The sequence below is a fragment of the Podarcis tiliguerta genome (assembly GCF_965153285.1).
Source record: "Podarcis tiliguerta genome assembly, chromosome: 11".
NCBI lineage: Eukaryota > Metazoa > Chordata > Lepidosauria > Squamata > Lacertidae > Podarcis > Podarcis tiliguerta.
The window spans coordinates 11,141,954-11,214,042 of NC_139544.1; the positions used below are offsets into that span (position 1 = coordinate 11,141,954).

At 44.6% G+C, this 72,089-nt stretch overlaps 2 protein-coding genes and 1 long non-coding RNA gene across 3 annotated transcripts; 2 read left to right on the forward strand and 1 right to left on the reverse strand.

Annotated features, from left to right (window-relative positions):
- Positions 1 to 19,065: 19,065 nt before the first annotated feature.
- On the reverse strand, positions 19,066 to 26,548 carry LOC310660140. The gene is made up of 2 exons (XR_014503234.1): positions 26,263 to 26,548; positions 19,066 to 19,449 (listed from the first exon to the last, which is right to left on the reverse strand). It is a non-coding gene; the product is annotated as an uncharacterized lncRNA (long non-coding RNA).
- Positions 26,549 to 45,959: 19,411 nt separating this feature from the next.
- Positions 45,960 to 47,592, forward strand: LOC310660280 (uncharacterized protein; the record flags this gene model as incomplete). The annotated part of the gene is made up of 2 exons (XM_083404605.1): positions 45,960 to 46,607; positions 47,509 to 47,592. The coding sequence occupies 2 exons, from the start codon at positions 45,960 to 45,962 to the stop codon at positions 47,545 to 47,547; spliced, it is 687 nt and encodes a 228-aa protein (XP_083260731.1). The 3' UTR covers positions 47,548 to 47,592.
- Positions 47,593 to 58,745: 11,153 nt separating this feature from the next.
- LOC310660268 (large ribosomal subunit protein eL39-like) lies at positions 58,746 to 59,042 on the forward strand. The gene has a single exon (XM_083404598.1). It carries the CDS (start codon positions 58,783 to 58,785, stop codon positions 58,936 to 58,938), a length of 156 nt encoding a protein of 51 aa, XP_083260724.1. The 5' UTR covers positions 58,746 to 58,782; the 3' UTR covers positions 58,939 to 59,042.
- The last annotated feature ends 13,047 nt before the right edge of the window (positions 59,043 to 72,089 follow it).

Consider the following 72,089-nt stretch of genomic DNA (forward strand, 5'->3'; position numbering starts at 1 on the left):
TCTGAAGATTTTCCGTTCTTTATCACTTGCTCTGCATTTCTTAAATTCTCTATTACTTTTAATTGTCCTTAACTAATAATTCTTTTCAAAGTCTTCCTTGCAATATTTCACCAAGTCCTCCTTACAGAACTTCTTGCAGTCCTACTAGCGTAATCTGTTTATCACAATTGCTTTTCAAATAGTTCAAATATTTACTCCAGTCCTCTAAGAATTTCTGATCCCGCAGTTTTTGAATCCTTCCTGTTAATTTATCTAATTCTGCATAGTCCATTGTGCAGGGGGAGCGCACCACCCCCGGCACCACGAGGCCGATCGGGTGCCATTGCGGCTGCCCCCCCCCCGTACTGGGCACCATGCCGCTGCAGGCAGTGTGCCACACCCCCAGGATGTGTGCCGAACCCCTGCAGGAGGCGCGTCACACCCCCGGGATGCGCACCTGCCACGCCGCTACCTGCTCTCCGGCCCCGGTGCTGGAGCATGAAGCTCTGCCATTGGTTTAGCTTATACGTAAGTCCGGAACTAGGCAGAAGCAATTGCATGGTTCTTCCCCTACCAACCTGAAATCACAGCAAGTTTACTCCCCCTCCAATATGCCCTGGATTTTGAGCTCCTGCTCTTGTGTCCAGAATTGCACAACTGTCCCATAAAAGCTAAAATATGTAAGACAGGCATTTGCATTTATGTCCTGAAACAAGGAGTTCGTCAGTCTTAGTGGAAGAGCTCCTGTTTCTCCTTTCCCTGGTTTGCAATACAGTACATTCAGAAGTGGGGAACAGAAGGACGTTGGGAGAGAGAGGCGGAGAAGCATCTTCAGCAACTTCAATTTGTGGATAATATAAATTTAAGATGTGCTGTAAAGTTAGAGCAAGCAGGAAGTAAAAATCAAAAGGACTTGAGTCATAGTGTATAACTAAGTTTACTGACTTGCCCAATAAAACTTATAGACAAATGTAAAGAAATACACGCTGGTCGCAAAAATTTAAAATGCATAGGCAGAAAGCACATTTAGCTAAAACAGTGAGCGTATGGCAGAGAAATTAAAAGAATGACATATACTTACCTGTAAAACACTTCACACAAAATGTTGAAGCAGTGTCTCAATATATAATTAGTGCGTGGTGTACTAAATGTACAGTATAATGTACATTTTTAGAAGGTGTTAGGGAAAAGCACATAAAAAATGAAATGGGTTGAAAGCATGTTAGAAGATATGCCCTGGTTGTATCAATCTGGATTACTTTCTCATGGGCACAAGCTGCGTGAGAGAATTGTGTAGAGCACTACGCCATGTTTGGGTCAAACTTGGAAATATGTCGCAGAGAACAATACTAAAAGCAACGGCCTCTCAGTAAAGAATATATGCAACAGGAAATGCAAGTAAGCCAAGTAATTCAGCAAGAAATGCAAACTGGACCTTTTCTTTACTAACGACCAGATAGAAGTAAATCTGGGTTTGCCATTAAGTGTACCCTCATTAGAGAGCATCGGTCAATTGTGTCTTTCTGGATAATCTACCCATATGATACATATGCTTTCAAGCACGTATATTTGTCACATATACACTTTGCAATATTAGACTTGCACTTAAAATATACACATCTTAGGTCCAAACCCAAAGCCTGAAGGGTGAAGGTACCCCATGAGTCATAAACCTGGAGAGAATGCCACTGACCAGAGCAAATACCTAACACAAGAAAACCTACATTTTATAAAAGAGAAAAAAAACACCCCAGAGCCACATGGAATCTTCCTAGCTTTCCCTTGATAATCTCTGAAGGAGAAAGCTGAGCATAAGCTCTCCAAAACCAACAGAATCAACACCATACCCAAAAGAAACAAGGAAATTCTCGAAAGGATGGAATCCTTCTAGCTTCCTGAATAAGTCAATGGTTATTTCCCCTTTCACAACAATCCTTACAAAATGTCCCAAAGTGCTAAAAAATTCAAAATGTTCATGAGATTCTGCCTTCCCTCTCAGCTCAGGAAGATGTTTCAGATAGAGCAGGAGTAGGCAACCTAAGGCCCATGGGCCAGATGCGGCCCAATCACCTTCTCAATCTAGCCTGTGGACAGTCTGGGAATCAGCGTGTTTTTACATGAGTAGAATGTGTCTTTTTATTTAAAATGGATCTCTGGGTTATTTGTGGGGCATAGGAATTCATTCACACACACACCCCCAAATATAGTCCGGCCCCCTACATGGTTTGAGGGACGGTGGACTGGCCCACGGCTGAAAAGGGTTGCTGACCCCTGAGATAGAGTGAGCTGTGAGCTTGTAATATGGCGAAGCCCTGATTCAGGAGTTAACTGCTCAGTTCACCCTCAGCTGGAGGCATGTATAAAGATGCTAGACAACCATCTGTCAGGGATATTGTAGTTAAAGGTAAAGGTACCCCTGACCATTAGGTCCAGTCACAGATGACTCTGGGGTTGCAGCACTCATCTCGCTCTATAGGCCAAGGGAGCCGGTGTTCGGGTCATGTGGCCAGCTTGACTAAGGCGCTTCTGGCGAACCAGCAGTGCACAGAAACACTGTTTACCTTCCTGCTGGAGTGGTATCTATTTATCTACTTGCACTATGATGTTCTTTCGAACTGCTAGGTGGGCAGGAGCTGGGACCGAACAACGGGAGCTCACCCCATCGTGGGGATTCGAACTACCAACCTTCTGATCAGCAAGCCCTAAGTTTAGACCACAGTGCCACCCGCATCCCTTACATATTGTAGTTACATATGCATTATAGATCCTGCATTGAGGAAAGGGAACCTCAAAGGGTCCCTTACAACACTATAAATCTATGATAAGCCAACACAAAATCCCCCTTTCTTTCTTTTTGTGCCAGTCATACCACAAAGTACAAGCCTAAGTGGCTGTAATATTTCAAGTAGTTCTCCAAATGATCAATTTAGATTCACCTGTGCTCTTCCAAAGATATTATTTTAAAAAACTTATCTAACTTAAATGTCAGTTTTTGAGCTACTCTGCAGCAGACAGATGCTGGGAGCAGCCTTTTTAAATTCAAATGCAAGTCCTTATGCATCTGGCTACTCTGCTCAAATGATCAGATGGGCAACATGTCATACTGCTTCTAGGAATGAACTCTTCCTTCACCTCAAGATTAGGAAGTTGAATTTCCTGCGTTTGGGGAAATCACAAGGGTCAGCACACCCCGGGTGCAATAGACGAGGGTCTCCTGATGGAAAACGAACACCCAACTCTCCCACAAGACATTAAGAGAGGGATTTGGGCTGCAAATATGGTCCTCTGTGAATAAGGAAATAATAAGGAAAAACACAAGTACAACTGGAATTTGATCCAGGGAAGCATGAAGGGTGTTTCTACATCAAACAAAAACTGGAAACGATGGTGTCATTAGAAAAGGAAACCTTGCTTGCTGCACCCACTGAACAAGTATGTACGTAATCAGAGTCTCTGAAATTCAATCCACTGTAAAATTTCCTTAAAATATCTGATCATTTTATTCATTTGTGTACATTTCCCCAGTGCAGTGCATCTCCATCGTGTGTACAGAACTGCTGAGTTCAGCACAAGCATCTCCTCCCTGCCTCTGTATTTAAGTCTTCACAGCTGTGGGTTGGGCTGGCTGTATAGTAAGAGCAAACAATATGTTAAGATCTTGGGCATCTGTCTAAAGCTGATTGTAAAATTGGGAGAATGATTTGTAAAGCTAGCGTGAGGGTGTGCTGCAGAGGTTTCTGAAATATAGGCAATAGTAGCGACTCTTTTGAATACATTATTTTTCATAGCAATAGGATTCTTTAAAAAACAACACACACACATACACAAACACCCAACATCACTATATACTGTAATACACAATTTAGATGAGTTAACTGTATCAGGCTTCTATAAAGATTGTTTTGGGAATACTCAAAAATTAATGACCTACACATTAATCCCTGCAGTATTTATATTTATACGATGACATTTGTCATGATGAGTGCAACTTGGCACTAATGGGAATACAGTAAAAATGATTTCTTTGCATGTTTTATAGAACGGGGATGCATTTAGCCTTTAAAAAAAGGCCCTCAGTGTTTCTCATTCCTTAGGACTTGGAATGAAAAGGGCTTTCGTTAAGAGTGCTCTGGACACAGGGTTTTAGCATAGTGCTAAAACTGAAAGCAAACACTGCATTCTGTGAAAACCCAGGCTTTTTGTTCAAAGCCCTCCCCATAGCTCTTCTGTTTCTGAGTGAGGTCAGAGCAAAGGGCAGGGAGGCTGCTGGGAGGATTTGTGCTGTGAGAGGAGAAATATAAACTAGATATATATAAAAAAGAAGCCTTCTGAACTCCCAGTTGGGCCATGGAGCATCCCCAAGCAAGGTCTGCTTGGACTGCATCCACAGGTTGGACAGATCTTACAAAGTTCAATGAGGGACAGTAGAAGCCAGGCTAGCTGGGGATTAAACAGCTCTCCTCTTGGAAGTCTGGGCAGCTTCTCCTCGAATGTCCCTTCAGGACTCATTATGGATTGTATAAACCTTCATAACTTCTCTGCTGAAGCTGTGGAACATCTTCATATATGTCCTTTAAGGGCTCATGTAGGGATTACACAGCTGATGCACAGCATGTCTCTTTAGAACAACCCTCAAGATGTTGCTCAACTCCAGCCTTCATCATCCTCAGATGGCATGGCCAATAATCAGGGATGACAGCAACTGTAGCCCAGAAATATCTGGAGGGTCGCCCGTGCTTTATGACTTGCTGGTAAGACAGTGTTTTCTGCTGGTAAATTGCAGGTCTAGCAAAAAACAAGGGGGGTAGGATTTATTCTTGTACAAGAAAAAGTGCACATGCAAGGTTTTTTATAGGTGTTTTGCATATCAATACTTCCTGCACCTGATAAATGGGGGGAGTGTCAGTTTGCATTTCTTAGTGCAGATGGTATTGATTTGATGTGTAGAGATCTTTCCTATTTTAATTAATTCAAGAGGGTTCTGGAAGCTTCTGTGTGTGAAAGAAACAAGCAGAAGGCTTGTGATGTTGGAGTTATTCCTTCAGAGAAGCTTAAACTGGTTCTGTTATCTCTTCTTCAAGGTCATGCTGGCTATAAAAGTAAGGCCAGAAGATGCCTGGATTTCATTTCTCTTTCTCTTAAGGTTTAGACTTATTATAAGTTATTGAAAGTTAGTCTGCTGCAACTGGGTTTCTTATGGACAGTGCCAATCCTGAATGTATTGGATTTGTGACCATTAGGCTCATTTGCCTTCAATAGCAGTAAAGCTCTGCTGGATGAAATACAATGGCATCTGGTCTATTTTGGGGGGGAATCCTGCAACATGTTTAAGTTTTTACTCTGCTAAGTATGCGTTGGAATCTGCTCTGGACCAATATTGAGTAGAATTTCATGTGCACCAAAGGACCCCGATAAAGAAATGATAGATGTTTTAATGGAAATGGAATTTATTTTTATTTTGGCCATCAGCTACTGAAATGTTGAGATGCTGGCAAACGACTGTCACCTCTGAATGGTGACCAAGAGGATGCTGCTCACTAGCACTGGAGACAGAAAACCACTGGACGCGGGTGGCACTGTGGTCTAAACCACTGAGCCTCTTGGGCTTGCCAATCGGGTCGGCAGTTCGAATCCCCGCGATGGGGTGAGCTCCCATTGCTCTGTCCCAGCTCCTGCCAACCTAGCAGTTTGAAAGCACACTAGTGCAAGTAGATAAATAGGTACCACTGCAGCGGGAAGGTAAACAGTGTTTCCATGTGCTCTTGTTTCAGTCATGGTGTTTCCATTGTGCCAGCAGCGGTTTAGTCTTGCTGACCACATGACCCAGAAAGCTGTCTGCGGACAAACGTCGGCTCCCTCAGCCTGAAAGCGAGATGGGTGCCACAACCCCAGAGTCGCCTTTAACTGTAATTCACTGACCAGGGGTCCATTCCCTTTTTACCTTACTTGAGACATCTGATGGAATCATAGAGTTGGAAGGGACCCTGAGGATCATCTAGTTCAAATCCCTGCAGCTGCCCCATACAAGGACTGAACCTGCAACCTTGGCATTATCCGCACCACACTCTAACCAACCGATGATGGTGAGGTCAACAGCATTTATGTGGCTAGCAGCCCATGTGAGCCAATGATAAACATTGATGCAAAACACTGTTGGCCAATCAGCAGCCAAATGCCTCCATGATACTGACCTATCTCCCTGCCCCCAATACTGTCACACAGCACCCAACTTCTCCCTCTGGGTAATCACTCAGTAGTACTTTACTGCCGCTGCTCCAGACAATGGAGAAACCTTCAGGGGTTTTTTTTAATGCTATCATATTTGGCAAAGGTACTTGCATCTACTTCTAGCTATACAGAGTGTCAGGTACTCTGAGAAAGCACATCTCCGGATTACAGACAATGCAACGAGAACAATGCTGAATTTATACTTAATTCAATAGCTCTTCTGGTACATGGAAAGAAAATATCTCATTTGTTTTACTAAATCCCATTTCACACTCTGCAGTGTTCACTCAGACAGTGTTAATTGCATTTGAAGGGTGAAGATTATCTCCCATGTGTCAAATTGTATCTTAAGGTAACGTAAATCCTTTCTATTCTGAGCAATTGTCAGGGGAACAAAAATTCAGACCCCTTTCGTTAAGATCACTTTGGAAACTTTTGCGTTTAAAGGAGATTATTGTATTTGTCTTAGATGTTGTTCAACTTGCTCAAGGAAAAACTCTTTTCAGACACAGCCCCCTCTCTGTTTCCTGTCCATAAAGTCTACTATTCTTTAAGAAGACTCCTTAAGTGGGTGGTGCAAATAGACTTCGTTTACAGCGGAGACAAAATTCAATTATTACATTGAATAAAGAGACTGCTGCCAGATTGGGTCAATTGCATTTCGACACTCTTTCCTGAATAAGCTCCTTTTACCTTCTGCTTAGTTGATTAATTCAAAATTCAGAACATTGTCATATTCGTCTGAAAACAATCCACTTTGTTCTCATTAAATTATTACCCGTCAACGGACTAAGAGTGGCTTTAGACTCTGAAGATGGAGGTGGAGGAAGTGGTGGTGCTGGGGAAATGATGAAGAAGACAACAAAGGAGGAGGAGGAAGAGCCCTACTACTCACTAGACACTACTGCTTGAAAACACCCCCATGAGGAAAGGTTACTGCATTTGGGGCTTTTTCGTTTAGAGAAAAAGGCATTAAGAAGTGATACTATGAAAGTGTATGTAGAGAACAACTTCATGATAAGTTGTTGTTGTTGTTGTTGTTGTTGTTGTCGTCTAGTCATGTCCGACTGTTCATGACCCCATGGACCAGAGCATGCCAGGCACTCCTGTCTTCCACTGCCTCCCGCAGTTTGCTCAAACTCATGGTGGTAGCTCCGAGAACACTGTCCAACCATCTCGTCCTCTGTCATCCCCTTCTCCTTGTGCCCTCCATCTTTCCCAACATCAGGGTCTTTTCCAGGGAGTCTTCTCTTCTCATGAGGTGGCCAAAGTATTGGAGCCTCAGCTTCCCGATCTGTCCTTCCAGTGAGCACTCAGGGCTGACTTCCTTAAGAATGGAGAGGTTTGATCTTCTTGCAGTCCATGGGACTCTCAAGAGTTTCCTCCAGCACCATAATTCAAAAGCATCAATTATTCGGCGATCAGCCTTCTTTATGGTTCAGCTCTCCCTTCCATACATCACTCCTGGGAAAACCATAGCTTTAACTATACAGACCTTTGTTGGCAAGGTGATGTCTCTGTTTTTTTCATAGCATACCTAATTTATTTCTACCAAACAAACACAGTCATACCTCGGGTTACAGCCGATTCAGGTTGCGTTTTTTTCCAGGTTGCGGAGTGCCGAAACCCAGAAGTACCAGAACGGGTTACTTCCGGGTTTCAGCAGTCACGCATGTGCAGAAGCACTAAATCACACTTTGTGCATGCGCAGAAGTGCCGAATCGCAACCCGCATGTGCGCAGATGCCCTGACGCGGGTTGCGAACGTGCATCCTGCACAGATCACGTTCGCAACCCGAGCATCCACTGTAAATAAAAGAACATAACAAATACGGTATGTACGAGAGGAACAGCTCTAATACAGTCATCCTGCCGCAAGACAGAACAAAGAAAGAGTGCCTAGAGACGGAAGTCTCAAAGAGTAGCTTCTGTCCCCCTCCTTTCTCACAGAAAGTAAAACAACATGATCAGGTATCCTTGCAGTGGGAGGGATGAAGATACTGACAGCGCCCTTGGCAAGGAGCTGCATAGCAACCTCCTTACATTTGTTACAGGTGTTTACAGAGAGAGAGAGAGAGAGAGAGAGAGAGAGAGAGAGAGAGAGAGAGAGAGACCCTCTTGATTCCACAACCCTATTGCTTAATAATAATAATAATAATAATAATAATAATAATAATAATAATAATTTATTTGTACCCCGCCCATCTGGCTGGGTTTCCCCAGCCACTCTGGGCGGCTTCCAACAAAGATGGAAAATACACTAAAATGTCACATATTAAAAACTTCCCTGAACAGGGCTGCCTTCAGATGTCTTCTGAATGTCAGGTAGTTGTTTATCGCCTTGACATCTGATGGGAGGGCGTTCCACAGGGCGGGCACCACTACCAAGAAGGCCCTCTGCCTGGTTCCCTGTAACTTGGCCTCTCGCAGGGAGGGAACCGCCAGAAGGCCCTCGGAGCTGGACCTCAGTGTCCGGGCAGAATGATGGGGGTGGAGACGCTCCTTCAGATATACTGGACCGAGGCCGTTTAGGGCTTTAAAGGTCAGGACCAACACTTTGAATTGTGCTCGGAAACATACTGGGAGCCAATGTAGGTCTTTCAAGACCGGTGTTATATGGTCTTGGCGGCCACTCCACACCTGCCCGCCTCCTGTCCCCGAAAAACAGTACTTCTGTCTTGTCACGATTCAACCTCAATCTGTTAGCCGCCATCCATCCTCCAACCGCCTCCAGACACTCAATGTAAACCTTTAGCAGGGGTGCCAAGTAGTAGCACGGTATTTCCACCCTGCTGGGCCTGCACTCTTAGCAGCGGCCAACCTAACCAACGGTTAAGTATGCTTGTGCACATGTCACATAACACTAGAATTCAGGGGCATTCAGCAAAGCTGAATATCAGAAGATGAAATTATCATCCTCTTTGCACTTAATGCAATTTGAATTGAATCAAAACATTTTATTTCTGATGGGGGAAATTGCCCAGAATATATGTTTTACATCAAAGGACATATTTCGGAACTTTTTAGCATTCTCTTACTTAAATCATTTTTAAAGCCGTTAATCAGGTTTCCAATACACAGGGAGATATAAGACTTTTCATTTCAAAGAGGAAAAAGAGAAGAGTAGTCTTAATTACCATTTGCTTAACTATTCAAAATGATTTCCCATAATTTTTAATTTCTTTTTAATCTAGGTAGGTGGAGATGCACATTAAACAAACAACTGAATTTTGCAAAACAGATGAATGCTGTAGATAATAAAGAGCTCTCTGGAAAAAAAATCAATCTTACCTATAAAAGCTTGTGTTGACTGATTGGAAAAGCAAAATCATTAACGTTTCTTGATGCAGCAATTAAGCCTCTTTCTTATGCACTAATTCTGCAGGCAGAAGTTGTACTGTTCAGTTTCCTGAAATGTTAGCTAATATTAACGTTCTGCTTTTCTCTGCCTGTAGTTGGATGCTACAGAGAGCGAGTTCTCACAATGCCTTAAACCTTGGGCTCCAGCATGCCCCTAAGTGCTACCAACCCCACCCCCACGGACCCCTAGCTATGCTACTGGGTATGGAACTCCTGAGGTGGGGCCATGAGTCCTCTTCTCACCATGCATTAAGTCTATAGGGTCATCTACACTCCCCCCCCCCCCTGGGTTTTTCTGCAGATTAACATTTGTTCCCATTCAGCAGTAAACAGCAGGTTTTCCTAGGAAAATATCAGGACAAATGAAAAGATGCTCCGACCTGTGCCCAAAATGCATAGGACCATATTCTCCAAGTGTCCCTATCTTCCAGGGACGGTCCCAGATTTACAGAAGCTGTCCCGGTTTCTGACTGGATCCTGCAATGCCCCCCTTTTCCTTAGGACGTCCCTATTTTCATCAGAGAAATGTTGGAAGGTGTAGAATTAGCCAACCCCCGAGTCATCTGCAGGCAGCCCTGCATAGGGAAGTTTTTTGTTTTTTTAATGTTTAATACTTTTATATATAAGGGACGTGGGTGGCGCTGTGGGTTAAACCACAGAGCCTAGGACTTGCCGATCAGAAGGTCGGCAGTTTGAATCCCCACGACGGGGTGAGCTCCCATTGCTCTGTCCCAGCTCCTGCCAACCTAGCAGTTCGAAAGCACATCAAAGTGCAAGTAGATAAATAGGCACCGCTCTGGCAGGAAGGTAAATGGCATTTCTGTGTGCTGCTCTGGTTCGCCAGAAGTGGCTTAGTCATGCTGGCCACATGATCTGGAAGCTGTACGCCAGCTCCCTCGGCCAATAAAGCGAGATGAGCGCCGCAACCCCAAAGTTGGCCACGACTGGACCTAATGGTCAGGGGTCCCTTTACCTTTACCTTACTTTTATATATGTTGGAAGCTGCCCAGAGTGGCTGAGGCCCCCCTGTCAGATGGGTGGGGTATAAATAGTAAAACTATTATTATTAATATTATTATGGAACAGGGCATCCCTATTTTCATCAGAGGGTATGCAGGGCAAGTGGAAAACATTTCAGACTGTGCTTCCTAAGCATGGGGAGAGTATGGATGAGCTTTTCGTATGGAGGGTGCAATAATCACAGCTAACACTTGACTGATGAAGACCCCTCGTGCTTCTTCTCTTGCCACATCTCTGAAATATGCAAAGCAGCCCTGAAATGTGCCTGGAGCAAGTGAATATACTTTAAACATTTGTGCACCTTAACATTTGAGCAACCGGCTATATTTGCTGCTAGCACCGGCTAAATAATAGTGTTGTCGACATTAATGGAGATAATGTAATTATAGCAGCTAAGAAAGTACTCCTTTGGAATGTGTTTTCAAAAATAATTACCTGGTACATACAGAATGTGTTTGGAGTCTAAACGGTATGTGGCAAATGTTCAGAAATAATTCAGCAGGTGGCCTTAAGGAAAGGTTGTGTTCTTTTATCCATTGAAATGGCAGGCTCTGGCTGATTGAATGCCGTTTATTTGCTCACAAGCAAGTGTTAGAACAATCTGCCAGCTCCCTAATTATGATAAATGTACATTCTGTCTGATTTTAATTGAACCATAAAGCTTTTTGAAAAAATAATAATAATTGGACACCTCAAAACACGTGCTCTGCTTTTCTGAAGCTTAGGTCTCAGATATAACATTTACTGCTGTAGTATAGCAAGGTGTTAGATGCCCCTGAAGGATAATAAACATAGCATTCATAAACAGCAGTAGCAAGTCATCAGGTTTAGTTGTCGGCAGAGCTGCCCTTCAAGTGAAAGGGACAGATCTACTTTCAAGGTGCAACTCTCATCCCATTACAGTGGTACCTCGGGTTAAGAACTTAATTCGTTCTGGAGGTCCATTCTTAGCCTGAAACTGTTCTTGAGGTACTTTAGCTAATGGGGCCTCCCACTGCCACCGCGTGATTTCTGTTCTCATCCTGAAGCAAAGTTCTTAACCTGAGGTACTATTTCTGGGTTGGCGGAGTCTGTAACCTGAAGCGTATGTAACCTGAAGCGTATGTAACCCGAGGTACCACTGTAATCGAAATAAAAAGAGCAACCCAATGCCCACCCCCCAAAGCCACATTTTAAAAGGGAATAGGATGTCAACCAGATCAACCAAAGGCCTGGTTAAAAAGGAACGTATTTGCCTGGCACCTAAAGGTGTATAATGAACACGCCAGGCAACTTCCCTGGGGAGAGCATTCCATAGATGGGGAGCCACTGCAGAGAAGGCCCTGTTCTCATCTTGCCACCCTCTGGACCTCACGAGGAGGAGGCACACAAAGGAGGGCATCAGAAGACGATCTCAAGGTCCAGGTAGGTACATAGGCTAGCTCAGGAATTCCTCTGCAACATGCATTTCTCCCGTCACGTCCAAACTAATCAAAATTCTACCATTTATTAATTTCTAGAGTTTAGGGGGGTTCCCCCCATTCTATAAAAGTATTATGTCTAAGACAACTACCTTTAGGGAAAAGGCTGTAGCTCAGTTGCAGAACATCTCAGGTACGACTGGGCCAAATCTCCATTTGAAACCCCGGTGAGTAACTGTGGACAACAGACCAATGGTCTCACTCAGAATAAGGCAACTTCCCAAAGTTCTTACATAGGGTAGAACATCAAGACAGAAGAACATTAGAAAATCAACTTCCAAGTTCTTCAAACAGGGTCAAAAAGATAAGGATTTTGAATGTTTTCATAAAAGTGAACATCCCTACTTTAGTTGTACAATGTGTTTCAAGTTACCAGAAATAAGAACATAGTTTTCAGCTGCTACTGTTTGCTAGAATTAGACAACCGAGAAGCATCTGAAGCATGTACAAAGCCAGGTCGAACATATGTTGGAAATGTAAAGAAAAGGAAGGGACCTTTTATCATATGTGGTGGTAATGCAGAGAATTTTTTTAAAAAGGGAAATGATCTATAAATGAATTGAAGAAAATGTTTAAAATGACATTTGTAAAAAAAACCAGAAGCATTTTTGTTAGGGATTGTAGGACAAGACCTGCCAAGGAAAATAAAGAATTTATTTATGTATGCTACAAGAGCAGCAAGAGTTTTGATAGCACAAGGATGGAAGAATGAGGAAACCCCGACAAAGGAACAGTGGCAAGAAAAATTGATGAACTATGCAGAATTGGCTAAGCTGACATACAAACTGCAAGATAAGGACAACTGTGACTTCAAAGAAGAATGGGAACTTTTTACAAAGTATTTTAAAAGACAACAAAATGAATTGGACTCCTTGGCAGGTTTTGAATAAACATACACAAATTTAGTGATTGCTAACATGGTAGATAGATAAGGATTGAAATAATTTTATAATATGCAGAGAATAATATATGTTGGGAAATCAGAAAGAGGAGCTGAGGGAAGTCTCAGGGGGAGGGTTTGATGGGGAATGAGGGGAAAATAATGAATACGATCTGTTTTGCTATATTGTTATGTTGAAATTGTTAATACAGTGGTACCTCGGGTTAAGTACTTACTTCGTTCCAGAGGTCCGTTCTTAACCTGAAACTGTTCTTAACCTGAAGCACCACTTTAGCTAATGGGGCCTCCTGCTGCCGCCGTGCCACCGCTGCACGATTTCTGTTCTCATCCTGAAGCAAAGTTCTTAACCTGAAGCACTATTTCTGGGTTAGCAGAGTCTGTAACCTGAAGCGTATGTAACTTGAAGGGTATGTAACCCGAGGTACCACTGTAATTTTATTTTATTTTATTAAAAACAGAGAAGCATCTGAAGCAGTCCTACCACAGTGAAAGTGTTAAAGTGACTTGGACACCTGTGGGAATGGTGACGTCTTCTATGAAAAAAGTAATTTCCAAGCCCATGAAAAAAAGAGCAGAGAAGGTTGGTACCTTCCCGACTGCCTGCAGATGGCAGGGGAAAACCAGACTGAGATTGTATATTAATTCCCTGCAAGAGTAGCAGTGAGTAAAACTAGCATCTGCCTTTTTCTTTAAACCACGAAGAATTAGGATCTGGAAGCAACATGGCCTGTGCCATACATTTTTTATCTATATCAAAGAGCCAAAGACACAACTGAAGCAAGAGAGCAGGCTTGGTTTAAGGGGATGTTCTCAGAAGTTTGCAAGCACAGTTACACACACTGCCCGGTTCAAGACTGTGGAAATTTGACATGTTCTTCATAATTCAGCAGGAGACACTGGAACATGGGAAATTGCCACTGGGCAAGAGATTTTGGTTATAGTATACAGCTTTTCTCATGGGAAAAGTTATGGAAAGAGGATTTGAAGTTTACAAGCTGCTGTTCGTTGAAAGAAAACTATATGAAAATGATGTACTGCTGATATTTTGCACCCAGTAAAATTGTGAAGGGACACGGGTGGTGCTGTGGGTTAAACCACTGAGCCTAGGACTTACCGATCAGAAGGTTGGCGGTTCGAATCCCCACGACGGGGTGAGCTCCCGTTGCTTGGTCCCTGCTCCTGCCAACCTAACAGTTCGAAAGCACTTCAAAGTGCAAGTAGATAAATAGGTACCACTCTGGCGGGAAGGTAAACGGCGTTTCCGTGCACTGCTCTGGTTCGCCAGAAGCGGCTTAGTCATGGTGGTCACATGACCTGAAAGCTGTACGCCGGCTCCCTCGGCCAATAAAGCGAGATGAGTGCCACAACCCCAGAGTCGGCCACGACTGGACCTAATGGTCAGGGATCCCTTAAAATTGTGAAAATGTATAGAAGCAGCTCGAATGTTTGCTGCAAATGTAAAAGGAAAGAGGGTACTTTTTATCGTATGTGGTGGACATGTGGGGAGGTAAACGTTTTCTGGGAAATGATATATAATGAGCTGAAAAAAAGGTTTAAGGAAACTTTTGTTAAAAAACCAGGAAGATCCAGTATTCCTAAAAGGCTGGGATATTTTTTAACATATTTGAGAGACCACTGTAAACAGTTGAAGTCATTGGCAGGAATACAAGGACACTTGTAAAGTAACATGACCTTTGGAAAGCATTATTATATAATGGATAGATTACATTAAAATACGCAGGAATAAATTATAGAAACGGAATCCATGGAGGGAGAGAAGGAGGTGCAAAGGTTCTAAAGAACCGTTTTTTCTTGTTTTTGGAAATGTTACATTTGTTGTGTATAAATTTTATGTAAAACCAATAAAACTTTACATAAAAAGTAAAATAAAAAAGGAACATGGGAAATTGCCAAACCATTTATCTCTCTCGTGGGATTTACCTGTTCAAACATTGCTGAATTTGAGTGGGGAGAATTATGTGGAAGCAGCAACTGGGCCATCCGAAGAATGTAAGATTTGCTGCATGGGCCCCACTGCACCCTAGTCTATGTGGCAAAACATCTCTGAAAAGAATTAAGATATTTAAAAGGCAACTAAGGACTCTTAAAAATCGCTTGGGTCTCTTTGAAGCTGCAGCATTGCACCCATTTGATCACTAGAGCAAAACTAGCTGCTTGGCTCCTGATGTAATTAGAAAATACTGGCCCTCGGGAGATTATGTATTTCCCCCCAAGAGTGGGTAGTTTCAATAGCTGACAACATATTTTGAACAAAGCATCCAGAGAAGAAAGGTCTAATGTGCTTTAATATCTATCTTCAGTCCCTCAGCTTGAGTAGTCAATAAATCAGAAGTGATTCAATGGTTTTTAAAGGTCACATATGATTTAGGAGAGAAAAACCTGTATATAAATTGGGGTGTAGACTTCTACCACGCAGAGGCCTCTAAAATGTTACCCATGCAAATTTATAGGTCATTTAACAATATTTATCTCTATTATGGAGGAGATTAGAATACCAAGGAAGTCTTAGTTTCATGCTACTATACTCTTATGTTTACTTGAACTTTGTTCATTTGTAGGATCTGATTATACATTATCATAAAAGTTTTCTTTCCGGCTGGCTAGTAAGTGTTTTAGTTCTGCAATTTAATACGTACCTTAAAATAAAAATACTTTATTCAGGAGTCATAAAAGCATCCTATGCTTACATAAATGAAGTTTATGTAGAACAAATATTGATGAAACATGAGGGATTTTTTCATATTTTCTCTTCATACATTTTGTTACATTCGCTCTCCGAATTTGAAAAAAAAAGTATTTATTTCTGAGACGTTCCCAACTAGCCTTGTTTTCCAGTTAGGATTTTTCATGATAACTCTAACTAGACTGCGGCAAGCTATAATTGTAGGTTAGGAGGGACCACTGAGCAATTTCAAAACTCAAAGTAAAAGGTAAAGGTACCCCTGACCATTAGGTCCAGTCGTGACATACTCTGGGGTTGTGTGCTCATCTCACTCTATAGGCCGAGGGAGCCAGCGTTTGTCCGCAGACAGATCTGGGTCATGTGGCCAGCATGACAAAGCTGCTTCTGGAGAACCAGAGCAGCACACGGAAACGCCGTTCATCTTCCCGCCGGAGCGGTACCTATTTATCTGCTTGCACTTCATGCTTTCGAACTGCTAGGTTGGCAGGAGCAGGGACCGAGCAACAGGAGCTCACCCCGTCGTGGGGATTCGAACCGCCGATCTTCTGATCGGCAGGTCCTAGGCTCTGTGGTTTAACCCACAGCGCCACCCGCGTCCCTTCAAAACTCTACAAATACTCAAATGCATAGTACGTTCGTCAACGGAGACATTCGAGAACCAAAGTATATTTGTCAAAAGAAGCAAATACTTATATTCAACCTATGTATTTCAACACCACAAGTTCCATCATAAATTGTTTCCAACATCTCTTAATTTCAAATTACAGAAGTACTGATATTTTGTATCAATCTGTTTGTAGCAATTACCACAGACTATTTGTAAGCTGCTCCGCGATCCTCAGATGAAGGATGATGTAGAAATTTAATAAATAATTATAATTATAATTGCTACAGCATAACACTTTGGGTCACAAATTATAGTATTTGCTCTAAATGTTGCTTCCTCCTGAAAATTGTATGAATAGGTTACCTAGATGACAGCATCCTCATGCAAAACTTTAAGATGGAACCTCAAGAAAACCGATATGAACAACAGGCTGCTGAAAGCATCTGATGTTCAACACTGTTTAGTATTTACGAGAAATGTATCATAGAATCACAGAACCGTACAGCTGGAAGGAACCTGACAGTCATCTATCCTTTTTACACAACTGTGTTTTCTTCCCCCAAGCTCTGACACACTGTGTGAGTGTCTGGAGGTGGTTGGAGGATGGATGGCAGCTAACAGATTGAGGTTGAATCCTGACAAGACAGAAGTATTGTTTTGGGGGGATGGGGAGGGCAGGTGTGGAGGACTCCCTGGTCCTGAATGGGGTAACTGTGCCCCTGAAGGACCAGGTGCACAGCCTGGGAGTCATTTTACACTCACAGCTGTCCATGAAGGCGCAGGACAATTCAGTGTCCAGGTCACCTGTCTACCAGCTCCATCTGGTACACAGGCTGATACCCTACCTGCCCACAGACTGTCTCCCCAGAGTTGTGTGTGCTTTGGTTATCTCCTGCTTGGACTACGGCAATGCATTCTACATGGGGCTACCTTTGAAGGTGACAACTAAACCAGAATGTGGCAGCTAGAGCGGCTGCAGGGACCGTATAACACCAGTCCTGAAAGACCTACATTGGCTCCCAGTATGTTTCCAAGCACAATTCAAAGTGTTGGTGCTGACCTTTAAAGCCCTAAATGGCCTTGGCCCAGTATACCTAGAGGAGCATCTCCATCCCATTGTTCAGCCTGGACACAGGTCCAGCTCTAAGGGCCTTCTGGCGGTTCCCTCACTGCAAGAAGTGAGGTTACAGGGAACCAGGCGAGGACCTTCTCGGTAGTGGTGCCCACCCTGTGGAACTTCAGATGTGAAGGAGATAAATAACTATCTGACTTTTAGAAGACATCTGAAGGCAACCCTGTTTAGGGAAGTGTTTAATGTTTGGTTGGGTTTTTAATATTCTGTTGGGAGCCACCCAGAGTGGCTGGGGAAACCCAGCCAGATGGGTGGAGTATAAATAATACATTTATTATTATTATTATTATTAATTATTAATAATAATAATAATCTTTCCCCCTCCTTTCCCAGGCCGAGTGTGCCTTGGATACAACAGCTGTTGCACCAGCATAACTGTGATGGTTATTTTCACAGAATGTGAATGTAGGATTGCTGTATTAAAAACATTAAAAGAAATGGATCAATAAAAAGTTACAATTTTTTTTAAAAAACCACTCTATCTTGAACGTAGAGAGAAAAATATGGTCCCTAAAGATTATAAATTCAATTTTACATTATTTATTATTTATACAGTGAAAGCAGACACAGCAAGGATCAATGTGTTCAGTTTAATATGGACATGGGAAAGTTTTCCTGCTCTCGGGCAACAGGTGTGTCACATTTGTGGGGGTTGCTCAATTCATTTCAAAGCAGAAAATATTCAACATATGCAGTCCACCCATGTAAAGAGCTTTTCTTTCCACCGATATGCATTGGGTAGCCCCTTCATGTGAACTTTCATGTGCACACCAAAGCTCTTTCTGCGTTCTGAAACATGACAACAGGAGATCGTATCAAGCCATAGCTGTCAAGCGTCCCTTATTTGGAGGGACAGTCCCTTATCCCAGCGCCATGTCCCGCTGCTGTCCCTTATTGATGATGTCCCTTAAATTTCCCGGGTTTCAAAGGAAGCAGCTCCTCTCCCTCTCTCCCTGCCACCCAGGGAGGAGGGAGGCTCCAACTGTGTTGCTTGGCTGCATTGCTCACCCAATAAGGAGTCTAAGAACGACTGGGGGGTGGAGCTTGCATGCCTTGTGCCGATCAAATTGGCCGCGTTGCCTGGGGACTCGCATTTGCTCAGCGCTTCCCAGCGGAGAGGTGACGGTGGTTTTCCTTGCTGCATCCCCTTTGCTGGGTTGCTGTGCTGTGGGAACCACCACCTGAGGCTTTGTTTGGCTGCTGACTGGGCTTTCTGCCTTTGGCTCGGAGGAGCTCAGAAGTTGAACATACCTGTGCTTGGGAAATCCCTTATTTTGGCTGCTGGTCCCTTATTTTCAAATCTGTAAGTTGACAGCTATTTATCAAGCCCGTTGGGATGTATTCTAGGGATGGGCACAGGCCCCACAATTTGCCTCGCATCTGTGCTTTTAAAAAAATCCAATTTCTTTTTGCATCTCTCAGCACACAGTGGTCCTGATAACAGTCACCCCCATGCGAACAGCTGTAGTTCGTTTTGTAAAATCCAAGAGACATAACTGTACAGTGTACATTAAGTGCCATGTACAGTTTGACCCCTGACTTGTGATATGCATAGACTTGGTCTCTAAATTCCTTAGGGCAAGGACCTATGTACTTTTTTCTACAAAGCATCATTTAAACTGATACTTTTAAAAAAATTCTACAATCATTATTTATGAATATAACTCATAATTCCTACTTTAAAGGACCGTAGGAAGGTAGCTTTATTATATTTTCTGTATCAAGTTCTTCAGTTGAAAGGAGAATTGGAATACAACCTACAGGTCGACTGATTTGAGATCTCCTGTGTGCAAGACTTTTTAAAGAGATAAAATAGAGAGATTTTACTTGACACTTATTAAATCAGTCTGCTAAAGTAATAATGAGATATCTGGAGGTCCCAGGACATCCTTGCTCTTTGTCTTCAATTAAAATTGGCTCTTGGGATTTGCTCTGATTTTAGAAGTGTTAAAGAGTCTGTTTGTTCTTCCTTCTCTTCCTCAGATGTTTTAAGATCCAGCTTTTAAAAGGCATGGAAATATATTTTGAAGCTGTTGCATGCAGAGTCCTAGTAATCTTTCTACAAATAAAACATTTCATGGTTAGCAAATCAGTTTTGAGAATCATTATTTATAAGCTTACATGGAATTTATATATAGAACTTGTAGTTAGTGTGGATTGAAGCTGTAGCCCTCAACTGTGGAGTAATTGTGAATGAATACAGTGTGACTTGTTGTTGTTGTTTAGTCATTTAGTCATGTCCGACTCTTCGTGACCCCATGGACCAGAGCACGCCAGGCACTCCTGTCTTCTACTGCCTCCCGCAGTTTGGTCAAACTCATGCTGGTAGCTTCGAGAACAATATCCAACCATCTCACCCTCTGTCGTCCCCTTCTCCTTGTGCCCTGAATCTTTTCCAACATCAGGGTCTTTTCCAGGGAGTCTTCTCTTCTCGTGAGGTGGCCAAAGTATTGGAGCCTCAGCTTCAGGATCTGTCCTTCCAGTGAGCACTCAGGGCTGATTTCAGAGTAAATGCATATAGGATTGCACTGTCAGGTATGGACAGGAATGCATGCAACAGAACGAGGGACCTTAAATAACTGAAGCGCTCAGCTAAGGCAATATCAGCTTACAAATGTCCCAGACAAAAATGGTATCTTATACAGGAAGGCAATAGCCATTATGATAAGGAAGAAAATATAAAGGAAGGTGTGCAGCTTCTGTTGCTGCACTCCTGAATATTGCAAAAATAGAAGCATTTGATGCAGATAACAGCATGCCACTGTACCAGACCTAAAGGTTAAGCTATGTATACTCAGACATTTGAAAAGTTCTACGTTCCAAAGAAATGAAAAACATTTATGTGATGGAGTCTCCACAAGCAGATGCAGAGGGAAGGAGAATCACTTGAAGGTGGCGCTGTGGTCTAAACCTCTTGGACTTGCCAACTGGAAGGTTGACGGTTCGAATCCCCACAACGGGGTGAGCTCCCATTGCTCTGTCCCTAGGTCCTGCCAACCTAGCCGTTCGAAAGCATGCCAATGCAAGTAGATAAATAGGCACCATTGCAGCAGGAAGGTAAACAGCATTTCTGTGCGCTCTGGTTTCTGTCACGGTGTCCCATTGCGCCAGAAGCAGTTTAGTCCTGCTGGCCACATGACCCAGAAAGCTGTCTGTGGACAGACGCCGGCTCCCTTGGCCTGAAAAGCGAGATGAGCGCCGCAACCCCATAGTCACCTTTGACTGGACTTAACCATCCAGGGGTCCTTTACCTTTACATACCTGTGTTCTCCACTGCAGGCTAGTTTAGGAAGTGAAGGCCAGCCTTCTTAGCACACACAGCTCTGTTCCCCAGCATCTGCTGCCTGAGGCAGCCACCTCAGACCAGCTGACCTGAGCAAATCAGACCAGTTGACCTGAGCAAATGGAATGGAGAGCAATTTTGTCCTTCGACTCAGGCAGAAAAAAATAATATTGGGCTGGCCCTTGCCTTACTGGTTTGGAGACACCATCCCAATACTTTTCCTTTAAATGAAAAATAAAAAAAGTTTCCATGTAACCTGTGTCTAACACAATATGAATAAGAAACCGGGTGATGAAAGGGGAGAGAAGCTTTAAGGTGTATTAGCAATCGCTAGGTATTGTGGACAATGCAGTGGTGCTTTTTAATAAAAAAAAAGATCCCATTTCTGCCTCTTCATTTCCATGTAATTTCTAGTAGTATTACGTGGCATCATTACATAGTACATTTCCCCAGGCTCAGGTCCAAGTCACTGTCTGCCACTCACTGGGGTAGGGAAACTCATGGAAAGATGGCGTCCTGTCACTTGGCGAATTACAGGGCCATTGGGCTGCCAGTTTTGGCTGCAGCTCCTTATCAGCCATTCATTTTGTGTTCATCAGCTCCAGCAAAACTCTCTGCAGAGCAATATTTGATAGGAACAACACAAAGGCGTTGAGTGGAAGAAGCTGACAAAGAGCCTGGGCATCTGTTTCCTTTGCCATTTTAAAATCACACAGGGCTTTAGTGCCTTTAGTCAGCTGAGGAGAAAAACAGTGCTATGATTACTGTTGTCTATGCATGACTGAAAGCAATGGCACATTTCAGATGTGAACAAAGCATTGGAATGTTACTTTCTTGTTTCAATTTCACAAACTACCTACGGTTCATAAAATGTCAAATATACCCAAAGACGGAACACTTAAAAAAAAAAGTCAAGGTCGCATTACCCGCGAGTAGTAGCAGCAGGAAATTTTCTCTGGACATTTGTCCTACAGAAACATCTTTGGAGCCTAGCAGCTCATTTTACATATATAAGGAGGCAAAGAAAGACCTTTTAAGAGCCCTTATGACATTTCAGGGGGGAAACCCTCTGAAATTAATAAGGGAAATATGAGTGTGATCAGAGTAGCATACAAGAAAATCCTTAAGAATAATAAAAGAAGCAAGTTTTGTGAGATGTCAGTGGCAAAAACTAGGGCTGGCAGTGTCTGAACAAAGGGAGGATAAATTCTGGGACCCGGTGGCTTGGGGCATGAATGAAACAAAATCAGCACTAGATGCCACCATACTGGCACAACATTGGGTGAAGTACTACATAGAACTATTTGGAGAACAGGCAGGGCAACCATCGAATGCTGAGGTGACCATTGACTGGTCAAAACCACCAGAATGGCAGGCAGTATCCCCTACAGAAATAAGATCTCTCATAGATAGCCTCAAGTGAAGATACAATGCAACTGGAGCTCTTAAAGGCACATATGGACTGGTGGGAACCCATCTTGGCTAGGCTCTTCCCACATACAAATTGTGGAAATTAAATATCATCATGCCAATTCACAAGAAAGGGGATACGGCCCCACCCCCCCAAAATTACTGTCCTATTCATTTACTCGATGTTCCTTCCAAACTCTATGCTAGGCACCTGCTTACAAAATTAACAGATTGGTTCTGTGAAAATAACATGTGTTTTTTTTTATTCCAGAGACGAGAAGATCTGACTTTTTCACCCAAAGGAACAACTGCAAAATGTCCTCAGTTGTAGAACACAGATCACACAGCTGTTCAGTGGGATTTGGGGAGCTAGTTACAGCTTGTATAGATTACTCTAGACCAGGGGTCAGCAAACTTTTTCAGTAGTGGGCCGGTCCACTGTCCTTCAGACCTTAGGGGGGCGGACTATATTTTGAAGGAAAAGGAAAGAAACAAGAACGAATTCCTCCTCCACATGCAGCTGCTGGGTGACCTTGGGCTAGCCACACTTCTCTGAAGTCTCTCAGTCCCACTCACCTCACAGAGTGTTTGTTGTGGGGGAGGAAGGGAAAAGGAGATTGTTAGCTGCTTTGAGATTCCTTAGGGTAGTGATAAAGCGGGATATCAAATCCAAACACTTCTTCTATGCCTCACAAATAACTAAGAGATGCATTTTAAATAAAAGCACACATTCTACTCATGTAAAATCTCACTAATTCCCGGACCGTCCACAGGCTGGATTTATAAGATGATTGGGCCGGATCTGGCCCCCGCGCCTTAGGTTGCCAACCCATGCTCTAGACATTGCCTTCTCTATGGTCCCTCTCCTCTCTCCAGGAATCAACTCTTTTTACCAAGTCACTTCCTGGACAGCATAAAGTGAAACAGCAGTGGTTAGGTGCTGCTAAATAATCCAAATCTAGAATCATCCAAGGCAGAGGTAATCTGAAATGTTTCATATAGCAAAGGCCTTGTATGGAAACATTTGTGTTCAGCGACTAATCTATCCCCAAAGCCACATGGAACAATTTAAAGCTCCCGCCACATGTTGACAGCAGTGTATCCACTGGTCGAGTGGGAGCAATCCATGGTACGACACTAAAGTATCTCTCAATTTGTTTCAAAGGGAAAGACACAGTGACTAAGATCCAGAAATTCACTCCAACTAGAGCTGACTTTTGCCTATTCCAAGGGTCCTTCTGGGGACAGCAGGAGGAGGGGAAATTGTCAAAAGTCACCTGCCCAGATCCTTCAAGTGGATCAAAAGCCTTTTCATGGATGTAAGAATCCTTTATATGTTCAGTTTGAATGTATGCGTAAATAAATTGACATATCATGAAGGCACCACAATCTTCAGTGACCTTCATTTCAAGGAAACCAAACCCAGAGGTAAGAGCTGGAAACTGTGGAGTCTCTTACTCCTTGAAGACTTACTTCGCCAAACCTTTATTAGGTATTACAAATATAGGCTATCATAAAACATATATTTTGTTACACAGATGTACCCGATATCTGATTAAAGCCTCCTTACCAGACTAGTATAGTTGATCAAGATAACTTGGGTGAAAAAACATCCTCCTGTGTAGTTTGTCAATATGAACGATTTCTCCCCATTGAAGTAATAATAGCCCTAAAGCATAATTCTAAAAATTTAATTGCAAAATGTTTTTAAACCATAAGCTGCTTAAATAATGTCCTTTATTTAACTATATAAACACATGCCATTACAGCTGTACCAAAACAAATTAACACACAGCAGCAGCGGCTTCCACTCATTATATGAAATTATTCTTGATTAACCAAAAGACGCAAACCACTTGGAAAAGCCTGCTTCTTGCATGGTAACCTGCCCAGTACCAAAAGCTCTGTGAGTGGCAGATCATTTGTCTAATGCCTTTTCTCAAATTTATATTGGTTTCTCTGTTTTTAATTGTATCAGCTTCAGCGGGAATCTGCAAGTGTGTGTCGGAGCCAGCAGGATGCCAACGCTATGCAAAAAAAGCTACAAGCTCTTTTGAATAACAAAGCTCATTCAAAAAAACAAAACAAAACAAAACTTCTTTGGGAAATACAGAACTTAAGGTTTTCGCCGGGATATGATCATGAATAGTGGCATACTTGGAGTCACAACAGTTTGTTAGAGTTCTCCTTTTCTCTCCTCAGATCCTCCGAGAGAATAAAAATCAGCTGCAACTAATAAAGAGATCAGAATGCCTCTATCTGTCTTAGCTCATTCAGGCATGCTAAACTACCATGGTAGTCCCTGTGGGGAATGCAAAGCAGAAACTAGACACTGATTGACATCAAAAGTTATTCAACAGTAAGTCATTTCCACGGATGCGCAGTATGCTTTTAAAAAATAAAAATACAAAAGAGAAACGGTTCTCTATTCCCTCTTACAAATAAACACATTTTTTTCTTTCTTTCTCTTTTATAAGCATTTTCAGTGGGGCTGAAAATGTCTTCACTTTCTTACAATTTTGGGGCAATCCCCCATTTTTGGGGAAGTATGACTAGTCATAGCATTGCTCTCCTTGCCCACAGCAATTCTATTATGTACCCATATCTGATTAGTTGTGCAGGACAACAGTAGCAAACTTGGGTGCCTTTCACATTTTTCAGACAACATTTCTCCTCTCTTCTCTTCTGACCATTGACAACGCTGGCTCAGGTTGATGGGAATTGTTTGACCAGCAATAGATGCAGACCATCAGGTCACCTTCCCCTTGAAAGAATTGTTCTACTCACTACTTATTGATGAGATAGAGTCACCCATGTGACCAATCCAGGAAGGAGAAAGAAGTCAGGCACCAGAAGGGAAGAAATGTGCAAAAAGCAGCAGCAAATAATGGAAATTATGACTGCCTCTCTAAAAGGAAGATAGGAGAAATATTTATACCTCCTTGTTGTAATCATCATTTTCAAGTTAAGCATTAGAAGTGAATATTTGGTACAGTCCTTATCCTTATGTTGACTTAAGATACACTAGTGGCCAAAATTGTGGAAACCTTTTGGGAAAAGTGTATTTCCGAGGCTCATAACACCACTTTTGGGGGGGAGTAATACCATAAAATTATGTATCAGTGGAAAGATTATTTAATGAAGAATGTATTGCGTGTCGAGGTCCCCAAGATACCCCAAATAAAAACACAATTGACACTTGATATTTGTTTAAGGTTTTTGGCATAATTTTGGCCACAACTTTATTAAATTACAGCAATGTGAGTGGTTGCTTAGGCATTGGTAGCGACTAACTGACCCCGCCTGGGGACAGTCTGACATTCGCACCCCCCGCGAAGTCAGAAAGGGTAAGTCACCTGGGGAGAGAGACGGGACTGGGAACCATGCCTCACCTTTCCCCAGAATGCTCCCAGGGGCTTGCGTGGCCCTAGCCCCTTGCCAGGGGTTCGGACAAAAGCATGGCGAGCCCCTGGGTTCCTTTAATGGAAAACCCTTGCAGCAGCAATTTGGAGGGGCAGGCACAGCCAAATCCATACCCCTCCACCAACCAATTGTTACGATTTGCTGCACAGTAGGCAAAAACCAAATGGCACACACTAATCAGCCAAATGGACAAAATTCCTACCGGGCCCCTGCCCCTAAGCAGACGACCCCATGACAGGCATAGCAAGGTCAAGCAAACAGCCTAAAATTAGGGAAGCACACAGTGAAAAGAGGAAGTTTGTCGCTGTGTGCATTGTATTTAACAAATAGGGCTGTCAATCAATAAATGGCAACATATAAATCTCCCCGGTAACAGCCCGCCCCTGTTTCAAGATGGCCAAACTCTTTTGCCCAGCAACAGCGTGGTGTCTTGTCAGCCCCCACCACAACACGTGCTCTCCACAAGGGAGAACACGCTATGCAGTAAGTGAACGATCAAACCTCAGAAATACACTTTCCCCAAAAGGTTTCCACAATTTTAGCTACTAACGCATTGTCACAACTGGAAATTTCAGATGTGAGGAGCAACAGTCAGGTATGGAAACAGAACTTAGAGACCAAATAAGTCTAAAGGACAAGGTCATGGGGCATCCTAAGTTATACACAATACTGTCACAGTCCCATGCTGAGCAACAATGGGCGAGCTCAGGGAAATGAGAGGCCAGCCAACCAACAGAGTCTATGGGGTGCACTTACCTGTAGGCAGAGTCCGGATCCAGAGTCAGGTCCAGTCCTAGGATCAGGCAAGAACTATTCCTGTGGTCAGACACTCCAGGGGTCAGGGAATCTGATGATCAAAGGTCAAGAGGATCAAGAAACAGCAATACTGGGCCAGGAACAACACAGATGCTGTTTCCAGCATCTGACTGCAGCCAGCTGATTCTCATCAGTGCCTTCTCTTCAGAGTCCTTGAAGGCTGATCAGCTACAGGTGGACTCCCTCTGCCTTCTTTCCCTTCAGGCTGCTGTTCAGCAGGCAAAGCTGACTCCTGGCTCATGACAAGTACTCTTTATGACATCATGCACTGACCATTGAAATCACAATTGCTTGAGTGAGTCAGAGAGGTGTGCATAGGATTACATGCAATGGAGTTTTCCTGCCTTCTCCTTCCCACTGTGGACCGCTGTGTCACCTCAAAAGCTAGTGTTGAGGTGCCACACACCACAAATGAGGAACCAGGAACTCTGGCAGAAGGGTCCACGCAGCTTATTCCTTCTGTCACTTTGACAGCTGGGCCAAACTCTGCTAAATCAAAAATCAAAGCACCATGCCTTGCCAATATCCCTTTCTCCGTTTGTCTTTGACTATGTCATTTCCCTTGGGCCTCTTTGATCCTCATTTACCTGTGCTGAAACACGATCTAACCCTTCCTCTCTGGGTTCTGTTTTTCGGGTCCTTTGGTGTGGGATGTGGGGCTACAGCTGGCAGGAGATTGAAATCAGCTGAAATCCCATATCTGTTTCTGTAAGCAAAGGTACCTTGCCAGCACACCAGGAAGAAGAATCAAGGCAACCAGATGTGGATAAATAGGTTCTCTTTATTAAATATGACAACTTGAGGATCTGCAAAACAAATGAACTAGTCAGATTCAACCAAGGTAACCAAATCAACTTAAGTCTGGGCAGGTGTTCATTGATATATGGGGGTAATTTCTATTCTCATCACCTGGACAAGTTAACAGCCTCACTCTGTGTGGATGCAGCAAGGTTTCCTGAGATTTCTCTCTCCCTGCTGCACAGACCTTGGATGTTAGAGCCCAGCAGGCATACTGTGGTGACATTGGTTCACCCCGATGTGTCCATCAGGCCAAAGGGCACCCCTAGCACCAGCAGGCCATGCCTGGCAACAGTGACTAAGGGATTGCCCACAAACCCCCAAAAAGCTAAAGATAAAGGACTCCTGGACGGTTATGTCCAGTCAAAGGCAACTATAGGGTTGCAGCACTAATCTCGCTTTCAAGCCAAGGGAGCCGGAGTTTATCCGCAGACAGCTTTCTGGGTCATGTGGCCAGCATGACTAAACTGCTTATGGCACAATGGGACACTGTGACAGAAACCTGAGTGCATGGAAGCACTGTTTACCTTCCTGCCGCACTGGTACCTATTTATCTACCAGCACTGGCATGCTTTCAACTACAGTGGTATCTCAGGTTACAGACGCTTCAGGTTACAGACTCCACTAGCCCAGAAATAATACCTTGGGTTAAGAACTTTTGCTTCAGGATGAGAACAGAAATCATGCGGCGGCGGCGGGAGGCCCCATTAGCTGGTACCTTAACCTCAGGTTAAGAACAGTTTCAGGTTAAGGACGGACCTCCAGAACAAATTAAGTTCTTAACCTGAGGTGCCACTGTACTAGGTTGGCAGAAGCTGGAACAGAGCAACAGGAGCTCATGCCTTTGCAGAGAGTCTAACCTCTGACCTTCTGATCGGCAAGCCCAAGAGGTTCAGTGGCTTAGACCACAGCGCCACCTGCCCACAAACCCAACACTGCCTCAGGTAAGTGTTCCATTATTTCTGAAAATCACCTGGCATGAAGTGGGGGCTACGGTTGGTGGGGGGTGGATATCAGTTGAAATCATACCTGTTTGTATAAGCAAAAGGTAAAGGTAAAGGTACCCCTGCCCGTACGGGCCAGTCGTGTCCGACTCTAGGGTTGTGCGCCCATCTCACTTAAGAGGCCAGGGGCCAGCGCTGTCCGGAGACACTTCCGGGTCACGTGGCCAGCGTGACGAAGCTGCATCTGGTGAGCCAGAGCCGCACACGGAAACGCCATTTACCTTCCCGCCAGTAAGCGGTCCCTATTTAACTACTTGCACCCGGGGGTGCTTTCGAACTGCTAGGTTGGCAGGCGCTGGGACCGAGCAACGGGAGCGCACCCCGCCGCGGGGATTTGAACCACCGACCTTTCGATCGGCAAGTCCTAGGCACTGAGGCTTTTACCCACAGCGCCACCCGCGTCCCTATGTATAAGCAAAGGTACCTTCTAATCAGAAAAGGGGCTGTCTAGATCACAGCCAAACAATTAGCATCAGTAGAAGCATGAAATAGCCAACAGATAACAGTGACCTTTTAATAACTATGAGACACCTAGCTTTATGCCCGCCAGGAGTTTCTCCTGGGGAACCAAACTTTAGGAGTTATCTGCATTTGTGACAGCTGGTGCACCACATTCCTTAGTTTGCAGTTATCGTGCTTTATTTGTAATCGCCTTAGCTCCCTAAAGTAAGCATTTTCCATTGACAACCAAAGTTAAGGCCTTTTCAATTAGCGGACAAATTATTTTATTGTTGGAGGAGATTTGGGTAGCTTTTGGGGGGTGATTGTTTATGCAGCTATCAATTAAATGGCTCAATGGGCACCTGGGGCGCTCCTTTTTAAAAAAAGGAAAGGAAAGAGTTTGTCTGCACAGCTGTGTTAACAATAGCACATCTGCTGGAATTTTTTAATGGTTGCAACAACAAAAACTGAAAAACGTGAATGAAGTAGTCTGATAACTTGAGCAGGAGCAAAGTAGAATAAACACTGCAGTGAAAAAGCAAACACCAAATAATATTTAAGTCTAAAGATTTCAACTACCAAGGTTTACCTTTCTGATACCCATTTTTCTTGTGCTTAATTTCTGCTTTATTTATCTTTTGCTTGGAGGGGTTGAAAATGAGATTCCTAGCCATCCTAATACTGCCTCATCTAATAATATTAAAATAAGAATATCAGGATCCTACACCCCAAAATACACATAACAATTAGAAAGATCCATTGAATTGCTAAGAGGCAAGAAAAGTAATTCAAAACAGACACTTAAGTTGCATCCACTTTAACTTCTGTTTCATAACAAATTCTTTTTTTAAAAAAAAAACCCAACATCTTCCTTATGAATAATAATAAATAGTGTCAGTGTTCAGTCCTGGGAAAAAAGGAACCCAGTTAGCTCAAAAGGGAAATCCCATTGGTACTTTAAAACATTATCTTACAATTAATCTCTTTTTCTGTTGGACTTTTTAAATAGCAGAGGCTTTCATAGTGTTTTCAGGTGATGCATCTGATAATATTTGAATTAAGGCTTGACTTCTCATCAAATTAGTCTTCTGTTCTATAGTAAAACTGCATTAAGTCTTTCAAAAGATTGTCTAGCAGTTTTGTGTTCAGTTTTTGGAATGCTTCTCCAAACCAATACATGGGATTTTAGTTTACATACTAAATCCAGTTTAGCTTATTCAGACTGCAAGTGTCAGCAGTGTTACTTTGTTGTTGTTTAGTCGTGTCTGACTCTTCATGACCCCATGGACCAGAGAACGCCAGGCACTTCTATCTTCCACTGCCTCCCGCAGTTTGGTCAATCTCATGCTGGTAGCTTCAAGAACACCATCCAACCATCTCGTCCTCTGCCGTCCCCTTCTCCTTGTGCCCTCCATCTAGCCCAACATCAGGATCTTTTCCAGGGAATCTTCTCTTCTCATGAGGTGGCCAAAGTATTGGAGCCTCAGCTTCACGATCTGTCCTTCCAGTGAGCACTCAGGGCAGATTTCCTTAAGAATGGAGAGGTTGGATCTTCTTGCAGTCCATGGGACTCTAACACATTAGATGAGTATCTAAACTACTGCAGTGTTACTAACACACTGTTAAGACCATGGGTAGGCAAACTAAGGCCCGGGGCCAGATCCGGCCCAATCGCCTTTTAAATCCAGCCCACAGACGGTCCGGGAATCAGCATGTTTATACATAAGTAGAATGTGTGTGTTTATTTAAAATGCATCTATGGGTTATTTGTGGGGCATAGGAATTCATTCATTTCCCCCCTCAAAAAAATATAGTCTGGCCCCCCACAAGGTTTGAGGGACAGTGGACTGGTCCCCTGCTGAAAAAGTTTGCTGATTCCTGGTTAAGACCATATTCATGGAAGACAATCTTACTCGGCTATGAGTGGTCACCAAAGAAGAAGAAACCAGGGATGGTTATTATAGCAAAGCCCATTCTGTCTATCCTTCAAGCTTCTAATCAGAACTACTTTATTCATCCCTAAGCATGACAGCATATGGGACATTTTATTTCATGTGGCATGTGCTTAAAAGTATTGAAATTAAGTCCTTACACACTGATTTTTCCTTTTCCTTTGAGTGATAGGGAGCCATTTGTCTAGAACTGCTTCATGTGACAAACATCACAGGAAGCACATCAGAGCAGAAACCTTCAAAAGCAGAATTTTGTCACTTCAGTTTGAAATAAGTCTGCACAATTCCCAACCGAGCAAAAAGCATTATTCGTCATGTCACCTCAATTTTGCACCTGTTAATTTTTAAGCTCAGTTTATAGTGCTAGAACTAATCTTTAAAATTCTGAATGTTCTAGGATCAGGTTATGCCAAGGGCCACCTATAACCATATCATCTTTTTCAAACTAAGACCTCTCAGGCACTTGGACCTGCTGCTAAGGTTGAAGAGACTGACACGGGGCAGGTCCTTTTCAGTGGTGGCCCCACACCTTGAGGAATTCCTTCTTCCCCAAGCCCTACTCTGACTGTATTCAATGGGACTTTTTCCAAATATTGTGCATTGGATAGCAACTTTGTACTGTAAGCCTAAACATACTTATTATGGCTCCTTAACTTTATACCTTACTTTTGAGAAGATACTGCATAGGATCATACCAAAGGTATGTTAATTGAATCTCTGGCCATCACATTAGATGAGTATCTAAACTACTGCTTGGGATTAGAAGCATTATCAAGTTCAAACTCTTTCCAGAATAAAGCCGTGTTTTGTATTCCAACTATCTCATCAAGCTTGATTGCCCGTACGCTTTAGTTTCCGCCGATATTTTTAGCAGCCTTAAAAGCTACTACTGAGACAGATACAAAGGGAATTAGCAAGAATGGGGCATTTTACTTTGCAGAAGAACAAAGCTCCATCAAAAAAAGATGACACAATCCATGAAATAGGCAGCAGATAACTGGAGAGAAAGGAAGAACCCCTTTGGTGCAAGGAATCTAATTTACAGCAAAAGTCAAGGTGTGATTAAAGGTCACCCGAAAGTGGAACATAGGACTGAAAAATGTGTCAAAAAGCAGCTTTTTCTCATGCAGCTTGGGGGTTACTTTCTCTGAGACAGTTACTACAGGGAACTTGCTTTCAAACTGTTCCTGGATAGTGTGTGTTCTCCTTCATGGAGAGCACATGTTGTGGTGGGGGCCGCCAGGACACTCCAAAGTTGGGGGGGGGGCTAATTGACCGTTGGCCACTGTTGCGATTGCGGCTTCCCTTGTTGTTGGGAAGAAGTTAATGTTGCCATTTGATTGATTGACAGCAGAAATGCTAAAACTCCTTGCACGAGGCTAGGGCTTCCTCTTTTCGCCCGTGCATCGGATTGCCCGTCCCCCCCTCCCTAGAATTAGGGTTGTTCACTTGACCTTGCTATGCCTGTCATGGGGTCGTCTGCTCTTGGGGCAGGGGCCCAGTAGGAATTTTGTCCATCTGGCTGATTGGCTGGGGCCATTTGGTTTTTGTCTACTGCGTAACAAATCGTCACAACTTGTAAGGTTGCGGTTAGGCATTGGTTTATGGTTTGGTTGATTGGGGGGCATGGATTGGCTGTGCCTGCCCCTCTAATGCTGCTGCTGCAAGGGATTCCGTTAAAGGAATCGGGGGCTAACTATTGCTTGTCCACCCTGTCAAGGGGGCTCGGGCCATGCAAGAGCTCCTGGCTGCATTTGGGGAGGGCTGAGGGCAGGTTCCCTGCTCCGTCGCTACCCCCAAGTGTATTCCCCTTTTCTGACTTTTGCAGGCGTGCGGAATGTCAGTCTGTCCCCCACGGTGAGGGCAGATAGTTGCAACCAATGCCTAAGCAACCACTCACATGTTTGTATTTTAATAAAGTTGTGGCCAAAATTATGCCCAAAACCTTAAACAAAAATTTTGGTGTGATGTGTGAGTTATTGGGGTGGCCCTGGGGACCTCGACATGCAACAGCCATGCCATGTGATGAGTTCTTTTGTTGGATGCTGGAACAAAGACACAATTATATCCGTAACTACAGCAAGGAAAACCCAACTATTGAAGATCAATAGGGCACGCCTATAGATTCCTACTCAGAAGTAAGTCCCACTGAGTTCTATAGGACTGACTTCTAGGAAACTAGCTATCGCTGCCTACAGCTTCAGTGCTATACCAGTTTGCCAGTACACACAACACACATAGACATTGATACAACCAGGTAACTGTTTAAGGCAGGTGTGGCTAACCTGCTGGCCTACACATATTGTTCGACTACCACTTCCAGCATCCCTGATCACTGGCCATGCTGGCTTTAGCAGATGGGAGTTGGAGTCCAGCAACATCTGAAGGACCACAGGTTAACCATCCTCGGTGTCTTCTTTGGTGATCACTCGTAGCCAAGTGAGATTGTCTTCCGTGAACACAATCTTAACAGTGAGACCACAGGTGACTGTGGAGGCCAATTCTGGATCCACATGCCCTTCCACAGTGGGGACATAGGTTTCCAGGCGGGAGTTGATAACTGATGAGGATTTGCCAAACATGTTTTCATCTTAGCATGTTTCTCCCTTTCTTCCTGGGTTTGTGGCTCTTCAAAGTCCATGACGACTCTGCAAATTTTGTTTTCTTACATCTTTATCCAGCCTCTCCTCCTCTTTCCCAAACTGATATTTCCTAGGAAAGAGAATCCACCATTGTGCATTTGTTACATTGTACACTGTAAGGACTTGAGAAGCCAAGCTAAAGTCCATTAATGCCAACTGCTTGATCCTAAATAGGTCTATGGGGGGGGGGGGCTGTGGAGGCTGCTTCATTGGGGTGAATGGGGCACTGCCTTGCTGCCTGCCTTCTGACTTACAACCAGTCCAGGAAGCGACACTGACACTGTCTGACAGCTTTCCTCTCTTTAAGTCTTTTTTTTTAATATAATAATATTTATTAGAAGTTTTATAGTTACAAAAAAAGAAAAAGTATGAGAAGAAAAAAAAGCAATAAAAAATTTAACAAACAATACATCGAAAATAAAAAGAAAGAACAATACATCAAAACAACAACAAAAAATTAAAACATTTAAAGAACACATCCAATTTCCATATCTTTATCTTTCATTTACTTATTTCCTCGACTTCCTCCCACCTCCCTTTTTTGTATTCTAGTTCAAGTTAGCTAATTCAGCAAATCCTTTCCCTCTTTCTCAATTTTTTGTTTATAATTTATCTTAACACAATCTAACTTTAAACTTTCCACTTTAGCCCATTAACAATCAGTTTTTGCTTAATTCTTTATAACATTTCTGCTAAAACCATATAGCTTCATTCCAGCATTCTTCTAACATTCATTAATTTTGCAGTATTTCTGTAAATATACTTTAATTTTTTTCCAATCTTCTTCCACCGACTCTTCTCCCTGGTCTCTGATTCTGCCAGTCATTTCCGCCATTTCCATGTAGTCCATCAGCTTCATCTGGCATTCTTCCCGGGTGGGTAGATCTTGTGTCTTCCAATACTTTGCGATGAGTATTCTTGCTGCTGTTGTGGCGTACATAAAAAAGGTTCTATCCTTCCTTGACACCCCCTCTCTTTAAGTCTTTTACGTGTCTAGATTCCACCTAAAAAGTGCAGTGAAAATGCTTTTTTAAAAAGTGTTGAATTTGCCATAAGTTCATCATAATAAGCTCTTTTTGTTGGGGATGTTCTTTTGGAAAGGTATTTTTAAAGATTATTTTCAGTTCATTATATATCATTTCCCAATACCATTTTACAAGTCCACCACATATGATAAAATGTACCCTCAACCTCGTTACATCTCCAGCACTTATCTGATTCAGGGAACCACCAGTCTCTATGGGCACCAGCTACAACTGCTTAGCCAGTAGTTCCGATGAGTTCCATTGGACTTACTTCCCAGCATGTCCCATACTAATAAAATACAGAGGTACCTCAGGTTACATACGCTTCAGGTTATATACGCTTCAGGTTACAGACTCTGCTAACCCAAAAATAGTGCTTCAGGTTAAGAACTTTGTTTCAGGATAAGAACAGAAATTGTGCTCCGGCAGTGCGGCGGCAGCAGAAGGCCCCATTAGCTAAAGTGGTGCTTCAGGTTAAGAACGGACCTCCAGAACGAATTAAGTACTTAACCCGAGGTACTACTGTATAAATAAAAAGAGAGGAGAAAATCGCTATTTATTCCCAAAATTGCAGAGTGTTCCTCTGGCATTATTGGGTGAGTTCCATTTCCATAACTATCATTGCAGCATCCATACCTGATGTTCAGCTTCCCACACATCCTGGTAGTGGAAGTGCTGTAAAAATGCTTTTTAAAAAACAAAAACAAATTATTATTTTTTTTAAAAAAACTTTTTATTTATACAGTGGTGCCCCGCAAGACGAATGCCTCGCAAGACGGAAAACCTGCTAGACGAAAGGGTTTTCCGTTTTGGAGGTGCTTCGCAGGACGAATTTGCTATGGGCTTGCTTCGCAAGACGAAAATGTCTTGCGATTCCTGGGGGGTTTTTTTCGCTCCCCACCCCCTTTTTCTAAGGCACTAAGCTGCTAATAGCCTTTTAGCAGCTAATCCGCTAATCCCTTAAGCCTTTAATAGCCGCTAATAGCCGCTAATAACCGCTAAACCGCTAATAGCGCTAATCCGCTAATCCGCTAATGGGCTTGCTTCGCAAGACGAAAAAACCGCTAGACGAAGAGACTCACGGAACGGATTCTTTTCGTCTTGTGAGGCACCACTGTACTTTTCAAGTTTATACATTTCGTTAATTTTACAATCATTTTAACATTTCAAAGTTTTACTTCCTTCCCCCTCTTTCTGTGGTTCCTTAAATTTATTTTTTAATATCTTCTGCATATGCAAATTCATTGAATTTGCTTGTTTAATGATCTGCTTTAAATATATACTCTTATGAAACTGCAGGTTATTACAATAATCCTGCCAATGTTTTTATCTGTTTGCAATTTATCTGTAAATATTCAATAAAGCATTTCCATTATTTTATAAAAAGTTTGTTGATTTCTTATTCTTCCAGTAAGTTTTGCCATTTCTGCATAAGTTTTTTGTATTCATTCTTCCTTTACTTGGAATTCTTTCCATTTTGGGGCGAGTAGCATTCTGGCTGCTGTAGTAGCATACATAAATAAATAAATAAATTTCTATACAATTTAGGTAGTACTGTCCCTATAATTCCCAAAAGAAAGGCTTCTGGATGTTTTTGTTTGGTTTGTTTGTTTTTTACAAAGGTTCTTTTGAACATCCTTTTCAATTCATTATTTATCATTTCCCAGTAAACTTTAACCTTACTACGAGACCACCACATATGATAAAAAGAATCTTCTTTCTCTTTACATTTCCAACACTTGTTTGATTTAGATTTATACATTTTCCCCCAGTTTACTCCGTGTTAGATACTAACGATATATTATTTTCATATAATTTTCTCTTAAACATGAAAAAATGTTTTGAAAAACATATTGAATTTGCCATAGCTGTCCTTGTCTCTCATAAGAATATTCATATTGCATTTTCATACTCAACTTTCGGATAATGAAGATAGGGCATTAACTTGATTATTAAGATCTGAAGGCAACCCTGTGTCAGGAAATTTTTAATGCTAAATGTTTTGCCATGTTTTATGTGCTGTAAGCCGCCCAGAGTGGCTGGGCAAACCCAGCCAGTTGGTGGGGCATAAATAATTACTAATATAGGTTTATATTTCCTGCAAACTTTCAAATGAATCGCATCACCCAAAGTTCCCAGAAGTTGTTTTAAAATGTGAAAATAACTTGGTTAGATTTCCACCGTGAGTCTGGTGGCAGATACAGGGGGTGAGAAATCAATCAAGTGAGCACAACCCGTTCACACATTGATCCAAGCAGCTTCTGGGGGCAACACCATAACTAAAGCTGATAAAAAAAAATAAACAATAATTACAGTACAAATGATGGATGGGGATGAAGGAAAGGAAGAGAGAGTATTAAACACAGGTTCCCGGGAATGTGCAAGCTCTAAACAGGCAGCCAACAGAGTAGGCAAGGCAGCGTGGTGCCAATGAAAAATGAGCCCCGCGATCTTCACTCTCTACGTGACTGAATATGCTGTGAATAATGAAGAGCGGTGATACAATGAAAGCCTCGCTGTGTGAAAACATGCTACTGGGAAATGCCTGCAGAGTCGCTGAAGAAATCTGAACATTAAAGTTAGTTAGTCTTTGACTTAGATCAAGACTCCAGCTGATCAAATGGCAGGCAAGTGGGAAGATTTTCCTCTACTGGAAGGGTAGAGAACATTTGCTAGCATAAGGCAGCTACAGAGAATGATGCCCTTTCAAAACACCTGCCCGTTCGCATATTTCACTTTCTTGCAAGATTTTCGGAGAATAAAATCAAAGTAGGATCAACTCAGCGTTCTTGTTTACTGCAGTCTCTAGTGCTCTGGAAAATGTCATTTTCTTATGACATTGCCTGTTGTATTTGGGTACAAAATGTACCCAGGAAACAAGCTAGTGGTTTAGAAGGTTGGTCCCCCTTTTAAAGGTGAAAAATAATAACTGTGTTTGTAACTTTTTGTCAGCTCTAAAGGTGGAACGTGTTATGAGCTGTCAACTAAAATGGCAGCCCTATGCCAAATTCCTTCCACTCCCTCTGTAAAATGTAGCTCAAAGTATATCATACCTTGATCGTCCCCCGAAAGGCACAATGGGTGCCTGAGGTACAGAATGCAAAAAAGAAGAAGGCACAATTGTGTTTTCTGACTGTTGAAACTTCCTATCCAAATCATGCATTTAAAACACTCTTATAACTTCCCCCAAGCAATCCTGGGAACTGTAGTTTGTTCAGGGTGCTGAGAATTGTTAGGACATCCCTTCCCAGCACTAGTCACAAACTTCAGTTCCCAGGATTCTTTGGGAGAAGCCATGACTGTTTGAGAGTATTTGAGAGTGATTTGAAAGTATTTAATGTGATTTAAAATGTATGACGTGGGTGTGACAGGTGTATTAAAGAGCACAAGGTTACATTATGTTCCATGATCCTCACATTGCAGCTTGCATCTGTGGAGAAATCGGTTTTTTTTCTGAGGTAAAGTTGTGATTTAAAAATGTACACTGGGATTTATACGTTGTAAAGGCAGGACTAAACCACTTCTGGCACAACGGAACAGTGTGACAGAAATCAGAGTGCATGGAAACGGCGTTTACCTTCCCACCACAGCGGTACCTATTTATCTACTTGCACTGGAGTGATTTCGAACTGCTAGGTTGGCAGGAGCTGGGACAGAGCAACAGGAGCTCAGCTAGTCACAGGGATTCGAACCGCTGACCTTCTGATCGGCAAGCCCAAGAGGCTCCGTGGTTTAGACCACAGGCTCTGTTGCAGTAGCTGGTTGCTGGAATTTTCTGGGGCCCTCTAAGACAAGCAGCAGCTTGCAACAGGGTTGCAGCAAACAACTAGGCAGCACCTGCTGCTACTGTTATGCAAGAGCTCAGGTTCTGTTTACTTTTTGCTGGAGCAGATTCACGGCTCTGTGTTCCCTGCAACCCTCTCTCAAAATTCCAAATATCCTCATATGCCCCCCAAAATTCGTGACCACTGCCCTGTACCAACTGCACCGAAGGCACACCCTCCAACATTTCTCCTATGAAAATAGGGATGTCCTATTCAATTATTAAGGGACGCGGGTGGTGCTGTGGGTTAAGCCACAGAGCCTAGGACTTGCTGATCAGAAGGTCGGTAGTTCGAATCACCACAAGGGGGTGAGCTCCCGTTGCTCGGTCCCTGCTCCTGCCAAACTAGCAGTTCGAAAGCACATCAAAGTGCAAGTAGATAAACAGGTACTGCTCCGGCGGAAGGTAAACGGCATTTCCATGCACTGCTCTGGTTGCGCCAGAAGTGGCTTAGTCATGCTGGCCACATGACCCGGAAGCTGTATGCAGGCTCCCTTGGCGAATAAAGTGAGTTGAGCACTGCAACCCCAGAGTCAGCCACGACTGGACCTAATGGTCAGGGGTCCCTTTACCTTTTATTCAATTATTATTATTAGTAGCACCATATTATTACTATTATTTTACTAGTTATACTCCTTCCATATGCCTGGGTTGCCCAAACCACTCTTGGTGGCTTCCGTCATAGATAAAAACTTAATAAAACGTCAAACTTTAAAAACTTCCCTATACAGGGCAGCCTTCAGATGGCTAGGGGGTCGGATAACTCCATACCCTCCAACATTTCTCCAATGAAAATAGGGGTGTCCTAAGGAAAATTGGGGCATTCTGGGATCAAATCAGAAAGCAGGGTGGCTTCTATAAATCTGGACTGTCCCTGAAAAATAGGGACACTTGGAAGTTCTGCCAAAAGCTGAATACAGTGGTGCCTCGGGTTAAGAACTTAATTCATTCTGGAGGTCCATTCTTAACCTGAAACTTTTCTTAACCTGAGGTACCACTTTAGCTAATGGGGCCTCCCGCTGCCACCACACCGCCGCTGCGCAATTTCTGTTCTCACCCTGAAGCAAAGTTCTTAACCTGAGGTACTACTTCTGGGTTAGCAGAGTCTGTAACCTGAAGCATCTGTAACCTGAGGTACCACTGTATACCAAGAATGAAAGATCCAGGGGCCCGACTGTAAGAGCTTGCCAGAAGATGCTACTGGCTTGCTCTCCACTCACATAGTGAGTAGTGTAGCAGGGATCATCTGACATGAGGAGCCAATGGGGTCTAACTGGCCCTAAAAGCCCTCCAAGTCTTAGTACCATGAATTGCTCAGTTCAAGCTGTCGTCAGAGTGCTCCTACCTGCCTTTGTGTCTCTGTCACCTGCTTGCCAGTCCAGCTACTTAGCAGTTCAACTCTCTGCCTTGTTTCCCACCCCCTGAAACTCCAGCCCTTGACAGAGTCATTTGACAGTATTCGTGTCTCCCTCGGTAGTATAAAGCACATGTATAGGACATTCACATTTTATGTTTTAGAAATAAGACACATCAGATAATTACTCTCACAGATTTTAAATGTTTGCATGGTAGCCCAGCCATAGCAAGAAAGGCACAGAATTAGTTCTACAGATTTCAAAAATTATTAATAAAAATATGGTTTTTCTGAATGATTTTTTTTTTAAAAAAAAAAAAACCAGTGGGGTGACACTTAAGCTTTTTGCATGGTCCAGGATAACCAGTTTCAAAAGATTATATTTCTTTGCAATTGAGACTTTGCTAATAGCATCCTGAATGAAGAGATCATATTTAGCAAGGTTGATAATGCCTTGCAGAAAAAGAAAGGAAAAGGAAACGTCTTGTTAGACTGATGGTTGCTTTAAAACTGCAAGACAAGGGGTGATGAGTTTCTCCTTCCATGCAAAAAGTATTTTGCAGGGTCACAAAAAATATGGCCAGAAATATGGACTTAGAATTTGTTCTGGAAAGACTAACCAAGAAAAACTACTCAGTTTATTATGTTCAAGGTTTTCACTCAATGCCAAGGCTGATCATAAGGCAGCGGAGGGCGGTTGTCAAATACATTAGCTTTGGACATGATGGCAGTACCTGAGACATTTAAATATCATTTTTAAATATTACCTTGGGAGAATATCCAGCTTTAGGATACTTTTTAAAGAAAGTGCTCTACAAGTTAATAAGTCTACCATGTTCCTTTATTCCTGGCCTCACATTCCTATTGAGGCCTCAGCCTCCTCAGAGGGATGCTGAAATGGAGAGATTTGGAAATCCTCTGTTATTAAAACAGTAATTTCTCTGTAGCCCCCATCCATTTATTAAAGGGTGGTCTTTCTGTTTGTATTTATTTTATTATGCCTTTAAATAAACACAAGGCATGCCATGATGGCTATTCATTTTATTTATTGTTCTTAATTTTTATGAATTGCTTCTCTGCACTGCTAAAAGCACCAGAGGCTACTTTTATCTACAAAGCTCCATAAAATTGTCCTTTCAAACCTTGCGTTTAAAAGAAAGCGGATTGCAATTTGTCAAATAATACTTCTAGAAGTAAACAACAACAAAACCCCAAATCTAATTCAAGAGCAACTTATTGTTCTCTGTATTTTATTTTTTGATAAAATTTAAACATGCAAGGATGCATCTCCACATACTAGTTTTCACCAATGCGGAGCCCTTCAAATGACTACAAGTCCCAACAGCTCTGTCCCACACAGACGTTAGTCCAGAATGATGGGAATTGTAGTACAGCAACATATAGAGAGCATCCAATTAGGGAAGGCTATGCTCATTTGCTTTGAAGTAAATCCTATTAAAAAAAAAATGTGGCTTGCTTCTGAGGTAAATGTTGGCAGCAAGGCAGGAAATTATACTAATCGCCATAGCAGTCTACCATGTTCCTTTGTTCCTCATAAACAGAGCTTCTTAGCAACAACAACAACAACAACAATTTATTTTTTGTACCCCACCCATCTGATTGAGTTGCCACAGCTGCTCTGGCCAGTTGTGCTGTTGACGGTGATGGAAAAAAAGAGGAAGAACTACTACGACTATTATACAAAGTTATACTTTGTACAGGACTTTAAAAAAAAGAAAATGAGACACAAAGACTCACAATGTTGGGAAGGGCAAAATATTAGGATATGACCATTTGTAAATCGGGCACCTACATTAAAAAAAAAAAAAAAGGATAATGGCTAGAAGATGATGGAAGTTTTCTGTCCTTGTTTAAAAATAGACTGCTCCCTGGCCTACTCCTCCCAACCTGTATGTGGTGCCACCCCTCCTTCCCTCTTTCTCAAAACCCTTCCCATCCCCCATCCCCCCGCTTTTTACTTATCCTCTGAGCTCTTCCCCACCTGTCACCAAACTTGTACACATGATGACAGGGACACAGGTGGCGCTGTGGTCTAAACCACTGAGCCTCTTGGGCTTGCTGATCGGAAGGTCGGCAGTTCGAATCCCCGTGACAGGGTGAGCTCCTGTTGCTCTGTCCCAGCTTTTGCCAACCTAGCAGTTTGAAAGCATGCCAGTGCGAGTAGATAAACAGGAACGACTTCGGTGGGAAGGTAGGTAAATGGCATTTCCATGTGCTCTGGTTTCCGTCACAGTGTCCCATTGTGCCAGAAGCTACTGTTAGGTCCATCATGAGACGTCTGCCAACTTCCAGTCACAGATACCAGCAGCCTTCAAGCAAGCAAACTTGCCTTATTATCGCTCCCTAGCATCCCACTGCCAGAGGATTGCCTCCTTCCATTCACCACTTTGCCTCCTCCAAGTGAAAGAAACCTGGGCAGTGCTGAATGTCACATCCATTGCCAGGTGTGTCCTGCTGGAAATAGAAAAGGGCTTTCCCCTTGGCCTGCCTTTATATCCACTCAATTGCCAAGTGCCTTTGTGACATCACAAGAAACCCACAGCCAATGGCAACAACTGAGGAGGCATCATCTTCATTGCTTTGAGCCTCACAATGGCAGGTGGACCTATCAGTGATTGTGTGATTGTTTATTTGGGATGTTTCAGGTTGTTTTAATAAATCAGTGCAGCCAGTGAAAAGGCCCTTTCTCTTGTTGTCATCACCTGTGCCTCCACCCTAGGTGGAACACTGAAAGGCATCTCCTTCTGATTTTAGCGAGCGGGTGGCACTGTGGTCTAAACCACTGAGCATCTTGGGCTTGCTGATCAGAAGGTCAGTGGTTCAATTCCCCATGACAGGGTGAGCTCCTGTTGCTCTGTCTCAGCTCCTGCCAACCTAGCAGTTTGAAAGCATGCCAGTGCAAGTAGATAAATAGGTACCACTGCAACAGGAAAGTAAACGGTGTTTCCATGCGCTCTGGCACTCGTCACGGTCCTCCATGTGCCAGGAGTGGTTTAGTCATGCTGGCCACATGACCTGGAAAGCTGCCTGTGGACAAACGCCGGTTCCCTCAGACTGAAAGCGAGATGAGCGCTGCAACCCCATAGTCGCCTTTGACCGGACTGAACCGTCCAGGGGTCCTTTACCTTTTACCTTACTCATGACGACCCTTGCTCACTTTCTTTCACTCTAGCATTGTTCTCTCCCTGTCCTGTTCCCCACTATCTGTTTCAAAGTCTTAGGAGCAGGAGCCATCCGTATGAAGTAAAATACCACGTACAATGGTACCACGGAATCCCCCTCGTGCTACAGGAGAACGATGAGAAACTAGCTGAAGTGTGCAACCTTTAAGCTCATCTGCAACCTCTTCATCCAAGTTCCAGGCTTCTCCATTCCAGAAGACAAGGAAGAGAGATTTGGCAGAGAATTAGGGGACTGTTTTATGATAAGTTGTCAGCCCCACAGGAGTTTATGTTTTTAATTATGCACCCTGATTGGATATATGAGATTGATATCATTGCTGTGCCATCATTTAATAATATTCAGGCAGTTAGATTTGCCCTGGCGGCTCAGCAAACAATTTTCCTTCCAAAGTGCAGAGGTTTGCATTCTTTCTCTTCCCGCTCCGAACTGTTATTTATCTAGTCATGCCGTACAATTGTCCACCTCATGTTGGCTACAGTGAACTCTGCTTGACTCTTCCATGTACTCACCCGAAATCAATCACAAAGACGAAGACACTGGCATTGACACTGGCAAAACAAATATCCAAATGTAGAGTTTATGAAGCAACTCGGATCCAGATATTACTTTCTAATGCAACAGCGCATGCTACTACCTAGCCCTGAAAGTGGATTTTATCTGTCTCGGTTATAATGAGCTCATGCTGTCTATGTGATAAGGGTCATGTTTCTCTCTTGCACTCCCTAATAACTTCCTAATAATTTACAGTTCTAATGGAAGCGCTACAGACTTTCTATCTGCATGACATTTTAGTGACTCAGTCCACAGTCCTCCTCATTTCAGTGTAGAATTAGTCTTGCTCTCTTAACATCCATTTTATTTTGGATCAAATATGAGGCACTGAGAAGTCACCTTCCTATCACGCATCTCTTTCAACAAGGTCCTCGGCCTCAAATGCTTCTTCTGATTTTGTCTTCCAAGTTCAATACCAGCTGGTGTAGATTGAGAATTGAACCGTGCCCTTCAGGCAATTTTACACCAGAATGAGCATATAGATTTCCCACATTCATACATTATATTTTAGCTGCACTGGTGCCCCTGAGCAGTGTCCTAGCCAATACTGGGTTAACTACGCATAGCTTCAGAAATCAGATTTTTTTAAAAAAAATAAATCTTTTTTTATTTTGACAAAGTAATAATAAATAAATAAGAATAAAAATGTTCACCCCACCCCAAGACCATTCCATTGTAACTATCCGACCTCCCAAAATATCAACACCTCTTGTGATGGTTTGACCCCTTTGTGTTTTAACAGTACAAATTCTACAAACACCTTCCATATCTCCTCAAAATCATTTCTCCTGCATATTCCCCATCTTACCTTAATTGTACATGTTAATTTATCATCAATTGCTATATCCCATGCCTCTTTATACCATTCTTGCATTTTATATTCACCTTGCCCCTTCCACTTCCTAGCTATAATAACTCGTGCAGCTGTCAATAAAGAAATCAGATTTAGAACTCTGGGATATTCATGTTGGTAAGCAATATGTCCTAAGATCACAATGCCATTAACCATTAACACTTTCATTCTTAAACATCTATTTCCTATTCAATGATATTTCTCTTTAGAATTCTAGATATCTTTAATATTAATATTAATTTATTTATATGTTATCCATATGACTCGGTTACCCCAGTCTAAACAGGGTTGCCTTCAGGTGTCTTCTAAAAGTGAGATAGTTGTTTATTTCCTTGACATTTGATGGGAGGGCATTCCACAGGGCAGGCGCCACTACCGAGAAGGCCCTCTGCCTGGCTCCCTATAGCCTCACTTCTCACAGTGAGGGAACCGCCAGAAGGCCCTTGGAGCTGGACCTGTGTTTGGAATCCTGGAGAGCTTCTACCTATCAGAGTAGACTGAGCTGAGTGGACCAATGCTCTGACCTGCGAAAGGCAGTTTCCTATGTTCCCAACTCGAACTCTGCTTTCTAATCAGCCATGTTTAGAATTCAAATGGATGTGAGGACTTTATAACTTCCTGTGGAAAATGCTAGAAGCCATCTTTCTGCATGTCCACTGGAAAAACTTATACAGTAGCTTCATATTACAAGCTTGTGAACTTCCAGAAACAGATCTAAATATCCTTTTATGACTGGATTAGCCTCTTGTGATACAGAAAAGTATTGATCGAATATCCCGCTTACAATTTAGTGCAGTACTTAGTATACACTTAATTCTCCAAGGAGCTCAAGACCACAACTTATTACATTCAATAGAAATAAGAGGCTTCAGTACTTCCTGGGTGTAGCTCAGCAACTTCCAAGGCCAGGCTGATAAAGAAATACTTCAGAAGGATCAATAATATCATGTCCATGAAGTGCATTGGGGAGGAGGACCAAAGCAAGCCATTTCCAGTCTTCCAGCAGGATTTTGTTGAAGCAGATGAATAGAAAACTATGGGGGATATTCAATAGTCCTTTTTATTTTTATACAACATGAACCAGTGCTGCACGATGGCCTGGAAAAAAAAAAAGTATGCGCGGATAAGAGGAAGGAACTGCCAAATGGGAGTGACATTTTCAAATGAAAAACCTGAGCTATTTTGTGGCTCACTGTAACCTAAGTATTTTAGCCGTGTTTTAGCTATGCTTTTATTTGTACATCACTTGGAGAGCTTTCTGGTCGAGTGGACGTGTTATGTACTGAGTTGAATAGGATCCAAACTGCAGCAGTCTGATTGGTCCTAGAACAATAGGATCGAAAAGGCATCAGTCTGATTGGTCCTAGAACAATAGGATTCAGAATGCAGCAGTCTGATTGGTCCTAGAACAATGCAGCAGTATGATTGGTTGGCAGGAACCACCCAATCATGCTCCAGATAGAAGTGAATCCACAACCTGATTGGCTTACAGTAGAATTCCGGAATTAGCCAATCATGTGCAGCCTATTGTGTAAATAATGTATATAAGGCAGATACTTTGAGGGGATATTCATTCATTCCTCCTCACCACTATGAGCTGAATAAAGAGCATGAAATCACTTTGCGACTCTGAGTATATTTCACTGGCGACGAGGGTGGGATCCCGCTGAGCTGACTGCCACACACAGCACCGCAGCACCACAACCTGCCGCACCGCTGCCTCGCACCGTGTATCCAGGCTTCAGCTCCGGGGCGCAAGGAACTCAGAATGGCAACCGACAGCAGCTTCTCGCCGTTCAACCCAGCATCTGGAGACTGGGAAGCGTACGCCTCCCGTTTCACCTTCCTCCTAGAAGCCAAAGGGGTCACCGATGAAGAAGACGCCAAAAAGAGGGCGATATTCTTCAGCGTCTGTGGAGAGGAGACGTTTGAAATCGCCCGGGCTCTCCTTGCGCCTGAAGGCGTCGCTACTGTTCCATATAAACAATAATGGAACAGCTGAAGGGGCACTTTTCGCCGCAGCCCTCAGTGGTGGCTCGTCGAAATGCCTTCTATGCAAAGCGGCAAGCCCCTGGGGAAACCATAACTGGGTTTGTGACCTCTCTCCGCCAAGCTGCCCGGTTCTGCAACTTCTCAGAGCTGGAGAACATGCTTCGGGACCGCCTCGTCGGTGGCCTGGAGGATGAGAAGCTGCAACGACGCCTCTACGCGAAGAAGGACCTAACGTTCCAGGTCGCTCTGGAGGAGGCCCTGGCAACGGAAGCTGCCAAGAGGTCGACGCAAGAGGCACGGCCGAGACTGCCACCCCAACCGAGGGTCCACCACGAAGACCTCACCGACGACTCAGGATCTGACAGGGAGGAGGTGCACCGAGTACAGCAGCGCACTCAAGCAGCCCACATACCACAGCTGCCTCGACGAGAAGGAGGGAACTGCGCAAGCTGCGGGGAAAGTCACGAGAGGAGGACTTGCCGTTTCCGCAACGCAGAGTGCAGGCAGTGCAGAAAATTGGGACACATCACCCGGGTGTGTCGAGCTCGGCCCACCCGACGCCAGGCATCAGATGACCAATCCAAGAGCCCCAGGTCCCGGGGCCCAACGCACCAAGGCAACTCGACGGAGCTCATGGACTTCCAGGTATACCAGTTGCCCCACCCCAACGTAGAGAAAATTTATGTAGAGGTACAGATAGAGGGCGCCCCATGCCACATGGAGCTTGACACGGGTTCAACTCTATCCATAATCTCGGCAAGGACCTTAAGGAAACTGTGTCCTGCTGGGGGTCCCAAACTCAGGCCGGCCCCATTCACCCTCCGGGACTTCCAGAAACGTAAGGTCCCCACAATGGGGGTGGGGACCTTCAGGGTGCAATACTGAGGGCGGACGCGGCAACTGGACTTGCTTGTGGTCAAGGGCCCCTACATTAGCTTACTGGGATTGGCATGGTTTGAACCACTGGGGCTAGCCGTCACCGGGGTGAACAACACTAGCTTACAAGTGGACGTGGACGCCATATGCAAGGAATTTCCGGGGGTTTTTGATGGGAAATTGGGACAGTATACGGGCCCCCCCATTGCTCTACAGCTTGACCCCGCAGTACGACCGGTCAGGCTCAAGGCCCGCCGGGTCCCGTTCGCCCTGAAACCCCGTATAGACGAGGAATTGGACCGGCTCGTGGAGCAAGGAGTGCTGGAGCCGGTGCCTAATGCCCCCTGGGAAACCCCAATCGTCACACCCGTCAAGCCTAATGGTTCGGTCCGCATCTGCGCAGACTACAAATGCACCATAAACAAGGCCCTCACGGCCCATGCATACCCAGTGCCAGTGGTCAGCCATGTCCTTGCCACCCTGGCTGGGTCGAAAATTTTTGGCAAGCTGGACTTGGCCCAAGCATATCAACAGCTACCAGTAGATGAGGCCACAGCAGAGGCACAGACGATTGTGACGCACAGAGGAGCGTTCAGGGTAAAGCGGCTGCAATTCGGCGTCAGCGTGGCACCAGGCATATTCCAGAACCTAATGGACTCTCTCCTTAAAGGAATTCCTGGCGTCACCCCCTTCTTCGATGATGTGTTGATTGCCGGGCCCACACCAGAGGAGTTTGAGGACCGCCTCCGCACCGTTCTGCACTGTTTCCAGACGGCGGGTCTCAAGGTGAAGCGGGAAAAATGCCTACTAGGAGTGCCTCAGGTGGACTTTCTGGGATTTATGGTGGACGCAGAAGGGGTCCACCCAACTGGGGACAAGGTACGGGCCATTTGTGATGCCCCAGCAGCCAAGAGCAAGACTGAACTTCAGGCCTTCTTGGGACTATTGAACTTTTACCATTCCTTCCTTCCCCACAAGGCGGTGGTAGCGGAGCCCCTACACAGACTCCTGGACAAGCGGGCCCCTTGGGTGTGGGGCCAGCGCCAGGAGGCTGCATTCCAGGCAGTCAAGGACTTGCTTGTCTCAAACTCAGTCTTGGCACACTTTGACGAGAGGCTGCCGGTGGTGCTAGCATGCGACGCCTCACCCTATGGCATTGGCGCTGTCCTGGGACACCAACTCCCGGATGGAAGAGAGGTACCGGTAGCATACTTTTCCCAGACACTCAACGCAACCGAGCAGAACTACTCACAAATAGACAAGGAGGGGCTGGCAATTGTGAAGGGAGTAAAAAAATTCCATGATTTCTTGTACGGGCGGCCCTTCACCGTGGTGACTGACCACAAGCCGTTGCTTGGCTTGTTTGCCCCCGAAAAGCAGACCCCCCAAGTGCTGTCTCCTCGCGTCCTCAGGTGGTCAATTTTCCTTGCCAGCTACCAGTATGCACTGATTCACCGACCTGGGAAGGCAATGGGCCATGCAGACGCCCTCAGCAGGCTACCACTACCGGAAACAGGCCCCGACCCAGCACCTGCACAAGAGGTTATGAGCCTGGAGCTGCTTCCCGACCGCCCCATTCAGGCACAAGAAGTTGCACACCGTTCCAAGAAAGACAGGGTCATCTCCCGGGTCTTGGACTGGGTGTGGAGGGGATGGCCCAGCAGCAGCCCCGGGCCAGAATTCGCTGGCTACACAACCCGCAAACATGAACTGTCAGCCCACAAGGGGTGCCTGTTATGGGGAAGCAGGGTCGTTGTTCCCCAGCCCCTCCGCAAAAGGGTCCTCACAGCCCTACATGAGACACACCCAGGGGTAGTAAGAATGAAGGCCCTTGCCAGGAGTTATGTATGGTGGCCGGGGATCGACGGAGAGATAGAGGCCTGGGTCAAACACTGCCAGGCCTGCCAAGAATCCTGCCCAGATCCCCCAAGGGCCCCAGTCCAGTCCTGGGAGTCCGCCCGAGCACCATGGTCACGCCTGCATGTGGACTTCGCTGGCCCCTTTCAGGGGAAAACATTCTTCATAGTGGTGGACTCCTACACCAAATGGCTGGAAGTCGCACTGGTACCGTCCACTTCTACGTCCGCAGCCATCCGGATACTACGCAGGCTATTCGCAACCCACGGGCTCCCTGACACTCTTGTCTCAGACAACGGGACTGCATTTACGTCAGGAGAATTCCAAACCTTCATAGCGCAGAACGCCATCCGCCACATCCGTTCGGCGCCATTCCACCCTGCCACCAATGGCCAAGCAGAACGCATGGTGCGGACCACCAAGGACACCCTTCGCCGCATGACGCAAGGGGATTGGGAGTACCGCCTTGCCACATTCCTTCTAGCACAGCACAGCACCCCCAGCTCAACGACTGGCCGGAGCCCCGCTGAACTACTAATGGGTCGGCGCCTTGCAATCAGATTGGACCGCCTGCACCCCGATAGAACTCAGGATGAGGTAGTGGTGGGGGAAGGCCGGAACCCCCGGACCTTCGAGGCCCAGGACCCAGTGTACGCAAAGAATTTTGGGGCAGGCCCTGCATGGGTACCTGCCACAGTCACCAGGGTCACTGGCCCCGTGTCGTACGAGGTGCTAACAGATGGGGGGCAATGCTGGCGCCGCCACTGCAACCAGATACGGCGACGATTCCCGGGAGAAAACCAGGAGGAGGTGGACAGGTCAGAGGAGTCCCAAGGGAACAGTGGGGCAGTGAGGCCTATACAGCAGCAGGGGCCAGCAGGAGAAGCAGAATCAGTAAATACAGAGACGACCCGCGAAGCCGAAAGGACACCAGAACCAGAACCACGACTGAGCGAGCCGGTTGCGCCAGACCAAACAGGCCCATCACAGCCAGCATCCTTGGAACACGAGCCAGAACCTGAACCCCGGACCAGGGAACACCACAGGCCGCAACGCACACGTAGGCCGCCGGCGTATCTCGAGGACTATGAATGCGACCTCCCGGGCAGGACTGTAACTTAGAGGGGAGGGGTGTTATGTACTGAGTTGAATAGGATCCAAACTGCAGCAGTCTGATTGGTCCTAGAACAATAGGATCAAAAAGGCAGCAGTCTGATTGGTCCTAGAACAATAGGATTCAGAATGCAGCAGTCTGATTGGTCCTAGAACAATGCAGCAGTATGATTGGTTGGCAGGAACCACCCAATCATGCTCCAGATAGAAGTGAATCCACAACCTGATTGGCTTACAGTAGAATTCCGGAATTAGCCAATCATGTGCAGCCTATTGTGTAAATAATGTATATAAGGCAGATACTTTGAGGGGATATTCATTCATTCCTCCTCACCACTATGAGCTGAATAAAGAGCATGAAATCACTTTGCGACTCTGAGTATATTTCAGGACGGCACATTTATAAAATGAATAAACTTTAATTAAGTCAACATGTTAGCTTCATAGATAAAGTTCTCCCCAAAAGGTTTACTTGAAAACATATCTTTGAGTAACAGTATTTGCTCAAAATTTACAAGTTATGCATATAAATTACAGTACAGTTTTACTTAGTTGCTTAGTTTAAATCCATCAATGACTAAAATAGAGCAGATGAAAGCTGAACAAAGCAATAAAATGGTTGATCTTTACAAAGAGTTACTAGGCTCAACTCCCCTGACCTAAACACTGGACTCACTAATCACAGATGATTTTAGGATGCTCAGAGGGAGGAATAGTCAAATTGCATATGATCAGAGGCAACCTTAATTATTATGCTTTATATTCAGTGGTGGAAGCCATGATTTTTAAACCCTGTTTCTGGGGCAGAGCCATGGTGAACTCTAGCTCATATTGAGTTCAGAAATTTCTGGTGTTTTTTTTTCAAATTTACTTATTAACATTTTCTTAAAAAACAAACAAAAACCTTTTCCTGTTGCCCTCCCCTTTTCCAGGAGCTTCAGTCAGAAGTGCAACATGTAAATGGTAATCATTGCAGAAAAATATGTACAACAGAACACAAATTAACCCAAGAACTGTTCTGATGCAGTTTCTGATCTGACTTCCAACCTCTCACCCTCTAAACCCATTTACTCCCATTCCATAAGAAAAACTGCTTAGGATAAGAAATGGTCACCTAAACACCTCCAGTAGTTCTGATACACCCAGTGCATCTGGACCAAAGACGGAAACTAGGAGGTTCCTGGGTTGGACAAATTGCAGTCGCATACAAGGTGTCTTCTGAAGCTACTGCTTTAAGATTAGATCCTGCAAAACATCCCCCCTTGGATTGGATGTAAGTAAAGTGAGGCTGGCTGAGGGCAGACTGAGGCTGTTTGAACAATGCCCCATTCATCCCAATAGACCTCCCTCCACTGGAAAACCCAATATATAAACTGTTGAAAGAGAGGAAGGCAGGCATTTCTTCCAACAGAAAATGGTGCTTCCTATAGTGAAGAAAACTGTTTTAGGTCTAACTCACATATCCTCCAACATTTTCCCAGTGACATCCTATTTTTTTATTATTATTATTATTATTATTATTATTATTATTATTATTAATACCCCACTCATCTGATAGGGTTGTCCCTGCCACTCTGGGCAGTTTCCAACATATATAACAACATAATAAAACATTAAACCTTTAAAAAACAGGGCTGCTTTCAGGTGTCTTGTAAAGGTTGTATAGCTACATATCTCTTTTGCTCAGGGGTCACATAACTCAATACTCTCCAACATTTCTCCAATGAAAATAGGGACGACCTAAGGAAAAGCGGGACATTCTGGGATCAAATTGGAAACTGGGATGGCTTCTGTATATCCAAGACTGTCCCCAGAAAATAGGTACAATTGGAAGTTATGAACTCACTGTTGTTGTGTTACTGTCATCATTGTTTACAATGATGTTTTGGTAACCACTAATGAGATGGTCAAGCGTTTGCCACCAAGAGTTGCACAAAGCCCAAAGGAGAGAAAAGGTCAAAAGAGTAAATGAAATGCATGGAAAATGAATAGGAAAATAGGCAAAAAAATCTTTGCTGGTGGGTCTCCAAAGTGACAAGATTATGGACCACTGCAGTCAAGGCTCTTATGAATGGCAATAGCAGCTCAAGATAGGATACCTAAAATCTTCATATCAGTGTTGAATGTTTTTATATAAAACCACCAAAGCTGTTTCCCGGCAACTGACAAGAAGAGTAAAAAGGCAATGAAGATTTATCTTGTCCTTTGTGTAATGCCATATCTACCAACTCAGCTCCAGGTCAGACACATAACAATAATGTCACATGTCTGCTACAGATCAAAGGAGATGATGGTCTGAAGCGCTCAGAAGGATGCGATCTCCCATCTACTGACAATTCTGGCATTAGAATTTGCAGCTGCTCAAGTAACATTTTTTAAACGGAAGCCATACCTTTGTATACTTGAGTTCAAACATGCAGAATGTTCAGGCTCTGCTTGTGTTTGTGAAAGCTAAGTTGAGAAGATGTCTGCAAACAATAAGAATGCATATAAGATGACATGGCAGAGGATGGCAAAAAATTAATTTCCCTGGAGCAGAAAAAAACGCCCCCCGAAAAACCTTTTGCCAGTTCTGCATGCGCTCACACACCAAAAAATGATTTATTACGTAGAGTCGTGGGGCACCTAGAGTTATTTACAGTTAATATATTGTTATTTTTACAAATGAACTTCTCATCCTTACCATAAAAGGGACATCCTATCAGATTTAAAATCCTGATTGCCTTCCAGCCTGGCCTGCGGTATCATAAATGCTGCCGTATCCCTGAGCTAGAGATGAATTAATTAATTGCAGCAACATTTGTATCCATTAAATTCTGAGTGATCTAATCTCCTGTTATAGCAACCATTAATTTATATCAAGGAAAGCAAGGAAATGCAGCTTGGGGATGAGAGCTGAAATTACACTCTGCCCCTAGTGACACGAGGCGTTAAGAATCAAGTCTCCTGCCTCACCACACACACCCTGTGTACAATCTGTATAGCACTTTCCTGAGTTCTGTTTCTTGGCCATGCTAGATGGTATTGCAGTCTTGGCAGAACAAGACAAAATGCTGGAACTGGCTGATATCTATTTCTGCTTCCAATAGTGCTCAGGTGTTGGGAACTGACAGGAATGAGGTCATTGAGAAACAAAGGAGAGAGAGAGCAGTGTACTCAGGGAACCCCAAAGTTTCCAAAATATATATACGCTGTGGGGGTTTTTTAACCCGGGGAATAAAGCGTGTTCTTCTTCAGGGAGAGCACGTGTTGCGGTGGGGTCTGCTGAGCCACCCCTCTGTTACCAGGCAGGGTCTCTAAAGATGGCCTGGGGCAGTGATTGGTTCACTGGGTTGCTGGGGTAAAAGTTATGTTACAATTTTGGTGGGAGGGGTAAAAGGTTTAAATACTCTGCACGCAGCCTTGTACTTTCTCTTTTGCTGCGTGCAACGGATCACCCGCCCACCCGCCCTAGAGTAAGGGGTTGTTGCGTTGACCTTGCTATGCCTGTCATGGGGTCATCTGCCTTTGAGCAGGGGCCTGGTAGGAATTTTTCCACCTGGCAAATTGGCTGACTGGGTGGTTTTTGCCTACTGCATAGCAAATCGTCACAACTTGTAAGGTTGTGGTTAGGCATTGGTTATAAATCTGGCAGAGGAGGGGTTAGGATAGGCTGTGCCTGCCCCTCCATGGTTGCTGCGGAAAGGGAATTCCGTTAAAGGAATCCTGGGGCTTGCCATCTTTTTGTCCAATCCCTGGAATGGGACTAGGGCCGGCAAGCCTTCGGGGAGCAGGCGGGTGAGAGTTGAGGGTCTGTGACTCAGCTCCAATTCCTCCCCGACTTGCTTTCCCCCGCACTGTCTTTCGGTGGTGCCCGGAAGTCAGTTCTGTCCCCAGGCGGGGGGACAGATAGTCTTAACCAATGCCTAAACAACCACTCACGGTTTGTATTTGAATAAAGTTGTGGCCAAAATCATGCCTAAAATCTTAAACAAAAATTACGTGTCTGTTGTGTATTATTTGGGGGGTGGATTGGGGACCTCAACACGCAAAAACCAGTTGCAGCCATGGAACTCAATGTGAGGCTTCCCTTGAGCTTGAGCCAGAAACTGTAGTTAGTGCAGAATGCTGCAGCACAATTGCTGACAGGAGCCAGGTCTTGTCAGCATATGAAATCTGTGCTCAGAGATCAGCACTGGTTGCCAATTTGCTACTGGGCCAAGTTCAAGATGTTGTTCTTAGCATCTAAAGCTCTTGACAACTTGGGACCAGTTTACCTAGGAGATAGTTTAGTGGGGAAGCATACCCTCCAACATTTCTCCCATGAAAATAGGGACATCCTATTTCATCACCATCATAATCATATTTATACCCTGTTCATCTGACTGGGTTGCCACTCTGGGCAGCTTCCGACATATATAAAAACATGATAAAACATTTTTTAAAAAGTTTTAACATCTATCCTATATGGTGCTGCCTTCAGATATCTTCTAAGTATAGTTACTTATTTTCTTGGCTTGGGAGTTAGATAACTCCATACCCTCCAACATTTCTCTGAGGGAAATAGGGATGTCAGTTTGTGTTTCTTGGTGCAGAAAGTATTGATCTCATGTGTAAAGATTCTTTTCTATTCTGATTAATACTAGAAGCTACTAGAAGTTTCTCTGTGTGAGAGAAGCAGACAGAGGAGTTATACCTTCTGGGAAGTTTGGGTTATACCTTCTGGGAAGCTGGTTTGAACTGGTTCTCTTATCTCTATTCTGCATTTACACTGACTATAAATATAGGCCAAAAGGAGCCTGGGTCTTTACTTTTCTCTTTCTGTCTGCATTCCTTCTGGTGTGGTGTTTCTGTTTCTGTATGCTATAGTGTTAAGGTTTAGTCTTGTTATAAGTTTTTAAGTGCCGCAACTGAATTCTGTATGAACTGAGCCAATCCCGATTGTATTGGATTTGTAACCATTCAGCTACATTTGCCTTCAGCACAAGTAAGCTCTGCTGAATGAAATATTGCCTCTGGTTTATTTTTGGAAACTCTGCTGAACTCTGCAACGTGTTTAAGTTTTTTCCTCCACACGTAAGACAGTGTTTGACAGTCCTAAGGAAAAAGGTGGCATTCTGGAATCAAATAAGAAACCAGGGCAGCTTCTGTAAATACGGGACTGTCCCTGGAAAATAGGAACACTTAGAGGGTCTGTGTGGCAGTCATGACTGATTCCGTTTTCGCTTATCCAGTTTATTTCAAAATATTCCTGTTGTTAAAGCTACCTGCTATAATTTAAGGTTTCATATATTCTATATGAATGTCTATGTGAAACATTAAAGACCACAGAAATATCATGTATTTTGAAATTACAGTGAAACTTTCTAATAGCCACTCCTGGGCATAGCAGTTTGGGGAGTTATAATGGGATGGATAATGAAAGTGCAATTGCCAAAGGGGAGGTGGGAACAGCTCTTTAAGCTGTCGTAACCTGAGCGGTACCAACAAAAAAGAACCTTTCTTCCCCTTGAAGATATTAATTGTTAAGTTGTGGGTGAACATATCAGACGACACAGGGATTCTTCAAACAGCTCTTGTTTATTCACAGGCCAGAACAGAACTGAACTGAAGGGTTCAGCCAGCCTGCTTATATAGAGCTCCACTAGAACGCAACAGTAACCATTTTCTGTAACTATCCAATCACTGAACATCACTTTCAATCGCTTATTTGCATATGTGGACCTGAGTGAAAACTATCTACAGTATCCCCCTGCTGGCCCAGGGTGAGATCTTCAGTACATAACATTAATTGCTTTGCTTACAAATGGTACATTGTTGCTTGCTGTTACAAGGTGGTTGCTTTTGAAAAAAAATTTGCAAAGGAGTGGTCCACTGGCAGATTTAAAGAGAGCCAATATTTTGGCCAAACACTTTGATTATAAGAATATACATGTTATGCAGGTGGTGCTGTGGTCTAAACCACTGAGTCTCTTGGGCTTGCCAATCAGAAAGTCAGCGGTTTGAATCTCCGTGATGCGGTGAGCTCCCATTGCTCGGTCCCAGCTCCTGCCAACCTAGCAGTTCAAAAGCACATCAAAGTGCAAGTAGATAAATAGGTACCACCCTGGTGGGAAGGTAAACAGCATTTCCGCGCGCTGCTCTGGTTCGCCAGAAGCGGCTTAGTCATGCTGGCCATATGACCCAGAAGAACTGTCTGTGGACAAACACCGGGTCCCTCGGCCTGTAAAGCAAGATGAGCGCCGCAACCCCAGAGTCATCTGTGACTGGACCTAAATGTCAGGGGTCCTTTACCTTTACCTAAGCTTATCCACAAAATAAATAAATAAAAAATTCCAGTAGTACCTTAGAGACCAAGTAAGTTTGTTTTTGGTATGAACTTTCGTGTGCATGCACACTTCTTCAGATACACTGAAACAGAAGTCACCAGACCCTTATATATAGTGAGAGGGTGGGGAGGGGTATTACTCAGAAGGGTGGTGGGAATGGGTTATTGGCTGATAGGTGTGGTAAACCTGTTGACGACTGTTAATGACTGCAATTGGTCTTACAGGAAAAAGCAAGGGGTGAGATGGCTGAAAATAGCTTTATCATGTATAATGAGATAAGAATCCAATGTCTCTATTCAGACCAGGTCTCCCCATGGTTTTAAGTTTGGTAATAAGTTGCAATTCAGCAACTTCTCTTTCCAGTCTATTTCTGAAATTCTTTTGTAAGAAGACAGCTACTTGGAGATCTTGTATAGATTGTCCTGGGAGACTGAAGTGTTCTCCTACTGGTTTCTCTGTCTTGTGATTCCTGATATCAGATTTATGTCCATTTATCCTTTGGCGTAGGCTTATCCACAGTTTGTCTCGTTTTGCTGCTTCTCCCCAGAGAAAACCAGAGCAAATGGCCATTCAAGTTTCCCCCAGATTGAGATTTCTTCTGCTGTATTGCCAAAGACTGGGTTTTCCCTTGGAAAGGAGCGGGACAAGAGGGAAACCACTTGAACTCATGCCTAGAAAGTGCGGGTCAAACAGAAAACCACTTGGACCCATGCTGTCTTGGCATAGCCCAAAGGGCAGTATGGATGAGCCCTGCATGTGATTTGTCTTAAGTATCACTGCTTTCAAAAATGATGAGAACTTTGTATTCCCATGTACTGTATTTTTTGCTCTATAAGACTCAGTTTTTCCCTCCTAAAAAGTAAGGGGAAATGTGTGTGCGTCTTATGGAGCGAATGCAGGCTGCACAGCTATCCCAGAAGCCAGAACAGCAAGAGGGATTTCTGCTTTCACTGCGTAGCGATCCCTCTTGCTGTTCTGGCTTCTGAGATTCAGAATATTTGTTTTCTTGTTTTCCTCCTCCAAAAACTAGGTGCGTCTTGTGGTCTGATGCGTTTTATAGAGCGAAAAATACGGTACTTTCCCCAATATTCTGGGACTCTGGCTAACAGAAGTCTGCAGCTAGACGTGGGAAAAGACTGTAGTCTGTGCTTTTTTCTTAAAGAAAAATAGGTGCCCATACTCACCATGAGGTTGTTACAGTAAGTGCCGCACTTTTTAACAACAACAACAGAGATGCTGGTACTAAGTATCCTTTAGTACCCCCTGGGATAAAAGCACCGCCCATAATATTGAAAGGAACAGCATGGAATGTAAATGGTACGTCAATTTGAACAGAATTTTCAATTTTTCTGCTCTTTCTCTTCCTTCCGACGTTTCCTTCAGACAGAATATGTCCTGCTCATCTGCTTGGAAAAGGGAGCATCCTTCCATTCAAGCCAAACCCCTCTTCCCAATTTCTTCTCAAAATCTACTACTTAAGTGACAAAGTTTCTTAGATAGCCACAGCCTCTTCTCCCAATTTCTAGGGGCACAGAATCTGAGCTGAGAGTAATAATGAAGCTATTTTAGAGTACCATGTAAGATTAACCAAGGGAGCAGACACTATTATCATGGCCACATTATTCCTCAAAGCAAACTGAACATGTAGAATTTCAAATGACTTTGCAAGCCCAGACACGGTGAGCCTGCGGCCGCTGGGGCAGGACCACAGGAAACAATCCAAATGACATGTCAACATCTTCGGATCAAAATGGCCTCAGTTTTATTGATTATAGATGTCCATAGGCTTTGGATATGTATCCTGAATGAACCAGCCTGATTGATTTCAATTGGGACAAATGTAAGGTTTTGTCCTTACATTTAATGTAAGGTTTTGTCCTTACATTTAAGTAATGCACTTAAGCAGGAAGAACCAGCTGCACAAATGTAAGGTGGAGGACATGTGGCTTACCAGTAATACATGTGAAAATGATCTATGGGGTCTTAGTAGACCACAAGCTTAACACAAGTCAACAATGTGATGCAGCAGCAAAAAAAACAACTGTTTGAGTTGGTCCTCCTCAGTAGTTCCACACCCTAAATTGCCCATGACTGGGCAGTTCAATTTTGAATGATAATAATAATAATAATTTATTTGTACCCCGCCCATCTGGCTGGGTTTCCCCAGCCACTCTGGGCGGCTTCCAACAAAGATGAAAAATACACTAAAATGTCACATATTAAAAACTTCCCTGAACAGGGCTGCCTTCAGGTGTCTTCTGAATGTCAGGTAGTTGTTTATCTCTTTGACATCTGATTGGAGGGCGTTCCACAGGGCGGGCGCCACTACCGAGAAGGCCCTCTGCCTGGTTCACTGTAACTTGGCCTCTCGCAGTGAGGGAACTGCCAGAAGGCCCTTGGAGCTGGACCTCAGTGTCCGGGCAAAACGATGGGGGAGGAGACGCTCCTTCAGATATACTGGACCGAGGCCAGTATGGAGCATCCCGATGCTCCTTGCAGCCAGCCACAGCCAATGACGATGCCAGCCAGCCACAACTATGGCTGCACCTAGCTGCAACTGTTACTGTCACCGAAACAGCCAGTGGTCTGTGTAGAAGTCACATCTACAAAACAAAAGGCTATTTTCGTCTGTTGCCATTGCGGTGAGCGGTTGGTGAAGCTTGAGTATGACTTCCTACAAGACATTCAAGATCAAGCGGTTTCTCGCTAAGAAGCAGAAGCAGAACTGGCCCATCCAACAATGGATCTGCATGAAAACTGGGAATGAAATCAGGTACAACTCCAAAAGGAGACACTGGAGGAGGACCAAGCTGGGCCTGTAAAGAGAAGCAGCTCCAATCTTACTAGCATGCCTCTGTATCTTGCATCAAGCTCTTGGGCGACAGAATGGCCTCTTCCTACCAACCTGCCACATTTTCAGGGCTGGAATTCTTTGTGCTATGCAGTGTCCCCCCTTTGTAGAAATATTACAAATATTATTATTATTAATAATAATAATAATAATAATAATAATACTTTTTATTTATACCCTGCCCTCCCCAGCCAGAGCCGGGCTCAGGGTGGCTAACACCAGTAAAATTACAATAAAAACATAATGGGGGGGGGGAGAGAAAAGAGAGAAAAAACCAATTTAAAATACGGGTTAAAATACAATTTAAAATGCAGCCTCATTTTAATAGTAGCTCATAGATCAAAACCATAAGGGAAGGGAAACATAAGGGTCAGACTGAGTCCAAACCAAAGGTCAGGTGGAACAGCTCTGTCTTGCAAGCCCTGCAGAAAGATGTCAAGTCCCGCAGGGCCCTAGTCTCTTGTTACAGAGCATTCCACCAAGTCGGGGCCAGTACTGAAAAGGCCCTGGCTCTAGTTGAGACCAATCTAACCACCATGCGGCTTGGGACCTCCAAAGTGTTGTCATTTGTGGACCTTAAGGTCCTCTGTGGGGCATACCAGGAGAGGCGGTCCCATAGGTGCATGGGTCCTAGGCCGCATGAATTAAATGAATTAAAAACTGAAGGGGGCAAAAGAAGAAACTTTCCTCTTTTTCTTAAATAACAGAGTCCTGAGAACTTGGGAAAATTTGATCCAGGTGGTTCATATCATATATGTAAGCATGAACCTAGAAGAAAAAATGGACATTGACTCATCCTTTCTGAATATAATGACATATGGTTTCTCTCCACCACCACCAAGCGGATGATAGGAAGTCATATGGGATAGTGGTTAAGGGCAAGATAGAAAGTCTTCAGTTGAACTCTTGAGATGCACATGAATCTCATGAGCATCGATGAGTGTGGCATGTTTAGCCGCCTTGTGGTACAGAATCCAACTGCCATGACCTGTATCGGAAGTATTGCAGTCTCAAATCCCTGAGAATTTCCTCCGGTGGTCTAACAGGCACTTGGAATGAAAGAGCTGCAGAACTGAAGCCATCTGTCCTCATTTTAGCATTCCAAGGTCTAAGAAAGACGTAGCTAATTAGAATGCTTTACAACCTCAAAACAAAGGCGGAGGATAACCTAAATAAGCATGCTCTTGTATTATGTACAAGCTGGTTGAAGGTCAACAGTTTCCAGCTTTGTAGACCAAGAGAAGAGAATGGCATCGGTGTCGTGCCACAATTACACACACAAAAAGTAACTGGCTGTTAGTCTGCTACTAGACATATTTCCCCAGTGATTGCATTTTATGGGCATCCTCTGTTCCACCATCAAGTCTTGGAATAAATAAAATATTTATAAATTTCATAAATATTTATAGAAGCCTAAATAAGTAGCAGAAGTCTTTGGAATCTCTTTCCAGAGCAAAACAAGACTTTTTAAAGGGCCTGAATGTATGGCTGAAATGAGACCCTTCTATATTGTACTTAAAATGCTCAACAACCTTAGATGACTTGGAGATGTAACGCTACCCCATTCTGCCTCACTGTGAAACTCTTCTTTATTGCCATGATGCATAGTTAGTGGAGATTTCCAGACTTTATTCCTCCCATTTGCTGCCTACAATTTTCTCCTGAGTATATTGCAAACAGATTCATTTAACCACAGAAATAGACATACAATAAGATGATTTCACCTCCTGAGAGCAACTGTTCCCTTTGTGGAATTATATCCCGTTTGAGAGTGCATGCACCAGTTGTTCTAACGTGAAAATAAATTATGTGCTGTAGCAACTGGTGTTTTGCTGTGCTTGCAAAAGGCTGCTGTTCTAATTTGAATAGACAAAGCGTGTTCTCAATAAAGGAGAGCACGTGTTGCGGATGGGGACGGTCAAAACACTCAGTGGTAAGTAGGCAGGTTGGTATCAATGGGCCTGTTTGGATCCTGTTGCTGGGGCAAAATAGATGTTGCCAATTTAGGGGTGGGATCAGAGGGTATTTAAGCAGGGTCCACAGCAAGCTACTTTCTCTTTCGCTGTGGACATCGGATCAGTACCGAGCTTCAGCTGGAGACTGGTTGTATACCGACCTTATTTTCACCCCCCCCCCTCAGTTTTCCCTCCTTTTTAATCTCTTTCTTGGTTTTGGTTATTGCTTTCTAATTTTCTTCACCTTCCCGGCGCTCAGGTTTTACCTACCGCATTTGGCGAAGGGTTGGGGCCCCCGGGCCTAAGGGCTCGTTGGGGGGGGGCGCTGGGGCGTCGAAGGACCAGTCCACCCTCGCCTGCTCCGAGGTTCTATTAAGGCCTGCTCCTGCGGCAAGCGGTGGTCTGGGGGCGGCGTGGGCGGCGCGGACGCCCGCGCGGCCCAGGGAGCGACGCGAGCGGCTCCCCCGCGGCGCTTCGTCGCCCGCTTAGCGGGCGCCTCGTGGTTGCGCTCCCCTCTTCCCCTCCCCCCCTCCCCCACCCCCGTTCTAGGTCTCCCGAGGGAGCGCCGCGGCGCCCGAACTCACCAGGGGGTCTGTAGGTCTAACCGTTGCAGCTGGCGGCTGGGGCGTAGGTTGTGCGCCACGTGGCGCTCACGGGAGGCGGTTTAATACTCCGCGCAGCATTCTTTGTGCCTTTTCGACGCGCTGGGGAGTGTGTTTGGGCCTACAAGCCTTTGACCGTTACGACGCCATTTTAGGGGCAATTTTGGCGGGAGCGCCATTTTGCCCATCCTCCAGGGCTCCGGCGGCCATTTTGTGTAAGGGCAGCTAGCTTGGAAGGGGAAGCGGTTCCCCCTAGTGGCTGTCTTGGGTTAAGCGCAGGTGAATTTGTTTACTATTGGTGATGGTTCTCTTTGGCTGGTACTGAACTACGTTAATTTTTCCGAATTTGGTGGCCTTTGGCCAGCGTTCATTCTTATTCTACACTGATCGTTGATTTGACTACTGGTTGGTGGTACAGCAGGGTTGCCACTTCTGCTACTGCTTTGCTCCTTGATTCTGCTTACTCAAGTGTTATTTTAATTTAATTTTGCTTACTTAACTCTTCCTTTATTGTTTTGTTTACTCAAGCTTGTTATTTGGTAATTTGATTTATTCCTTTATTTTATTTATTACTATTATATATATTTTTTTTTTCATCAGTAGTAGGAATGGCTCCCAAGAGGAAGGCGGCCGTAAGTTGGCCCGGAGCAGTGTCCTCAGCGAAGCGACCTATCAGAGGCCCATCCCAGGCCTTGCGTTCTCCGGAAACAAGTCCGTCTTTGAGGCGTCTTCAATCTATGGTCACCGATCTTGCTGATGACCCAGTGGCCTTGGCGCACGTGGAGGCTGAGATGGAAGGCCTGGTGCAACGCTGTTCAACTTCACCGACTCCTTCCGCGATGCCAGCTCATACTGCTGACGCATCGTCCCCGGCTTTGTTTTCTAGCGAAGATGAAGGAGCGAATCCTTCTGATGAGGGTTTCTTACCTAACACCCAATTGACTCAGTCCCCGGTTTTACCGGTGACCCAGGTAGCCCCAACAAGGGCGCGGAGGGGCGCCAGAAGGGCGCCCAGGCGAAGAGCCTCCGCCCGGGCCAGGGCCACAGGGGATCCCTCAACGCAGTCCTTAACGGCTTTGAGGTCTGTGCCGGGTCATTCACAAGTTGTCTCCTTTCAGTCGGTTTCAGGCTCTGCCCAGCAGGACGATGGTTCAGAGTCATCGGTTGAGGACAGTCTTCCCCCTCCGCCAAAAGCCTCTTCCGGTGGGCGCCGGCGCCATAAAAGGAGTTCTTGAAGACGCACCAAGAGGAGGCGTAGGGACACCTCTTCTTCTTCCTCAGGTACTTCATCCCAGACCTCTAGTAGTGATGAGGAAGCCTCTCTTAAGCTTTATTGGGGCTTTGGAGAGGCTTCAGGGCTCCCAAAATGGGCATGGGAGCGTAGGGCAAATTCACACAGGGCAAAGTATGGGGCGGTGCAGGAATGCCGGGAAGGAGTCCTGGTGCCCGACGTTAAGGTCTCCACCAACTCAGCCAGAGACATTATTCCTGGCGCGCACTTGTCCGCCAAGTTGCGCTCCAGGATTTTGGATGGCCGTTATGTAGATATATTTAGCCTGGCCCCCTCGCTGGAGGGCCAGGACTCGCAGGAGAGGGCCACGGCCTCTTCTAGGAAGCGGGTGGTCTTGGCTAAGGCGGATAGGACATTCGAACGCTGGTTGGACAGCTTCCAGGTCTTCGCTGGAGTGGTGTCAGCAGCTTATCCTAGGAGGTCTCTGCACTTATGGGTGTACCAGACTATAGTCCATTCGGCCTTTACGATGGCTGGACAATCTGCTGCGATATCCTATGATGAGAATTTCAGGCGCAGGGCTGCCAAGATCCCTACGGCCCGTTGGGACCGGAAAGATCTGGATGTCTGGACCACCTATGTGGCCCCATGTATTGATAAAAAGGCACCGGAACCGCAGAAACCCAAGGCTGGCCCAGCGCGGCCAGGTCGCAAGCTGTTTTGCTGGGATTTTAATAAGGGCACTTGCCAACGGCAATTTTGCAGATACTCCCACGTTTGTGAGAAGTGTTCTGGTAGCCACCCGGCGTCCGCTTGTGCTGGGGGACGGCGGCCTTTTCGTAAGGGCGGGGGCTCTCAGCAGCCCTCAAAGTCTGCTCCCCAAGCCCCAGTTGTTGGGGCAGGAAAGTAGCGTGCTCCTTACGTTGGCCGATACCCCGGTCCGGCTTCAGCCGTTGCTTAACTTGTTAAAATCTTACCCGGACCGGGATGCAGCGGCCTATTTGAGTGATGGTTTTTTGTTCGGCTTTAGAATCCCGGTAGTTTCAGCCCCGGTGGCGAGGAATACGGCAAACCAGAAGTCTGTCAAAGATATGCCAGATGTGGCGCGTAAGAAGATTGGGAAGGAACTGGCCTTACGTCGTATGGCTGGCCCCTTCGTTGCTCCCCCATTTCCTAATTTGCATGTCTCCCCTTTGGGTATAGTTCCTAAGAAGGCTCCTGGGGAATTTCGCCTAATTCATAACCTTTCACACCCTAGGGGCACATCAGTAAATGATGTCATTCCCCCGGAGCTTTTGCTCAGTGAAGTATGCTACTCTTGATCATGCGATCAAGATAATTCGGAAGTTTGGGCCTGGGGCCCTTTTGGCCAAATGCGACATTGAATCTGCATTTCGGCTACTCCCAATTCATCCGGATGACTTCTGGTTGCTGGGTTTTTATTTTGATGGGGGATATTATATCGACAAGGCCATGCCCATGGGCTGCTCGGTGGCCTGTGCCGCCTTTGAGTGCTTTAGTTCATTCCTGGATTGGGCATTGCGTAAAAGGACGGGGCTGGGTGGAGTCACCCATTATTTGGACGATTTCTTACTGGTCGCAGCAGGCGATACAGGTGACTGCGTGGTGTTATTGCAAGCCTTTGCGGCTCTAACGGAAGAGCTGGGTGTGCCTTTGGCGGCTGGAAAGACGGAGGGTCCTTCTACGCAAATGACATATTTGGGTATCTTGCTGGATACCGTGGCCCAAACTTCCAGCTTGCCGGCAGATAAGATATTCACCTTACGGGCGGTCATTGAGAAGATGCTTCCTTTGAGAAAGGTTACCTTGCGACAGCTGCAGTCGTTGCTGGGGCACCTGAACTTCGCCTGTAAGGTGGTCGCTCCTGGACGACCATTCTGCTCTCGCTTGGCCAGGCTCATGTCGGGCTTGAAAGCCCCGCAGCATAGGGTGCGCCTCTCTAGTCAGGTGCGGGCTGACCTACGCATTTGGCTGGAATTCCTGGCGGACTTCAATGGGGTGTCTCTGTGGCAGGACACTCTAAACTTACAGAATGATTTTCAGGTGCATTCGGACGCTGCGGGATCGCTGGGGTTTGGCCTGTTTTGGGACGGTAGGTGGTGCGCAGAGCACTGGCCGCCGGCCTGGCGTGGGGAAGCTATAACTCGGGACCTAACTTTTCTTGAGTTTTTTCCCATTGTAGTGGCCGTGCATCTGTGGGTCGAGCATTTCAGGAACCGTCGAGTTTGCTTTTGGTCTGATAACATGGCGGTGGTGAATGTGCTAGCTAAGCAGTCTTCACGATCTCCTAGGGTGTCTGCCTTGTTACGGGCTTTTCTTTTACATTGCCTGCGTTTCAATATCGTGTTCTCTGCCCGTTTTGTACCTGGTGTATCTAACGAGATTGCTGATGCTCTGTCCCGTTTTCAGATGGAGCGCTTCAGGTCCCTGGCGCCAGAGGCTCGAGACCGTCCGGAATTTTTCCCGGATCACCTCTGGAACCTTGGCAGCACTTAGTTACAGGGAGTAGCTGCATCCGTTGCGCCCTCCACCTTGCGGTCTTATAAGAAGGCCTGGACTGATTTTTTGCATTTTACGGGGCAGTCAGTTGCGGGGGTGGTTAGTACCCCCCATTCCACCTCTCAGGTACTCCAGTATTTGGCGCATCTGTATCAGATGCATCGCGCAGCTAGGACAATGAGAATTCATGTAGCAGCGATTTCCTTCTTCAGCAAAGCATTTGTTAATAAGGATCCCTGTCGGAAGTTTGTAGTGAGGAAAGCTCTGGAGGGCTGGGGACGCCTTCGTCCATCCAGGCCAACCTCCAGGCAGCCCATCACGTTTGATTTGCTGACAAGGATACGCAGCAAACTGAGGGGTATCTGCTGGACTAAATATGAGGCTCGGCTATTCTCCGCAGCATTTTCTCTGGCATTTTTTGGGGCCCTGAGAGTAGGGGAGGTGGTCCTTGAACCTAGGCGGGACGGAGGTTCGAGGGGTTTATTGTTGCAGGACGTGAGCGTGTCTCCGTCGGAGCTGCAAGTTAATGTCAGAAGCTCAAAAACGGATCAGCTGGGAAGGGGAGCGGTTATTCGGCTCCCGGCAACTGGGGAGGTGGGCCCATGCCCTGTTAAGGATCTCCAGAAATTTCTGGCGGTACGACCACCAGGTGGGGGCCCCCTGTTGCTACACGAGAATGGGCAATTGTTGACAAGACAACAGTTCACTAAGGTATTACGCAAAGCTATTGCAGCATGCGACCTTACGGCTTCTGAGTTTGCTCCTCATTCCTTCCGGATTGGGGCAGCGACAACAGCCGCTCATTGGGGTCTAACGGCGGAAAGGATTAAGGATTTGGGCCGGTGGAAGTCGGATGCCTTTAGGGGTTATGTGCGGAAATGATGCGTTTTCGTGTGCTTACGTCTTTTGTTTCCACCCTAGGCCCTGTTGCCATTCGCATCTGGATTGTGGGGCACAGTATTGTGCATTGGGCGGCTAGCAGAGCTCGACAGTCCGGATTGGGTGCCGGCCTGGGTCTTCCGCAGCACGTACGGGTGTCTTGGATCTCCAGACGGGGGATGCTGTGGAAAGAACTTTTGCCACTTATACAGAGGCGTGTTTCCTTGGATGGCCCTCCTACGGTGATGGTGATACAGCTGGGAGAGAATGATATGGTCTCCTCCTCATGTTTTGTTTTACGTGCGGTTATGTTGCAAGATGTGAGGGAATTGGCAGCCTTGCTGCCCGACACTAAAATAGTTTGGTCACAGTTGCTTCAACGTCGCATTTGGCGGGGTAGTCCCTGCCCGGCTGCCACCGAACGAGTCAGGAAGCGGATTAATTCCGCAGTGAGCAAATTGGTGGTTGAATTGGGTGGGCTTGTGATTCCTCACCCTCTTCTTACATTTCAGGCTGTTGAATATTTTAGGATGGATGGGGTTCATCTTTCCTCAGTTGGAAATGATGTTTGGTTGAATTCGGTGGTGGCCAAGTTGAAGGAATGGTTGGGTTTGTGAGTGGTTGGCGGCGAGCGTAAGAGCTCGAGTGGCGGTTAGGCATTGGTTTAAATTGGTTGGAGGAGGGGTATGGATTGGCTGTGCCTGCCCCTCAAAAGCTGCTGCTGCACGGGAATTCCGTTAAAGGAATTCAGGGGCTTACCATCCTTTCGTCCAAACCCCTGGAATCGGGTTTGGGCCGTGTAAGCCCCTAGGAGCATGCGGGGAGAAGCTGAGGGTCTGTGCCGCAGCTCCAGTTATCCCTGATCTTGTTCCTCCACACTGGCTTCCGCTGGAATCCGGGAGTCAGTGCTGTCCCCAGGCGGGGGGGACAGATAGTCATAACCAATGCCTAAGCAACCACTCATAATTTGTATTTTAATAAAGTTGTGGCCAAAATTATGCCAAAAACCTTAAACAAAAATCATGTGTGATGTGTGAGTTATTGGGGAAGGGTGTTTTGGGGGACCTCAGCACGCAAAGCGTGTTCTCAATAAAGGAGAGCACGTGTTGCGGATGGGGACGGTCAAAACACTCAGTGGTAAGTAGGCAGGTTGGTATCAATGGGCCTGTTTGGATCCTGTTGCTGGGGCAAAATAGATGTTGCCAATTTAGGGGTGGGATCAGAGGGTATTTAAGCAGGGTCCACAGCAAGCTACTTTCTCTTTCGCTGTGGACATCGGATCACCCGCCCGCCCTCCCTTGTTTGGGCTTGCGCTTTTGACCTTGCTATCGCCTGTCTAGGGGTCGTCCGCATTGGTGCGGGGGCATAGTAGGAATTTTCCTGATTGGCTGATTAGTGTGTGCCTTTCGGGTTTTGCCTACTACGTAGCAAATCGTCACAACTTGTAAGGTTGGCGGTTAGGCATTGGTTTAAATTGGTTGGAGGAGGGGTATGGATTGGCTGTGCCTGCCCCTCAAAAGCTGCTGCTGCACGGGAATTCCGTTAAAGGAATTCAGGGGCTTACCATCCTTTCGTCCAAACCCCTGGAATCGGGTTTGGGCCGTGTAAGCCCCTAGGAGCATGCGGGGAGAAGCTGAGGGTCTGTGCCGCAGCTCCAGTTATCCCTGATCTTGTTCCTCCACACTGGCTTCCGCTGGAATCCGGGAGTCAGTGCTGTCCCCAGGCGGGGGGGACAGATAGTCATAACCAATGCCTAAGCAACCACTCATAATTTGTATGATTAATAAAGTTGTGGCCAAAATTTATGCCAAAAACCTTAAACAAAAATCATGTGTGATGTGTGAGTTATTGGGGAAGGGTGTTTTGGGGGACCTCAGCACGCAACTCCAATTCATTCGTCAGTTGAGCTGCTACATTTGCAATGGATAAACTCATAATGTTAGTATAGCAAGCAAAAATGGCACTATTATTTAATATGCCTGTATTTCTTTTTCTAGGCTTCCTGCTTCTGGCAATAAAAAAGATTTTGTAATTACTGATATGGGGATATATGGCCAAATGATCTTATGCTGAGAAGACACAATTGTCTCCCTTTTCTACTTGATGACCCCATGTCAGAAGTTTGTAAATAATGTGAAATTAAGTGCATCTGCTCATTGTAAACTTACCCTGTATTCGGTATAAAAATATTTGCTGGTCAGCATTGGAATGCCAAACTATGGTTAAGCATTGAATGCATGACCTTCCAAATTTGTGTGTGCAAATCCTCTAGCACAGGGATGTCCAACAGGTCGATCGCGATCTACTGGTAGATCCCAGTGAGGTTTTGGTAGATCACAGTCGATCTCTGTCTCCCTTTCCTTAGCAACGCTAAAACTGACTGCTGCCTCACCCCCTCACACCGCCCTCCATTGTTGTATGACCTCTGGATAGGAAGATGGAGCTTTTTCTGTGCTGCTGTTTTGATTCATAGCAATCTTCTTGTAAGTGACCTTACCCCTTTGTCCCTTGCCAAAAACAATGGGGCTTTTCTCCTCCCTAAGGAAAGCTCAACAACTTTGAGATGAACCCCAAAAAATGGGGGTAGATCACAGCCAGTTTTTAATTCTGAAAGTAGATCGCAGTCTCTTGAGAGTTGGCCTAGCATAACTTCGAGGAGGAGATTTGAAGTTTGCACTTCTCTTTTCAACTATCTGCAGTTACTCATTATGTCTGAACTCAGACCAACTACGGCTCATGTTATCTATGGTTTAGGGAAACAAGCCAACTTCAAACATGGATAATTAGAGGCTAATTTGTGGTCTTCCAGATGTTATTGGACACCAGCTTCCATCAGCTCCACCAACATCATCAGTGTGATGGGAATTATAGCCCCAACATCCAATCTGCCACATGCTAGACACTCTTTATCATGCAGTTCCCATTTCCATCCAAGTTATTATTTGGTAATATCGTATTTAAGGGGCCACATCGCATGACCTAACAAGAAACTAAAGTTCAGCATATGAGATCCTGAAAAGAAGTATTTCAGTTTGCAGTTGTGTTCCCCAAATTTGAAGAATAAGACAATGTACACAGATAGTAGATCCTGAGAAGTGTGTGTTTTCAAAAGCAATAATATTTCTTCTAGGTCCATGCTTACATATATAATATGAACCACATGGATCAAATTTTCCCAAGTTCTCAGGACTCTGTTTTTTAATAAAAAGAAAAAGAAAAGGTGGAAAGTTTCTTCTTTTGTCCTCCTGCAAAGATGGTGTTCCAGGCGTGAGATCTTCAGACATGGACTTTTTCCCCCTCCACACACAAGACTAAGAGAAACACACCCTATCCAGTTCTACAGTCCCTGGCGATTGAGACAATGTACGGTTATCAGATCTCTAAGCTCTGTCAAAAGGATGTGTAATAACTGATAGTTCAAAAGCCTCTTTCCTTAAGAAGAGATTTGGTGTCTTGGGGTTTGGGTTGGATAGTTCTATCTATTGCCTACAAATCAGAGTTCTTCATTATCCTTTAAAGGTGGGAGAGTATAGCAATGGCAAATCGGCAGATGCTTTAGTATACAGTGCATGTATCTTGCTCTGGTATCCTTTGACATGGATATAACTGAAGGAGAGAGAACACTATCAACGTGTCATGCCGTGATTTAGCAGTATGACTACCATTAATGTCAAGGCAAGTTGAACAGCTAATGAGCAGTTCTTTGAAAACATATCCTAGAGTGTCCTCAATAAAGCCGAGGGTATTGAGCCATCTGCCAGTGGTGCACATCAGGAAAGCCTATCTAAAGTACGCTTCGTGACTTGCTTTACCACTGAACATGATTTTTACAATGAAGTCTACAAAGATTACTGAAAGCACCGATACATGTTAGTTTCATTGTGTGCAAGTAAGTCTGGCAAGCATCCCAGTGCTCAGTGTAAAAAATAATCCCACCAGAATGGATGGAAAATTAAGGTAGGAAGGGAAGTCAAAGGTCATCCAGTTTAGCCTTCCTGCTAATGCAAGAAATTCACTACTGATGTTTAAGCCTTCTTAAAAATCTGTAACAAGGACAATGTAATCTCTTCCATAGCTGGAACAGCTTGTAACATCAAGAAGTTCTTCTTAATGTTGACTTGAAATTTATTTTCTTGTAATTTGAACCCACTGGTTTAGGTTCTACCTTTTGTTACAGCAATTCAGATATCTGAAATAGCTATCGTATCGCCTCTTAATCACTTTTTATTTAGGCTACATATACCTGGTTCCTTCAACCTTTCTGTATAGGATTTGGCTTTCAAACCTCTTACTGTCTTGGTCACTCTCCTCTGGGCATTTCCCATTGGTTCACATCCTTATGTTTGTTTGTCAGTATCCTTATAAAACTGTGGTATAAAAGGTAAAGGAACCCTGGACGGCTAAGTTCAGTCAAAGGTGACAATGGGGTTGTGGCGCTCATCTCACTTTCAGGCTGAGGGAGCTGGTGATTGTCTGCAGACAGCTTTCCAGGTCATGTGGCCAGCAGGACTAAACTGCTTCTGTTGCAACAGGACACCGTGACGGGAGCCAGCATGCATGGAAACGCCTTTTATCTTCCCACCACAGCAGTACCTATTTATCTAGATGCACGGGTGTGCTTTCAAACTGCTAAGTTGGCAGGAGCTGGGGCAGCATAGTGGGAGTTCAGCCCATTGATGGGATCCAAACTGCCAATCTTCTGATCGGGAAGCCAAAGAGGCTCAGTGGTTTAGACCACAGCTTCACTTGTGTCCCAAATAAACAAGCACACAGTCGCTGTTAGGTCCACCCACCATTGTGAGGCTCAAAGCAATGAAGATGATGCCTCCTCGGCTGTTGCCATTGGCTGTGGGTTTCTTGTGATCTCACAAAAGCCCTTGGCAGCTGAGTGGATATAAAGGCAGGCCAGGGGGAAAGCCTTTTTTTATTTCCAGCAGGACACACCTGGCAATGGATGTGACATTCAGCACTGCCCAGGTTTCTTCCACTTGGAGGAGGCAAACAGGTGAATGGAAGGAGGCAATCCTCTGGCAGTGGGATGCTATGGAGTGATAATAAGGCACGTTTGCTTGCTTGAAGGCTGCTGGTATCTGTGATTAGAAGCTGGTGGATGTCTCGTGATGGACCTAACAGTAGCTTCTGGTGCAATGGGACGCCGTGACGGAAACCAGAGAACTTGACACACGTGATGCCTGACTAAAACATAATAGAATGATACATCTCCATCTTGCAATCTTGACACTAGCCTTGTGTTTGTCTTCTAAGTCATTGCATGGTACTACTGACTTGTGTTTAATTTGTGGTCTAGATCCTTTTCACATGCACAGCTGTCAAGCCATGTGCATCACATCTTAGATTTATGTATCTGATTCTCCCTACCTAAGGAGAGAACTTTACCTTAATCTCTGCTGAATTCATTTTGTTAGCTTCAGCCCCGTTCCCTGTCCTGTCGAGATAATCTTGAATTCTGTTTGTTGTCATTTGCAAATTTGATAAACATCTCCTCTATTCCTTCATTCAGGTAATTTATAGTGATGCTAAACAACACAGAAGCACAGAGCAGAGCTAACTTGACGTGAGGAAAACTTTTACAGTACTTTGAATCTGCATGAAGCAATTATGCCTATGCTTGCACTTAACCAAAAATGTAGAAATGTGTGAAATATGTAATCTTTGTCTGCACTGGAGAGCTGACGAGCTGAACTGTGAACTGAATTGTGAAAGGCCATGCAGAGTTGGCAGAATCTGGAAGAAGCAAAAGGAGAAGTGCAATGTGCAGCTGAGAGAGGTCAAGATAACAATGGAGGAGTAATTAAGCTGGATAGTCAGGGGTATTCTGAAAGTTTGGTAAAGATCCATTTGAAGAGGAGGATGACTTCCTCCTACCCAGAGGCTTTACAGAGCCATTTTATGCAGCACAGGTGGTAAAGGTAAA

What these genes read in the sequence shown, in the direction of transcription:
- LOC310660268 (XM_083404598.1), top strand. Translation starts at nt 58,783, where the DNA reads ATGACTTCCTACAAGACATTCAAGATCAAGCGGTTTCTCGCTAAGAAG.